Source organism: Podarcis gaigeae (genome assembly GCF_964106915.1).
Source record: "Podarcis gaigeae genome assembly, chromosome: 8".
NCBI lineage: Eukaryota > Metazoa > Chordata > Lepidosauria > Squamata > Lacertidae > Podarcis > Podarcis gaigeae.
The window spans coordinates 73,415,583-73,487,671 of NC_139684.1; the positions used below are offsets into that span (position 1 = coordinate 73,415,583).

The following is a 72,089-nucleotide window of genomic DNA, read 5'->3' on the forward strand; positions in this document are numbered from 1 at the left end:
ATAGACACACCTGTCCCCCTCTCTCCTTCTCATGGCTGCGATTTGCTTGATCACTTGCCTCTCACTTCGGTCTAGACAGCGGTAGTGGTGAAAGAGAGGGACCACAGGTGCCACTGCCTACCTGCTCATTGGCTATCTGCCTATTAAGCCAGTAGGTGGTAGCAATGGTGAAGTCGGTGGAGGAGCTGGTGGTAACGTCAGTGAAAAGATGGGCTCCCTGAGGGTTGTGAAGGCGAAATCACAGAGGTTATCTTGTCCAGGGGTCCTCCAAACTCTGGAGTTCAACAGGGCACCTGTTTCCCAGAATGCTTAGCACAATGACACTGACATTCTGCACCTGAGTGCATCTCTGTAACTGGCCAGACATCGTAGAAATGAAAATAATGCCTGTTTTGTTTTGTTTTGTTTTGCAGGGTGATGAAGAAGGGGAAGAAGATGAAGGTGGGATGCCGGTAAGTTAAGCAAAGCTGGATTTCAGTTACAGTGTCTCCCCTTTAAAATGATTAAGGTTCATAACTTGAATGAGTGGGCAGCAACAGTTACCTCACATCGGTTTCCACTCCGCACAGAAATATATCTCACACACCTATCCCACCCTTCAACTAAGGCTCTTGGTCATCCAATATAGGATTTTCTAACCACCACCCCCATTCTATTCTCTTTTTAAAAAAATAATAATACTATTTATTACTTTTAAAGGTTACAGAAAAAGAAGAAAAAAGAAAAATAGAGACAAGAAAGAAAGAAAGAAAACAAAAAAGTGAAAAAACACCACAATACAATACAGTATACAAATAATATAAGCCCAAACCCATTAGACTAAACACATAAATAAATCAAAACAAAAACAGTTTAAAATACATCTCTCCTTTTCCATATTCTATCCTTCATTTCCTTGTTTCCTCAACTTCCTCACAACTCCCTTTTTGTATTCCAGTTCTTCTAATTGTTTCAGCAAATCCTTTCCATCTTTCTCTGTTTTTTATCATCTTGTAAATAACATATTTTTAACCTTATTTCCCTTTAAGACTAAATTATCTATACTTAACTTCTAACATTTCTACTAAATCCATATAATATCATTCCACGATTTTTCTAACAGTCATTAATTTTACAAAATTTCTAAATATGAACTTTAACTTCCCAATCTTCTTCCACCCTCTCCTCTCCCTGGTTTCTGATTCTGCCAGTCCTTTCCGTCAGATCCATATAGTCCATCAACCTGGAGATCTTATGTCCGAGGCTCTTAATTCTTTTCCAAGTCCCTTCTGCGGATCTTCTTCATATTCTTTGATGCTCAGGAGCAAATCTCGGGAAAACTCCAACCAAACAGAATTCCTTCTGAACAGCTCTGCCAAGTTTCCATAATTGAAACTAAGGTCCATAGAGTATTTCAGGACGTATTTCAGGATTCCTCCAAATCCATAGGCCCTCGAAGCTTCAAGCTCCTCCAGGCCCAAACCCATGTCCCAAAAGTCAGTTAGTCCCTGGATAAAGGGATCTTTCCAACTTTCGTTCTTCAGTCCAAGCTAGGGTCCAATCCTCAAAATCTGGCTTTTGCTAGAATCAATCACGCAAGGCCTCAATTTATAATCCTCGATTTGCTTCTGTAGAACGGAGGATCCTGCTTGAACTACTTTAGGTTTCGCAGTGGCATCTTTCTCCTTTTCCTCCACCATTTGTCCTGCCAAGACCGTTCCCAGGTTCAGAGCAGTGGTAGTTTGCTTTTCACTCTCTCCTGCAGGTTCTCACTAGGTCCACGACTTCCCCCCTCTTCTCCTGCTTCCAAGGGGGGTTTTATATTTTTAACCGATGCAATTTTAATCCTTTGTCAAAAACTTTCAGAGACTTTAGTTTGTAACGTCTTTGCTTCAGTCTATTTACAAAAGCGGAAGGTGGACTTCCTGTTTAGAGCCTTCCCGCTTCGTTGCCAAATTAAAATATTTGAAGATCCAAATTTTCCGATCTACTCACGGGTAGTTGTTTAAGGTCCAATTGTCCACAGGAAAAAGTCAGCGCTCTCCGGCAGCAGCAATGCGGCTTCACTCCGTGAAAGAAGCAGTCGGTTCAAAGCACCGAGCCACTCACCCCACGTCGCTCCGGATCCCCAAAATAGGGTTTCCCCGCGAGTAGGGGAGGCGCAAGAGGTGCCAGCTGAATCCCAAGTTCACAGGCTTCTCCCGCCTGTGATTTCTATGGGTCTCCGCCTTCGCCGTGGCGGTTAGACCCTGCCTTTCACGGAGCAAGTTCCTCCCAATCGGAGGAGCTCCGCCATTGCTGGAGGCACCAACCCGGAAGTCTCCCCCCCCCCCCAATTCTATTCTCACAACAACCCTACAAGAAAGATGGTCGGTGGGCAGAGTGAGACTGGATGCCACAGCATCATCCAGGAAGTTCAATGCCTGAGGAGATATTTGAGATCTGATCTCTGATACTTCATCCTAGGGGTTCTCAAGTCATGGTCTGAGAGCTACATTCAGATGGCTAGCAACATGTCCGTAAAATACAACAAGAATCCATGCACCAACGGGGCCAGCACATTACAGTCACTACAACAGGCAGCAATTTTCATGTGGGGAATTGTTTTGGCAACCTAGGAAGCTGTCCTCATCTTGAACTGTGGTGGCCACTCTGACCAGAAGCAGCTCTCAGGGGCCTTTCAGTGGGGATGACCAGGATCAAATCTGGGAACCTTCTGCATGCAAATCATATGCTGTAAGACTAAGCTGTGGTCCACTCAACAACCTTTTTTTGGGGCGGGGGGAATCTCAGTTGCCCCATTGAAAAGAAGCCCAAAGTTTCTGATAATCACACAAAAACAAAATGAAATAATATGAACCATTAGCTGGCCATTCAGTTAATAATCAGGAATGGCTGTGAGCAGAATGCCTGCTTTGCAAGGGGTTGGAATAGATAGCCCTCAGGGTGGATTCCAGCTCTACAATTCTATGATTCTATGAAATAAATATTGCAGGGTGAACTCTCCTTCTCCCCTCCCCTTTCCCTCTCCTGTCCATCAGTTTAACAGTCAGTGTGGTGATGAACTAGGGCCTGAGAGTTTAGAGTTCAAATCCCCATTCTCTCCTGAAGCACACTGGATGACAATGTGCCAGTAACAGTCTCTCAGCCTAACCTATGTCACATTCTCCTCTAAATCACTGCCTTCCCACATTTTGCCCTCCCTCAGTCCAGATTTTCCCATATCCTCTCCTTTTTGGAGTACCATGGGTCTGAAAAAAAACACTATATTGAGTAAGGAGTATGTGTGGGAAGGCAGTGATTTCGAGGAGAATGTCACATGGACAATGGAGAATCCGTGGAGATACAGGAAGCTTCCTATGCACATTAAATGTCAGTATGACTGAGTTCAAGAGTATGGAGCAATGTATATATGGCATGTCTAAGTTGGAGTAGTAGAATAGTGGAGCGTGGGAGGTTGGGGTGCATGTCATGTGTGGATCAGTTAATGCTTTCCCCCTCCTTTGTAGGATCTAATGGCCATGTTTGGAGGTGGTGGCGGTGGCGGCTTAATGGTAAGAATTTCTCCATCACCTCCCGTTTTCTTCTGTGCTTTCCTTTGGTTGGTGGGAGGCAACTGGGATATTATTATTTTTTAATTGCATCAACCAAAGTCACATGAGGTTGCTCCCTTGTTGAAGCTAAGCTGGTCTGCCCAGAGATAGTTACCTGGTGTCCACGGTATGGTGTGAAGGCAATTTTAAATAAATAAATAAAGTAAGTAAGTAAGTAAGTAAGTGTAGGGCAGTTGTTTTTTAAAAAAATAAGAAAAGAAAAAGATTCTGGTCCATATCATGGCAAGAGATATCAATTTCCTACCCTGGGGAAGACAGCAACTGTTGCACAGTATGTCTAAAATTGAGTAGTGGGGATGCCAAGTGAGTATCATCCAAGAGAAGATCAAAAACCTTTCCTTTCCTTTGCAGAACATGCTTGGAGGTGGTGGCGCTAGTAAACTAGCGGTAAGTGCATTTCTTTTACCTTCTTTCATTTTCCTCTGAGCAATTATATTGGGAAGTCAGAATTTCATCCTAAAACATGGTGGATGTTCTTATTGGGAGGCAAATAGCATCACCCTAAGAGAGTCACTCTGACACAAGCCAAATTCTTACAAGCACTAAAAGTGGTTTGCTTCCTGCAAAGCCTTCAAGCACCTGACTTCCATGCATCTCCCTCCTCCAGGACACTTGCAAGCATCCAAGGTCCTACAACCAACTACACTTCAATGGGTGGGTGTGATGAGAGAGAATTTTCAATGATGGAGCAAAAACTCTGGGATGCCCTCCATAGGAAGACCCATATGGGCAAATCACAATCAGAAATGGGCAAATCAGTCTAATTTTAGTCATGGTTGATGCGAAAACAGGATAATAGACCTGAAAGGCCTGGGGTATGATCCAACTGACTCTTCATCTATTCTTAGAGAAACCTGCCTTTCTGTAAAGATCTTTTTTTTTGCTTCCTTGTAGGCAATGGCCCCTCTGCTAGCTGGAGGTGGAGGTGATGGCGAGGTAGGTGGTGGAGGGGTAGGGCACAATCCTTTTTCATTGCAGGGCAGATCTTGCCATGAAGTCAGAAGTCAATCTGAAGCATCATCACCATCATCCTTATTTTGGACATGACTTGCTTGTTGAGGGAAACCACCATGAAACCATGTGTTTAGCTGCCCCCTCCCCAAACCATACTCATGCTCCCTCCTGGTCAGTATGCTGAGCACATGTGTGGAACCTCCAGGACCATAGGCAACATGCAGCCCTCAGAAGACCGCAGTAGCAAAGTGGTGATGTGGCTTGAATGATGAACTGGGAGTTTAGAGTTCAAATCCCCATTCTCTCATGAAGCACACTGGATGACAATGTGCCAGTAACAGTCTCTCATCCTAACCTGTCTCACATTCTCCTCTAAAACACTGCCTTCCCACATTTCCCTCTCTCTCAGTCCAGATTTTTCCATATTCTCTCCTTTAGGGAGTACCCTTGGTCTGAAAAAAAAGAAAAGATGTGTATTGAGGAAGGGGTGTGGGAAGGCAGTGATTTAGAGGAGAATGTCATATGGAAAATGGAGAATTTGTGGAGATACAGGAAGCTTCCTAAGCTCATTAAATGTCAGTATGGCTGAGTTCAAGCAATGCATATATGGCATATCTAAGTTGGCGTAGTAGAATAGTGGAGTGTGGGAGGTTGGGGTGCATGTCATGTGTGGATCAGTCAATGCTTTCCCCCTCCTTTGTAGGGTCTAATGGCCATGCTTGGAGGTGGTGGCGGTGGCGGCTTAATGGTAAGAATTTCTCCATCACCTTCTCCAATTGGTTGGTGGGAGGCAGCTGGGATAAAGATTTTAAAAAATGCATCAACCAAAGTCACATGAGGTTGCTCCCTTGTTGAAGCTTAGCTGGTCTGCCCCCCCCCCCAAAGGAAAGTAATGGGATGAAACTGTTCTTTGCAAAACAAACAAAACTGTTGCTACCAAGCAGGCCAATAGCAGCCTCTCTCTCTCTCTCTAACTCTCCATTTCATCCCAGAGTGCTCTAAGTTGTCTGCATAATAAAACTGCAGATAAAAACCAGATAAAAATCCCCCAAATTGTTTAAGAACATATATACAAAAATGTATAGTAAAATGCATGTAAAATCAGTAAACCCCTTGAGAGATGAATGTAGGCAACTAGCTTATATGTCTGGGCAGACTTGATGAATTCAAACAATGTTCTTTTTTTCATTTTTTTTCAATTAATTTTCCACATTTTTAAACAAACAAACAAACACAGATCATAAGTGAACTTAGTCTAATATTAATATCATAGTTAAATGACTTCCTCGAATTCCCTTGACTGAATTTCGTTATATATCATTGTAACGGTTTTCCAAAACAGTTTCTCATAATATTTACTTACTCCTTAACTTCTTTATCTCTTTTCATCTTAACTTTAAACATAATGTTTTATAATTTCACATATTTAAATCCTTAGCCTATCTGTTACTTTGCAAGTGTTTCTATTTAATTTAACTTAGCATATTTGGATAAATAGTCTTTGAATTTCTTCCATACTTCCTGATATTCCTCCTCCTTCTGGTCACGGATTCTTCCAGTCAGGTCGGCTAGCTCCGGAAAGTCCATCATCTTCATCTGCCATTCCTCCACTGTTGGTATTTCTTGTGTTTTCCAATTTTTGGCTAATAAAATTTGAGCTGCAGTTGGGGCATACAAAAGCAGTCTAACATCTTTTTTGGGCAATTCCAAACCTATTATTCCAAGAAGAAAGGCCTCTGGTTTCTTAACAAACGTATATTTCAAGATTTTTTACCAACTCATTATAAATCTTCTCCCAGAAGTCTTTCACCTTGGGACAGGTCTACCACATATGGTAAAAGGTACCCTCCTTTTCTTTACATTTCAAGCATAGATTATCACTATTGTGATAAATCTTTGCTAACTTTCCAGGGACCAAGTACCATCTATACATCAGTTTCATTATATTTTCCTTTAACATTGTACATGCAGTGAACTTGAGCCCTTTCCTCCACAACCTTTCCCAATCTTCAAACATTATGTTATGTCCCACATCTCTTGCCCAATCTATCATCATGGGTTTAACTTGTTCATTCTTTGTATGCCACTCCAATAATAAATTATACATTTTAGACAAATTTTTAACTTTAGAATCTAACAACCCCGTTTCCAATTTGTTTTTTCCGAAGCAAAACCATTTTTCTTTGTACAATTCATTAATCTGGTGATAATGTAACCAATTGGTTTTATCTTTGATTTGGTCAAATGGCTTTAATTTAAGTCCTTCATTATCTTCCAATAACAAATCTAAATATCTTAACCACTTGGATTCCATATTTGAATTTTTCTGGGCCTTTGCCTCCATTGGCGAGAGCCATCTGGGTGTTTTCCTTTCTAGAAGATCTTTGTATTTAATCCAAACATTATATAGAGATTTTCTAATCACAAGATTTTTAAAGCCATTGTGGGCCTTTACCTTCTCATACCATAGATATGCATGCCATCCAAACACATTGTCAAATCCCTCCAAATCTATAACATCAGTATCCTCTAGTTGTATCCATTCCTTCATCCAGCAAAGCGTTGCTGCTTCAAAATAGATCTTCAAATTTGGCAGGGAAAATCCCCCTCTTTCTTTCAAGTCTGTTAGTAATTTATATTTGATTCTGGGTTTTTCCCCCTGCCATATAAATCTAGATAGTGCTTTTTGCCATTCTTTAAAACACTTCACATTATCAATAATTGGTAGGGCTTGAAGCAGAAACAACATCTTTGGCAATACATTCATCTTAACTACAGATATCCTGCCCATTAATGACAATTTCAAATTAGACCAAGTCTCCAAATCTCACTTGATTTCATTCCATAATTTCTCATAGTTATCTTTATATAGATTCAAATTTATCACCGACAAATTGACCCCCAGATATTTAACTTTTTTCACCAAGACTAGGCCCATCTTTTCTTGTAATAACTTCCTTTCCTCATTGTCCAGATTTCTCTCTAGAACTTTGGTTTTGCTCTTATTTAACTTAAATCCTGCTACCTGCCCGAATTCCTGTATTGTCTCCAGTGCTTTTACTGCACTGGAGTCTGGTTCTTGAAGTGTCAATACTAGATCATCAGCAAAGGCATTTAATTTATATTGTTTGGATCCTACTACTATACCTTTAATTTGTTCTTCTTTTCTTATCAACAAGACCTCAAGGACTGAAATAAACATCAGAGGGGAAAGTGGGCACCCTTGCCTGGTTCCCTTCTCAAGAATTAAAACAATTTTCAGCAGCAGGCATCTACAACAACATAGCAAGGATGCCTGACCAATGTCAACAAGCTAGAGTTCCTAACTGAAAATGCTGCTACTCTAAATTGTTGACTGCTTATAAATGTGGCACAAGTATTATGTGGCATTTGTAAAAGTGCTGGTTTCACAGTTTTGAACCCATCAGCCAGGGGCCTTAAGTAAAGTCGTTCCACATTAAGAGCTTCATTTACCAATTGTAGAAAATGAAAAATTCTATGACTCTATGACTCTACAAGAAATACCAGAAAGAAAGAAACTAAAGGAAGCCCAGATTGGCTGGACTGCTCCACATCATGACAAGAGACATTGATTTCCTACCCTGAGGAAGACAGCAACTGTTGCACAGTATGTCTAAAATTGAGTAGTGGGGATGGCAAGTGTATATCATCCAAGAGAAGATCAAAAATCTTTCCTTTCCTTTGCAGAACATGCTTAGAAATGGTGGTGCTAGTAAACTAGCGGTAAGTGCATTTCTATTACCTTCTTTCATTTTCCTCTGAGCTATTATTTTGGGAAGTCAGAATTTCATCCTAAAACATGGCAGGTGTTCTTATTGGGAGGCCAATAGCATCACCCCAAGAAAGTGTCTCCACCGCAAGCCAACTTCCTACAAGCACTATAAGTGGTTTGCTTCCTGCAAAGCCTTCAAGCACCTGACTTCCATGCATCTCCCTCCTCCAGGACACTTTTGAGCATCCAAGGTCCTACAACCAAGTACAGTTCAATGGGTGGGTGTGAAGAGAGAGCATTTTCAATGGTGGAGCAAAAGCTCTGGGATGCCCTCCATAGGAAGACCCATATGGGCCCATCACAAACAGAAATGGGCAAATCAGTCTAATTTTAGTCATTGTCACTTTTGCACTTGTTTACCCAACAGTCTGTTCTGCTCCATTTCTGCATCAATTTGTGAGCGAGTTGTTCAAACACATAGCTACAGGACACTCATAGGACCAGGTATCTCAATGCATCACCTCTCTATCCATACATGAAGCTTTTCACCAAAGCCCCTCCTGTAGATGCAGTGGCCATCTGTGGTGAGGGAGGTGTCTAAGAGGGAAGTGGCATTCTCAGCCTCAGCCAGCATGGCCAATGGTTAGGGATGACAGGAGTCCAGCAAAATTTGCAAGGCAACTGGCTCTTCATCCCTGGCTAAAATCTCCCATTAGACATGAAGTTCTTTTGCCAGATGTGAAAGGGGTTTAACATTCTGAAATTTGCCCTGAATTCTGCAATTATGTCAAATGTGGGCCAAAGGTCCTCTCATCTCTACCACAAGTAAGATGGGTGGAGCCTTTTACTTTTCATATTTGGGAATTTTAACAGTCTTTTTTGGTGAGAAACTGACCATCCTTTCCATGTCCATAGAGATAGAAGGATCTGTCAATTTTGGTTCCCCCATTTCCATTTTTTCCAATCTTTAATCTGATTCTCCACATTTCTGCAGCCATCTGCTTATTAAAAAAGAAAAAAAGAAAATTCCTCAGTATTTTAGTGCAATTTTCTCCTGAAAATCATATCCCCCCCCATCCCACTTACAACTATACCAAATATAGCATATCTACATATACCTTAGGAGTTTCCCTTTGTAGGCAGTTCTCATTAATATCCAAGTATTTGCAAGCATTTTTCCTTATACAATGCATTTTTCCTAATATAATATTTGGTGGTGGTAAGAAACTATCCATTATAATCTTCCTGTATTTGTGAAGCTGTTGTAGGCCTTGGGAATGAAGTCAGTAATGACACTGGGTTGGTAAGAATCTAATATAAGCATCTCTTACAGTATGTGTTAGACTTTTGTGCTATATTCACATGCAAGGCTATTGCATGAAGAATGACTGCTCAGCTGGACACACCCCAGATGACACATTCTTGCTGCGTACTCAACATTTCCATCTTCAGTGAGGATGTCTCCAAAAGGGCATTTATACATGAATAGCTAAATATATATCAGCTCCCCCCTTGCAGGTGCCCATACAGATTCAAGCTATTTCCACGGTGGGACAGCAGTGTGTGTTTTGTCATTGGAGACAGTGAAAGTGACGGAGATGTTGCTCCATCTATCCTCTCCATGTGCTAGACCTAATACTAGGATACTGGTCCCTGTGCTCTTATTGTTGTGAAGCCAGAAGTAATCCCGAAAGATTTTCGGAAGTCCTATAACATCACCCAAGGAGACCTCAAATGCATTCCAAGTTCTCAGCGTCCTAGGAAATACTTAAAGTTTAGAAAGGAGGAAGACCTTCCCAGACTGTTTAGGTGAAGGTTTTATTTCCCGCAACATAAATGGCCTGGGTATAGTCTGGAGACACATGAAGACTCCACCTAACTGAAGTTAAGCAGTTCTGAGTGGGTAAAGGGGAATGAAACTATGGCATTTGCAATCACAGGATGTAATGTTGACCATCAATTTGGATCATTATAAATGGGGAGAAGACAAATACATGGAGGTTAAGGCTATCCATAAATGTTCATCATGATGGCTGTTACATTACCTCAAGTACCAGAGGCCTGATGCCTGTAGGTGATAGTTGCTGAGGAACTAGAGCAGGAGGCTTCTATTGTCCTCTTGTTCTACATGCGAGGTTCTAATAGGCACCCACTTGGCTGATGTGAAAAGAGGATGATAGACCTGAAAGGCCTGGGGTATGATCCAACTGACTCTTCATCTATTCTTAGAGAAATTTGCCTTTCTGTAAAGATCTTTCTTTTTACTTCCTTGTAGGCAATGGTCCCTATGCTAGCTGCTGGTGGAGGTGATGGCGAGGTAGGTGGTGGAGGGGTAGGGCACAATCCTTTTTCATTTCAGGGCAGATCTTGCCATGAAGTCAGATGTCAATCTGAAGCATCACCACCATCATCCTTATTCTGGATATGACTTGCTTGTTGAGGGAAACCACCATGAAACCATGTGTTTAGCCGACCCCTCCCCAAACCATGCTCCTTCTGGGTTCAATTAAGGGTCTCCTATGCACACAGGTCCTGCTATCAGCTTGATGTTCTACAAAAATATTACATATCTGAACATAAAGCATTATGCCCACACCTCACTTACAAGCGCAGCTGATTCCTATATCTGAACAGCCACAATTTGCGCACTTGTTGTTTGTGCTCTGCTAGTTGGTAGCAGCTGTTTGCAGGAAGAAACCATTTAGAAAGGGAAGAGGGGGAGAGATCAGACAAATAATCCCCCCCCCCGTCTCTCTTTTGCTGGGTGGCTGCAGGCATTTTAAGACCATGGCAAGAAAGGGAGGGGAGATCACTGATTAGACATGTTCCCATAGGAAATATTGGAGATTGCCAGCTCTTTATGAAAAACACTCACCCCAACCAACAATTTATTGGGAACTCATTTTGTTCTTTAAGTGGGACCTCATGACTCATTGAACATATACGTGATTATAGGAAGCATTCTAGGTTAGTGATGTGCTTTTCTTATGAACCTCCAAGAATTTCCAATACTCCAAAAGCAATTCAAGTACAGTGGTACCTTGGGTTACAGACACTTCAGGTTACAGACACTACAGGTTATAGACTCCGCTAACCCAGAAATAGTACCCCGGGTTAAGAACTTTGCTTCGGGATGAGAACAGAAATCGCGTGGCTGCAGCAGGAGGCCCCATTAGCAAAAGTGGTGCTTCAGGTTAAGAACAGTTTCAGGTTAAGAACAGACCTCTGGAACGAATTAAGTTCCACTGTACCATTGTACTGCAAAGGGTCTGCCTATTGACTTTTCTCTTCCAAAAGCAATGGAAAATAGAAATGTTGCCTTGACTAGAAACTTTGCCATCTGGCAATTGAAACAGCAATGGAATGTATCGCCACACTGGAGGACTGGTTACCTGATCTCCCAGCAGCTGAATCCCCACCTCCTTCTGGGAAGAAATGGGGAGGGATGAGCTGGTGAGGAGGTCAGCATGGTGCAAATGTACTGGAGGATCTGATCCCATGATCCTGCTGGCAGGTTTCAACTGCACCTGCCCCTCTATCACCTCACCCCCCATTACTCCTGCTAAGTAGCCGCAATTCAGCTGTCAAGACGTCAGGTGAATGCCGCTGCCCGCCATGGCACACACTAGTGGGCACAGCTAGGGGCAAGATAAAACTTTGCCAACTGGAGAATGCTGGTTTCTTCATGCAATGAGAAACCAAAGCAAATGGGGGTGGACCTATGAATATGCACATTAACAGAGATAATTCTCCTGTTCCCATTGTAGGCCATGTTGCCTATGCTTTCCGAAGATGGTGATGATGATGAAGGCGGTGCTGCGGTAAGAAACTCTCCCTTTTAATTCCAGGGCAATTCTGAGGGCAGGGTTAAGGATGTGGCCCCAATCACCATATTTCCTCTGCACACACAAGTAGGCTGTGAGGAAGCCTAAAGTATCCCATCAAAGCTGCATTTTAAACAAAACATGTGTTTAGCCAAACCGTACTCATGCTCCCTCCTGGTCAGTATGCTGAGCACATGCATGGAACCTCCAGCAACATAGGCAACATGCAACCCTCAGAAGACCGCAGTACCAAAGTGGTGATGTGGCTTGAATGATGAACTAGGGCCTGGGAGATTAGAGTTCAAATCCCCATTCTCCCATGAAGCACACTGGATGTGCCAGTAACATTCTCTCAGCCTAACCTGTCTCACATTCTCCTCTAAAACACTGCCTTCCCACGTTTCCCTCTCTCTCAGTCCAGATTTTCCCATATTCTCTCCATTTGGGAGTACCCTTGGTTTGAAGAAAAAAAAAATCTGTTTTGTGGAAGGGGTATGTGTGGGAATGCAGTGAAGGAGAATGTCATATGGACAATGGAGAATTTGTGGAGATACAGGAAGCTTCCTACGCTCATTAAATGTCAGTATGGCTGAGTTCAAGAGAATGGAGCAATGTATATATGGCATGTCTAAGTTGGAGTAGTAGAATAGTGGAGTGTGGGAGGTTGGGGTGCATGTCATGTGTGGATCGGTCATTGCTTTCCCCCTCCTTTGTAGGGTCTAATGGCCATGCTTGGAGGTGGTGGCGGTGGCGGCTTAATGGTAAGAATTTCTCCATCACCTTCTCCAATTGGTTGGTGGGAGGCAGCTGGGATAAAGATTTTAAAAATTGCATCAACCAAAGTCACATGAGGTTGCTCCCTTGTTGAAGCTAAGTCTGTTTGCCCAGAGATATTTACCTGGTGTCCAGGGTATGGTGTGAAGGCAAAAGAAAGAAAGAGAGAGAGAGAGAGAGAGAGAGAGAGAGAGAGAAAGAAAGAAAGAAAGAAAGAAAGAAAGAAAGAAAGAAAGAAAGAAAGAAAGAAAGAAAGAAAGTGAGTGTGTAGGGCTGTTGTTTCTTTTTAAAAAATATAAGAAAAGAAAAAGGAAGAATAAAAGCAATGGTATGAAGCTGTTCTTTGTGAAACAAACAAAACTGCTGGTTACCAAGCAGGCCAATAGCAGCCCCCCCCCTCTCTTTTTTATGCCAGAGTGCTCTAAGTTCTCTACATAATAAAACTGTTGATAAAAAAACAGCTAAAAATTCCCCAAATTGTGGGGGCCACTAGGTGGCGCATCGGAAGATGGCTGACAATAACATCTCTCTGACCCACACGACGTAATTTGGAGGCTATGATGGGGGTAATTAGCCTCCTTAACCCCCCCCCCAGGATTGTGGGGGGGATGGCCCTTGCCTGCTGTGCCCTATACCATCCCCGAATTTGTGGGAGTGGGGGCACTAGGCACAAAGCCCTCCTGTGGGATTCCGGCACTCCTGGACGCTGTCTCTGACCCGCGCCTCTAGTTGCAAGAATCTTCAAAAGAAACAATTTGGACGAGATAAATTGCACATACTTCAAGGAAAAAGGGGGAGTAAAGACTGCTGACAGAAGAGATCTCTGATAACAAGACAAGAATAAAATATGAGAAGATACGTCAAGATACGGTACGGCAAATGACTGAGGGGGGAGGGGGAAAAAACACCTTCCTTTCCTTTTTTATGTGATTAAACAAGAATCCCCTCCCCTAATGAGTTAGAAATGTCGCTTTAAGGACTTAAGCTGTGGATTTAAGGCTGTGTGGAGATAAACTTTCGAACCAAAGCAATGTTTCAAGACGAAGCTGGAAAGTTAAGAGTTTTGGAATGACGCAGTTAAAAATGCCGTCGCCATTTTGGGAGGCATTGTTGGAGCTCTTAAGTCTGGGAGGAGAAAGAGAGAAATAGAGCTGTTTACATATTATGGATTAACTCCTCAGTGGGACTTAAGTGTGACAAATGCCTAATTTATGATGGAAAGAGCGATGTTATCTACGAAGGAGATATATGGAAACCATCTGGACTTAGATTGGAAGAACGGGAAATTCACACAGCATTATTATATTTGCTTATCGGTTTAAGGAGACTAACAGAAGAGATCGTAAAAGAAAAAGAGAAATTATATGAACAAGATATGATGTGGAAACACCAAGATAAGACTGGATAGAATTATGAACTTTGACTGGACTGATTGGGATTGATTTGGACATTAACGCAGTAATAAGAAGATGATTTGAAAGCCCTTTGGATCTTGAAGTATGGGTTTCCCCAACAAAATTTAAAAATTTGGCTTTGTAATTTGGAATTTATCTGATGTGATTTAATTTGATGTGATTGGCCAGTTAATAAAAATTATTTTTAAAAAATTTCCCCAAATTGTTTAAAAACATATATACATAAAATAAGAAATAAAATGCATGTAAAATCAGTAAAGCCCTTGAGAGATGAATGTAGGTAACTAGCGTATATGTCTGGGTAGATTTAATGAATTAAAACAATTTTTAGCAGGCATCTGCAACAACATAGCAAGGATGCCTGACTAATGTCAACAGGACAGGAGTTCCTAACTGATAATGCTGCTACTCTAAATCAGGCTTCCTCAGCCTCGGCCCTCCAGATATTTTTGGCCTACTACTCCCATGATCCCCAGCTAGCAAGACCAGTGGTCAGGAATGATGGGAATTGTAGTCTCAAAACATCTGAGGAAGCCTGCTCTAAACTGTTGACTCCTTACAAATGTGGAACAAGTATTATGTGACATTTGTAAAAGTGCTACTAGTTTCACAGTTCTAAACCCATCAGCCAGGGACCTTAAATAAACTTGTTCCACAACATTAAGGGCTTCATTTACCAATTGTAGAAATTAAACAATTCTATGATTCTATGACTCTACAAAGAAATAGCAGAAAAGCAGCAACTAAAGAAAGCCCAGATTGGCTGGACTGCTCCACATCATGGCAGGAGATATCGATTTCCTACCCTGAGGAAGACAGCAACTGTTGCGCAGTATGTCTAAAACTGAGTAGCGGGGTGCCAAGTGTGTATCAGCCAAGAGAAGTTCAAAAACCCTTCTTTTCCTTTCCTTTGCAGGAGATGCTTCAAAATGGTGGTGCTAGTAAACTAATGGTAAGTGCATTTCTATTACCTTCTCTCATTTTCTTCTGTGCTATTATTTTGGGAAGTCAGAATTTCATCCTAAAACATGGCAGCTGTCCTTATTGGGAGGCAAATAACATCACCCCAAGAGAGTCTCTCCGATGCAAGCTAAATTCTTACAAGTACTAAAAGTGTTTTGCTATCTGCAAAGCCTTCAGGCACCTAACTTCCAGGCGTCTCCCTCCCCCAGGACACTTTTGAGCATCCAAGGTCTTTTGGTAAGAAATGTTGGTGGCAAGGAAGGTTTCTTCACCTGATAACAAATAGAGTCGATGTCAGGGAACTGCCATTTCTTTGTAGAAACTTTACTGATGGTAAAGCTTGGAGGACTTAAACGCTTACGCACGAGCAGCCCCCTTTTCCCATTACAGTCATGTAAGGCAAATAAGCCTGGAACGTGCGCATTATATAAGATGATATTTTTCTCTCCTTTGTAGGAAGTTCTACCTATGCTTAGCGGAGCTGGTGGTGGTGATAAACAAAGTGATCCTCTGGTAAGGGATACAATCCTGTTTTGTTTTAGGACAATTTCTGTCATGGGCAGTGGTCCATCCCAGAACATTCAAGTAAGGGTCTCCTATGCACACAGGTCCTGCTATCAGCTTGATTGTTCTGCAAAAATATTACATATCTGAACATAAAGATTATACCCAAACCTCACTTAGAAGCGCAGCTGATTCCTATACAGTCATACCTCGGGTTAAATGTGCTGCGAGTGGAGCGCCTTCGAGTTGCACTCCTCAGCAACCTGGAAGTAACGGAGCACATTACTTCTGGGTTTCGCCGCTTGCACATGCGCAGACGCTCAAAATGATGTCACACGCATGCGCAGAAGCGGCGAGAAGCGACGTGTGCGTGCACAGATGTACCGTCGCTAGTTAGGTTTACCTCTAAATGCGAATGGGGCTCCGGAATGGATCCAATTCGTATCTAGAGGTGCCACTGTATCTGAACAGCCACAATTTGCCATGTCCTTTGTTGTTTGTGCTCTGCTAGCTGGTAGCAGCTGTTTACAGGCAGAAACCATTTAGAAAGGGAAGAGGGGGAGAGATCAGACCAATTATTTCCCCCCCTTGTCTCTCTTTTGCTGGCTAGCTGCAGCCATTTTAAGAAGAAACCATGGCAAGAGAGGGAGGGGAGATCACTGATTAGACATGTTTCCATAGGAAATATTGGAGATTGCCAGCTCTTTATGAAAAACACTCGCCCCTAACCAACAATTTATTGGGAACTCATTTTGTTCTTTAAGTGGGACCTCATGTCACACTGAACATATATATGATTCTGGGAAGTATTCTAGGTTTGTAGTGTGCTTTTCTTATGAACCTCCAAGAATTTCCAATACTCCAAAAGCAATTCAAGTACAGTGGTACCTTGGGTTACAGACGCTTCAGGTTACAGACACTACAGGTTATAGACTCCGCTAACCCAGAAATAGTACCCCGGGTTAAGAACTTTGCTTCGGGATGAGAACAGAAATCACGCGGCGGCAGCAGGAGGCCCCATTAGCGAAAGTGGTGCTTCGGGTTAAGAACAGTTTCAGGTTAAAAACAGACCTCCAGAACGAATTAAGTACTTAACCTGATGTACCACTATACTGCAAAGGGTCTGCCCATTGACTTTTCTCTTCCAAAAGCAATGGAAAATAGAAATGTTGCCTTGACTAGAAACTTTGCCATCTGGCAATTGAAACAGCAATGGAATGTATCGCCACACAGGAGGACTGCTTACCTGATCTCCCAGCAGCTGAATCCCCACCTCCTTCTGGGAAGAAATGGGGAGGGATGAGCTGGTGAGGAGGTCAGCATGGTGCAAATGTACTGGAGGATCTGATCCCATGATCCTGCTGGCAGGTTTCAACTGCACCTGCCCCTCTATCACCTCACCCCCCATTACTCCTGGTAAGTAGCCGCAATTCAGCTGTCAAGAGGTCAGGTGAATGCCGCTGCCCGCCATGGCACACACTACTGGGCGCAGCTAGGGGCAAGATAAAACTTTGCCGACTGGAGAATGCTGGTTTCTTCATGCAATGAGAAACCAAAGCAAATGGGGGTGGACCTATGAATATGCACATTAACAGAGATAATTCTCCTGTTCCCATTGTAGGCCATGTTGCCTATGCTTTCCGAAGATGGTGATGATGATGAAGGCGGTGCTGCGGTAAGAAACTCTCCCTTTTAATTCCAGGGCAATTCTGAGGGCAGGGTTAAGGATGTGGCCCCAATCACCATATTTCCTCTGCACACACAAGTAGGCTGTGAGGAAGCCTAAAGTATCCCATCAAAGCTGGATTTTAAACAAAACATGTGTTTAGCCAAACCATACTCATGCTCCCTCCTGGTCAGTATGCTGAGCACATGCATGGAACCTCCAGCAACATAGGCAACATGCAACCCTCAGAAGACAGCAGTACCAAAGTGGTGATGTGGCTTGAATGATGAACTAGGGCCTGGGAGATTAGAGTTCAAATCCCCATTCTCCCATGAAGCACACTGGATAACAATGTGCCAGTAACATTCTCTCAGCCTAACCTGTCTCACATTCTCCTCTAAAACACTGCCTTCCCACATTTCCCTCTCCCTCAGTCCAGATTTTCCCATATTCTCTCCATTTGGGAGTACCCTTGGTTTGAAAAAAAAAATCTGTTTTGTGGAAGGGGTATGTGTGGGAATGCAGTGAAAGAGAATGTCATATGGACAATGGAGAATTTGTGGAGATACAGGAAGCTTCCTACGCTCATTAAATGTCAGTATGGCTGAGTTCAAGAGAATGGAGCAATGCATATTTGGCATGTCTAAGTTGGCGTAGTAGAATAGTGGAGTGTGGGAGGTTGGGGTGCATGTCATGTGTGGATCGGTCAATGCTTTCCCCCTCCTTTGTAGGGTCTAATGGCCATGCTTGGAGGTGGTGGCGGTGGCGGCTTAATGGTAAGAATTTCTCCATCACCTTCTCCAATTGGTTGGTGGGAGGCAGCTGGGATAAAGATTTTAAAAATTGCATCAACCAAAGTCACATGAGGTTGCTCCCCTGTTGAAGCTAAGTCTGTTTGCCCAGAGATATTTACCTGGTGTCCAGGGTATGGTGTGAAGGCAAAAGAAAGAAAGAAAGAAAGAAAGAAAGAAAGAAAGAAAGAAAGAAAGAAAGAAAGAAAGAAAGAAAGAAAGAAAGTGTAGGGCTGTTGTTTTTTTTAAAAAAATAAGAAAAGAAAAAGGAGCAATAAAAGCAATGGAATGAAACTGTTTGTGAAACAAACAAAACTGCTGCTACCAATCAGGCCAATAGTAGCCCCCCCCTCTCTGTCATCCCATAGTGCTTTAAGTTCTCTACATAATAAAACTGTTGATAAAAAAACAGCTAAAAATTCCCCAAATTGTTTAAAAACATATATACATAAAATAATCAATAAAATGCATGTAAAATCAGTAAAGCCCTTGAGAGATGAATGTAGGCAACTAGCTTATATGTCTGGGTAGATTTGATGAATTAAAACAATTTTCATCAGGCATCTGCAACAACATAGCAAGGATGCCTGACTAATGTCAACAGGCTAGGAGTTCCTAACTGATAATGCTGCTACTCTAAACCAGGCTTCCTCAGCCTCGGCCCTCCAGATATTTTTGGCCTACAACTCCCATGATCCCTAGCTAGCAAGACCAGTGGTCAGGGTTGATGGGAATTGTAGTCTCAAAACATCTGAGGAAGCCTGCTCTAAACTGTTGACACCTTACAAATGTGGAACAAGTATTATGTGGCATTTGTAAAAGTGCTACTAGTTTCACAGTTCTGAACCCATCAGCCAGGGACCTTAAATAAACTTGTTCCACAACATTAAGGGCTTCATTTACCAATTGTAGAAATTAAACAATTCTATGATTCTATGACTCTACAAAGAAATAGCAGAAAAGCAGCAACTAAAGAAAGCCCAGATTGGCTGGACTGCTCCACATCATGGCAGGAGATATCGATTTCCTACCCTGAGGAAGACAGCAACTGCTGCACAGTATGTGTAAAACTGAGTAGCGGGGATACCAAGTGTGTATCATCCAAGAGAAGATCAAAAGCCTTTCTTTTCCTTTGCAGGACATGCTTGGAAATGGTGGTGCTAGTAATCTAGCGGTAAGAGCATTTCTATTACCTTCTCTCATTTTCTTCTGTGCTATTATTTTGGGAAGTCAGAATTTCATCCTAAAACATGGCGGATGTCCTTATTGGGAGGCAAATAACATCGCCCCAAGAGAGTCTCTTCGATGCAAGCTAAATTCTTACAAGTACTAAAAGTGTTTTGCTATCTGCAAAGCCTTCAGGCACCTAACTTCCAGGCGTCTCCCTCCCCCAGGACACTTTTGAGCATCCAAGGTCTTTTGGTAAGAAATGTTGGTGGCAAGGAAGGTTTCTTCACCTGATAACAAATAGAGTCATGTAAGGCGTTTAAGCCTTGTACGTGCGCATTATATAGGATGATGTTTTTCTCCTCTTTGTAGGCACTTGCACCTATGCTTAGAGGTTAAGGCTTTCCATAAATGTTCATCATGATGGCTGTTACATTACCTAAAGTACCAGAGGCCTTATGCCTGTAGGTGATAGTTGCTGAGGAACTAGAGCAGGAGGCTTCTATTGTCCTCTTGTTCTACATGCAAGGTTCTAATAGGCACCCACTTGGTTGATGTGAAAAGAGGATGATAGACCTGAAAGGCCTGGGGTATGATCCAACTGACTCTTCATCTATTCTTAGAGAAACTTGCCTTTCTGTAAAGATCTTTCTTTTTACTTCCTTGTAGGCAATGGCCCCTCTGCTAGCTGGAGGTGGAGGTGATGGCGAGGTAGGTGGTGGAGGGGTAGGGCACAATCCTTTTTCATTGCAGGGCAGATCTTGCCATGAAGTCAGAAGTCAATCTGAAGCACCATCACCATCATCCTTGTTCTGGACATGACTTGCTTGTTGAGGGAAACCACCATGAAACCATGTGTTTAGCCTCCCCAAACCAGGCTCCTTCTGGGTCTCCTATGCACACAGGTCCTGCTATCAGCTTGATATTCTACAAAAATATTACATATCTGAACATAAAGCATTATGCCCACACCTCACTTACAAGTGCAGCTGATTCCTATATCTGAACAGCCACAATTTGCGCACTTGTTGTTTGTGCTCTGCTAGTTGGTAGCAGCTGTTTGCAGGAAGAAACCATTTAGAAAGGGAAGAGGGGGAGAGATCAGACAAATAATCCCCCCCCCCCGTCTCTCTTTTGCTGGCTGGCTGCAGCCATTTTAAGAAGAAACCATGGCAAGAGAGGGAGGGGAGATCACTGATTAGACATGTTCCCATAGGAAATATTGGAGATTGCCAGCTCATTATGCAAAACACTCGCCCCTAACCAACAATTTATTGGGAACTCATTTTGTTCTTTAAGTGGGACCTCATGTCACACTGAACATATATATGATTCTGGGAAGTATTCTAGGTTAGTGGTGTGCTTTTCTTATGAACCTCCAAGAATTTCCAATACTCCAAATGCAATTCAAGTACAGTGGTACCTTGGGTTACAGACGCTTCAGGTTATAAACTCCGCTAACCCAGAAATAGTACCCCGGGTTAAGAACTTTGCTTCGGGATGAGAACAGAAATCACATGGCGGCAGCAGGAGGCCCCATTAGCGAAAGTGGTGCTTCGGGTTAAGAACAGTTTCAGGTTAAAAACAGACCTCCGGAATGAATTATGTACTTAACCTGATGTACCACTGTACTGCAAAGGGTCTGCCCATTGACTTTTCTCTTCCAAAAGCAATGCAAAATAGAAATGTTGCCTTGACTAGAAACTTTACCATCTGGCAATTGAAACAGCAATGGAATGTATCGCCACACAGGAGGACGGCTTACCTGATCTCCCAGCAGCTGAATCCCCACCTCCTTCTGGGAAGAAATGGGGAGGGATGAGCTGGTGAGGAGGTCAGCATGGTGCAAATGTACTGGAGGATCTGATCCCATGATCCTGCTGGCAGGTTTGTCCTGCACCTGCCCCTCTATCACCCCACCCCCAATTACTCTTGCTAAGTAGCAGCAACTCAGCTGTCAAGAGGTCAGGTGAGTGCTGCTGCCCGCCATGGCACACACTACTGAGCACAGCTAGGGGCAAGATAAAACTTTGCCGACTGGAGAATGCTGGTTTCTTCATGCAATGAGAAACCAAAGTAAATGGGGGTGGACCTATGAATATGCGCATTAACAGAGATAATTCTCCTGCTCCCCTTGTAGGCCATGTTGTCTGTTCTTTCCACAGGTGATGATGATCAGGAAGGTGGTGGTGGTGCTGCTGCGATAAGAAACTCTCCCTTTTAATTCCAGGGCAATTCTGAGGGCACGGTTAAGCATGTGGCCCCATCACCATATTTCCTCTGCACACACAAGTAGGCTGTGAGGAAGCCTAAAGTATCCCATCAAAGCTGGATTTTAAACAAAACATCTAAAGAAGGCTCATAAGTGATTCAAATTCTACTATGTGTTGTCAAAGAAGAGCTAAATGTCATTTCCTGTCTTCCATGTACAGAAGGATTAATACATTTCCTTTCCTTTGTAGGGATTGCTTGAGAAGCTTTCGGTAAGAAACCATACATTGTAGCCCTTGTAATGTTAGTTCCTTCAGTCTTGGTTTTCCTGGGCATCAGGACAGTAGAAGAAACTATCTAATATATCTCTTATTAGGGTGCTACTCATTTATCTGATATTAGGTAAAGGTAAAGGGACCCCTGACCATTAGGTCCAGTCGCAGATGACTCTGGGGTTGCGGCGCTCATCTCGCTTTATTGGCTGAGGGAACCGGCGTACAGCTTCCGGTCATGTGGTCAGAATGACTAAGCCACTTCTGGCGAACCATAGCAGTGCACGGAAACGCTGTTTACCTTTCCAATGTAGCGGTACCAATTTATCTACTTGCACTTTGTGCTTTCGAACTGCTAGGCTGGCAGGAGCAGGGACCGAGCAATGGGAGCTCACCCCATCGTGGGGATTCGAACCGCCAACGTTCTGATCGGCAACCCTAGGCTCTGTGGTTCAACCCACAGCACCACCCGCGTCCCTATATCTGATATTATCACAGTGCAATTGCATAGAGAGTATGACAAGAGACTCCCTGTGCTTTTCAGCATACATTTCCCACCCCACTGAGGCTCTTTTAACTACTGTTGTTTGGGTCTCTGTTCACCTTTCCCAATTTATTTAATTCATGTCTTTGCAAACCACCCTGGGTACGATGACTGAAGGGCAGAATAATAGTAATGGTAATACTAGTAGTAATAGTAATAATACTTTGAAGGCTGACACCATAAAAATGTGAAGTGAACTTTATGTGCCACTTGTTAAAAAGGCTAAACCTTGAACATGACTCCAAAACAAATTGGCAGCCTGGCTCAGTTCTTTGAAGATAACTGTAATATGCTGGCAGGATCTCACTGCTTCATATCGTCCAGCATTTCTTCAATGAAAATAGAGGGACATCCTAACAAAAAGTGGGACATTCTGGGATCAAATCAGAAACCAGGACGGGTTATTTAAATCAGGGACACCCCTGGGAAATAGGGACACTTGGAGGATCTGCTGCTTTCAGTACTGGGGGCATGAGCACCAGACATACCAATTGTGTCCTGCAGGAGGCAGGAGCTAAATATATATCAGCTCCCCCCTTGCAGGTGCCCATACAGATTCAAGCTATTTCCACGGTGGGACAGCAGTGTGTGTTTCGTCATTGGAGACAGTGAAAGTGACAGAGATGTTGCTCCATCTATCCTCTCCATGTGCTAGACCTAATAATAGGATACTGGTCCCTGTGCTCTTATTGTTGTGAAGCCAGAAGTAATCCTGAAAGATTTTCGGAAGTCCTATAACATCACCCAAGGAGACCTCAAATGCATTCCAAGTTCTCAGTGTCCTGGGAAATACATAAAGTTTAGAAAGGAGGAAGACCTTCCCAGACTGTTTAGGTGAAGGTTTTATCTCCCACAACATAAATGGCCTGGGGTATGGTCTGGAGACACATGAAGGCTCCACCTAACTGAAGTTAAGCAGTTCTGAGTGGGTAAAGGGGAGTGAAACTATGGCATTTGCAATCACAGGATGTAATGTTGACCATCAATTTGGATCATTATAAATGGGGAGAAGACAAGTACATGGAGGTTAAGGCTATCCATAAATGTTCATCATGATGCTACCAGAGGCCTTATGCCTGTAGATGATAGTTGCTGAGGAACTAGAGCAGGAGGCTTCTATTGTCCTCTTGTTCTACATGTGAGGTTCTAATAGGCACCCACTTGGCTGATGTGAAAAGAGGATGATAGACCTGAAAGGCCTGGGGTATGATCCAACTGACTCTTTGTCGATTCTTAGAGAAACTTGCCTTTCTGTAAAGATCTTTCTTTTTACTTCCTTGTAGGCAATGGCCCCTATGCTAGCTGGTGGTGGAGGTGATGGCGAGGTAGGTCGTGGAGGGGTAGGGCACAATCCTTTTTCATTTCAGGGCAGATCTTGCCATGAAGTCAGATGTCAATCTGAAGCATCATCACCATCATCCTTATTCTGGACATGACTTGCTTGTTGAGGGAAACCACCATGAAACCATGTGTTTAGCCGCCCCCTCCCCAAACCATACTCATGCTCCCTCCTGGTCAGTATGCTGAGCACATGCATGGAACCTCCAGCAACATAGGCAACATGCAGCCCTCAGAAGACCGCAGTACCAAAGTGGTGATGTGGCTTGAATGATGAACTGGGAGTTTAGAGTTCAAGTCCCCATTCTCTCATGAAGCATACTGGATGACAATGTGCCAGTAACAGTCTCTCAGCCTAACCTGCCTCACATTCTCCTCTAAAACACTGCCTTCCCACATTTCCCTCTCTCTCAGTCCAGATTTTCCCATATTCTCTCCTTTAGGGAGTACACTTGGTCTGGGGGAAAAAAATGTGTATTGAGGATGGGGTGTGGGAAGGCAGTGATTTAGAGGAGAATGTCACATGGAAAATGGAGAATTTGTGGAGAACTTTATGTGCCACTTGTAAAAAGGGCTCAACGTTGAACATGATGACTGAAGGGCAGAATAATAATAATAATAATAATAATAATAATAATAATAATAATAATAATCTGTACTAAATGCATGTACAGTGGTACCTTGGTTGTCAAACTTAATCCATTTTGGGAGTCCATTCGACTCCCGGAACTGTTTGAAAACCAAGGCGTGGCTTCCAATTGGCTGCAGGAGATTCATGCACTGTATCGGAAGCCACAGAAGCCACATAGGACATTCAGCTTCCAAAAAAAGTTTGCAAGCCGTAACCCTCAGTTCCGGATTTGCGGCGCTCAGGAGCCAATTTGTTCAGGAGCCAAGCTGTTCAACAACCAAGGTACCATTGTACATGAATTGGTTGAGCCAATGCAGTGTCCGCTGTTTAGGGCAGGGCCAGCAGCACAGATCCTATTCCCCCCTTGTTTATATGTGTGTGAGAAACATGGTGAGAGGAGGAAACAGGGAGGGTGTCATACGTCCGTAAGTCCTTTCAGGAGCCACCACTGGCAGCAGTCCACTTTAGACGGGACAGCACAATGTGGCCCTCAGCTAGGGTCAACTGCAGAAGGCAGGTTTCTTCACCCAATAATGAACCAAATCACACAGTGCACACCCAAGAAGGAGATGTGGACATGTGCATTACAGAAGATTATGTTTTTCTCCCTGTTGTAGAGCATGATACCTTCAGGTGGCAGTGGTGATGAAAAGGAAGGTGGCGGCTCAGTAAGGGAATAACTGGTTATGGAGCCAGGAGTTCTTATTAAACATTTGTTCAGACATCATTATTCAGATACTTGTTGCTTCTCCCCAAGTGCATTCTAAGGCTGCAACCCTAACCCCATTCAACTGGGAGTAAGCCCCACTGAATTCAATATGGCTTACTTCTGAGTAGACATTTACTTGTTCAGTGCTACTGAGTTTCTCAAACGTCCTCCAGGAAGGAATGCCTTCTAACCAAGTCACTGCAAAGTAAAAAGCCTACACAAACTCCTTCTGCAAAAAAGAAATAGACACAAAGACTAGCATGGGATGCAAAGAGAGAGCCAACTATGAGGGGTGTGGTTTGCATAAGAAGGGGTGAGGCAAGGGACCCACTGAAACCCTATTGCCTAAGGGGCCATGGAAACCTGGATCTGACCCTACAAGGTCTGACAACACAACAGCAGTTACTGATGCAAATGCAACTCCATCATAGGGCAGAGAGCAGAGTTCTTTGCCTGACAACAAAATACATTGGTGCTAACTCCAGGTGTCTGTGGTGGGTCTTTGGCACCCCCAATAATCTACATAGGCACCATCTCTATGGAGCCCTGAGTGCCTCAGCCTCCTCAATATTTGTAGCACGGGACCAAGCCCCTTCAATGAAGAGGGGAGCTGACCACTCACCCGATCCCCGCCAACACAGTGACCAGTCCAAGGCCACCACTACAAGGCCTCCAGTGAGGCCCACCACAGACACAGCCCTGGAAACACACCTGCAGCCACAGTAGGCCCCAATGAGGGCCCCATGGCAGATGCAGAGGTTCAGTCAGTGCAGTGGCAGCAGAGGACCAGTGGACACGAGGCAGCGGGTGGTGGCTGGTGGAGGCTGAGCATGGAGCCCAGTGTAATGCGCATGTGATGTGTGAGCGATGTCAGGATGTCACATTGCACATGCATGCGCTGCTGGACACCCACAATCTGGGGTACAAGTCAGCACCTCTGACAAAATATAAAATCATATAGGATATGCCCAAGATGGAGGCACCAAAATCAGTGTTAGAGAAGAATTCTGTGTTTTCTTTTTCTTTAGGGCCTAATGGCTTTGGTTGGAGGAGGAAGAGGAGGAGGAGGAGGAGGAGCTGCGTTATCGGTAAGATGCCTTCCATTACATGGACTATGAAGACAATAGTTTTATCGCAGAATGAATGCCCTTCCTAAGTAATAATGTTGGCTCCTCCCAATATCTTTCCCCCAGTTACTTTGTGCTCTGTTAATGAGTATACAATGTGCACAACAAACTTCTCTATCCTGGCTGGCAGACCTATAGAAAAACATGAAATGGCCTCAGGAGTGAACATTTGTAAGTAAGTTTCAGAAGGCACTTAGGTTGTCTTTGCTAAATGTATTAGGTGACTAACAAACTGAATAAATTAACAAAACAACAACAACAAATCCTGAAAAGTTGAATGCAAGGTTCTTCTCCGGCCATCAGCTAAGCGACTTGCCACTTTACTCTATTTTGTGTATGTGTTAGGGGGTCCAGAGCATAGCCCCTGCAGAAATGGGGAGTCTCCTGTATAGGAAGCTGGCATATGCCCCTTCAGGCTATGTGTCTAGTCCTGAGAATGCAGAAAACTGGAGATAGATACATTTACAGCAGGCATGTCCAACTGGTCAATCACGCTCTACCTGTCATCCTCACCCCAAAAAGCTCAACAACTCTGGTCAATCCAATGGATAGATCACTGCCAGTTTTTTAATAGCTGGAGTAGATCGCAGTCTCTTGGGAGTTGGACGTGCCTGATTTACAGCGTGAGGTGTTATATGTCCATCAGCCAGAGAAAGATTAATGTCTTTTCTTCCTTTTGTAGAGTCTAATGTCGATGTTTGGAAATGGCGGTGGTGCAGTAAGACATTTTCCATTACCTTCTCCCATTCCCCCCCCCCATTTTTTGGGTGTGGGAGGAGGGGTAGTCAGAATTAATCCTAAAATGTAACTGACACCTGTATGGTGAGGCATGTTGCATCATTGCAAAACATGCCCTTCAGTTGAGATTTCTGCATTGCACAGGGTTGGGCTTCCAATTCTACAATTCTATGAATCCATGATTCTATGAATCCTTACAGACAGTAAGGACAGTTTGGGGCCTGGTAGCCTACAAGCTACTTACCATATTTTTCGCTCCATAGGGCGCACCGGACTATAGGGCGCACCTAGTTTTTAGGGGAGGAGGAATAAAGGGGGAAAAATTTCCCCTCCCCAAAGGGCAAAGAAGCCAAGACAGCGAGCGGGATCCATCCCGTTGGCTGTCTTGGCTTCCTTTTTAGCTGCGCGCAATCTCTCCAGCTGGGAGAGGCTGTGCACGGCTTTGGCAGAAGCCAAAACAGGGAGTGGGATGGATCCCGCTCGCTGTCTTGGCTTCGTTTTTAGCCGTGGGGATGGGGCGGGAGAAGCCCGAGCTTCCCCTGACCCCAGCCCCCAGAACAGGTCCGGGATCGGCGGCAAGGTTGCGCCGGAGCTTGCGGGGCTGGGGGTGCACTCTGAAGGCTTGCAGATAGCTGCCTGAAGCCCGGGGAGTGCAGCGGGAGTTGGCGCTGCGCTCCCTGGACTTCAGGCTTCAGGCTGCTATCTGCAAGCCTTCGGAGCGTGGGGGGGGGAAAACTCCTGCTATGCTCCAAAGGCTTGCCGATAGCTGCCTGAAGCCTAGAGAGTGAGAGGGGTTGGTGCACACTGACCTCTCTCGCTCTGCAGGCTTCAGCGAAAGCAACGCAAAGCCTCCAGAGTGCAGAGGGACTGCTCCCTCTGCGCTTCAGAGGCTTCCCGTTGCTATCGCTGAAGCCAATTAGCCTGCATTCGCACCATAGGACGCGCACACATTTTCCCTTCCCCAAATATGGTACTTCCATGTCTGTAGCACGTTAAGTATACTCTTTTCAGCTCTAATGTTCCTCCCCACCCTCGGTATTTCTTGGGTAACCATGCTCCTTTTCCCACGACCACCCCTTCCCCTATTGTTCCTATTGGGTATTGTTGTACCCAATCCACAATAGTAATGATTTTAATTCTGTGAGAATCACTGCAGCTATCATTCTTCAAAAGAAGTGGCCACGCCAGCAAACTGCATTCAGCTTTGGCAGAAAATGAAAATGTTTTGTTTTCCTTTGTTTTTAAATCAAACTTCAAAGAAGGAAAACCACTGGATGTATCTGTGTACAGGTCGGCTGACTTAATCTACACTAGATGCCGGCAAATTTCATCCACATATGTGAAAATGAAAAATAAGCTATTATTAGATCCCCCATTATAGTGAATGAGGAGAAAACAGACTTGTTTTTAACAAACCTTATTTCATTATTGAGAGTCTAATCATATAGGAAAGACACAGAGAGGCTCTGAAACACATCAGGCTTCTTCCCAAAATCTACAGATACAAGTTGCCCCTTCTATCTAGTGCACACGCCTAGCATTTACACCCCACCTTTCCTCAAGTTGCTCATGCTGAATAGTATAGGAAGACTGAAGTCACCACTCCTAGTTCCAATAACTGTTTGCCCTCTAGAGGCAACCAGAATTTGACAGCTGAAGCAAGTACTTCAGCCTGGTAGCATGGTCAGCTCTGATCCTTTATTACTATTTCATGTATTTCATTGGATTCCCAGCTCTAGTCTCTCCTGATTCTCCATTCCAGTTTTGAGGTTTGCCTTTTCATTACTATCCAAATGGCTCAAGAAACAGATGTACCTTCTGAACAAGCAAAGGGCCATATTTTATGTCCCTTATATTCCTTTGGTGCCCCATCTGCCCCCATTCTATTGGCATGATTGATCTCGAGAGGAAGAAAAGCACTCCTGGCTAATATATTCCCTATCTCTTTTCATTGCAGGCTGGAGCAGAGAAACAAGAGGCAAGAGGAAAGGTAAGACACTCTCAAGAGTCATCTCCCTGACTTTCAGGCCCATCATAATGGATTTGAGAAGGAGTGGAGATTCATACACACAAGAAACTACTTGGAGAAATTAATGGAATATACACACTTCCTTTGCATGCAGTTTTCCCCAATATGCCTTTGTGTACATTAGTTGCTCTAATATGCACATGTGTGTGTTCATTTCATTTGCACTTTTTACAAAGCAAACAAGCACATTCCTTGGTAAAAGAATTGCATCGCATAATTCAGAGAAGTACGGATTTTGAAGGGTAGCTGTTTATTGCTTGTTTATTGGTCCGTGAAATTTGAATTAGATAGGTTTGCCTGAAAATGTGAACCAAATGAATTTCTCCCTCTCCCTTCCACAACGGAGACCCTTAAATGAGACAAGGTGTAGCCTGGCTATTGCAGGAGGAGGTGAGAAATCTGATTCCTTTCTCATTTTAAGGCCAGCCTCCCCAGCTCACACTTTCTGAAGCAAGACGCAAACCAAAACACAGCCATCCCCCAAAATTTGGATGTCACATTTTGCAATGCAGTTATCCCACATGCATGGTGGAAGTGTGCCTAAGAATGCATCTACTACTGAAAGCAGCATACAAAATTGGAGAAAATTGGTTTCCAAAAATGCGAGCTGGGGAAATTGCATAGGAAAACAATGTATATTAGGAGAAATTAGCTGCAAATTGCTGGTGGTGCATTTTCATGAGCACTTTCAATAGTAGTAGTTGCAAACCGATGTGGACATATGGAAAATTGAACTTCCTATGCAAAAAATGAGGAACTGAAATGGACAGAGTTGCCCATGCCAAATTGCAGATCATGTTGGCTTGCAGAAGAGAGCAGGAAAGGTGAAAGCATGCAGAGCAGCCTCACTTTTCCTAGTTCAAGGATGGGAAAACCTTTTCAGTCCTAGGCAACTTTCCAGGGGCCACATGCAGTGGTGCACAGTGCCAGAGATAAAGGTGGGCAGAGAAACCAATGTTAATTTTACCTTTGTATACGAAGCTGATGGAATATGCAGAACTTGATAAACTGCCTGGGAAGATCAGATATCTACGAGATCAAAAGTTCATCGAGGACTGGGGAAAATTAACTGAATACTGGGGATGTATAAGTGATAATGGAATAACATTAGTGGCATTTAAAGAAGCTCTGTAATAGCATAAGAAATATTGTAAAAAAGCAAAATAGAAGAGGGGGGGTAGGTTTAAAGGCAATACCAAAATCTGGAAATGTGTATTTAAAAAAATTAGAATTTGGATGATTGGCAGAGAAGCCGAAGGAAGTCAAAACCGAAAATTTTAATAGAAATAGCAATGTGGTATGAATATATGGAAAATTAATAAAATATATATATATTTTTTAAAAATACCTTTGTATAGGAAACTGGTTTCTGCGTGCATATACTCCTCCCTGTCCTTCATCCAGGCATACAAAATGCTTCACCAGAGTTAAAGGACACATGGCAGCCAGGCAAAAAGATTTGGGTGCAAATTAGAGGGGTGTGGCCTGGGGAGAATTTGGAAGGACAGATAGAGAGGGGGGGCAGTGGTGGAGTTTAATGCTCCGGCACCCGGGGCGGAGAGCAGGCGCGGGTGTGGCTGGCATGCACCCGGGGGGCTTCTGAACAAGCAAAGGGCCGTATTTTCTATCCCTTATATTCCTTTGGTGCCCCATCTGCCCCCATTCTATTAGCATGATTGGTCTCGAGAGGAAGAAAACACTCCTGGCTAATATGTTCCCTATCTCTTTTCATTGCAGGCTGGAGCAAACAAGAATAAAAAGGCAGGAGGAAGGGTAAGACACTCTCAAGAGTCACCTCCCTTACTTTCAGGCCCATCGTAATGGATTTGAAATGGAGTGGAGATTCATACACACGTCCATATGCATTTCTCCAAGAAACTACTTGGATAAATTAATGAAATATACACACTTCCTTTGCATGCAGTTTTCCCCAATATGCCTTTGTGTACATCAGTTGCTCTAATATGCACATGTGTGTGTGTTCATTTCATTTGCACTTTTTACAAAGCAAACAAGCACATTCCTTGGTAGAAGAATTGCATCGCATAATTCAGAGTAGTGCGGATTTTGAAGGGTAGCTGTTTATTGCAAGTTTATTGTTCCGTGAAATATGCTTATACTCCTCCATGTCCTTCATCCAGGCATACAAAATGCGTCACCAGAGTTAAAGGACATGTGGCAGCCAGGCAAAAAAATTTGAGGTGCAAATTAGAGGCAGTGAGGGGTGTGGTCTGGGGAGAATTTGGAAGGACAGAGAGATAGGTGGGGGGGGGAGTGGAAGAGCTTCATGTTCTGGCACTGGGAGTGGAAAGCAGGCGGGGGCGTGGCTGGCGTGCGTCCCGGAGGCATGGTGCATCACCTGCAGGGGTGTGGCGTGCCGTTGGTGGGGGCATAGTGCCCAGCATGGGGGGGGGCGGCCACTCCCCTGCCCCCCTCTTCCTCTACCAGTGGGGGGGGGCACATTTGGCCTCCAGGCCTGAGGTTCAGCACCTTCCTTACTTGTCAGGACCAAAGCCAATGTTTCCATTCTTCTCGCAAGCCTGGAAATAATTATGGCTTATTTTCTTCTTTTTAGGGTGCCGGTGGCAATAGACAACAAGGGAGAAGGGTGAGTACATATCATGGGGAATAGCATCAGTTCTTCCAGAAGTGCTCCAGGGAACCAGCTTAGGCCTTTTCACATGTTTTGTGCAGGATTGCCGTGAGCAATGCCAGGGAGCAAAGCTCCGCCCCAATGCCACACCTTTCCACTGGCCCCGCCCCTTTGGTGCATAGAGCTGCTCAGATGTAGCTGATCTATGTGGCTGGGACCCCTATGTCTATTCTGGGGCATATTCTTTCGGTTGTTTGAATTTCTGACTTTGCATTGCAGAAGTGGAAAAAGCCACAGCAGCAGTAAAGTCATGTGAGTATCAAATATGCCTATAATGGCATTGCCTCTTCCTTTCTCCTTGTGATGTATCATAGAATTCAAAGGGGACCCAAGGGCCACCTAGTCCAATGCCCTGCAAATCAGGAAGTACAGTTAAATAAGCCTAGGTGGATGCCCCTCCAACCTCTGTTTAAAAACTTCCAGTGAAAATTTGCTCAGTAAGAATTGGGCAACTACCGTATGTTTCACCCTATAGGGCGCACCGGCCCATAGGGTGCACCTAGGTTGTTGGGTTTTTTTGGAGGGGGGGAAATAAAGAAAAAAAAATTACCCCTGCCCAAAACTAGGTGTGCCCTATGGGCCGGTGCACCCTATAGGGCAAAAAATACGGTAGTATAGGGCTCCCAAGGCTTGCGGATAGCTTCCTGAAGCTTGCATTCGCCCCATAGGATGCATTTTTGGAGGGGGAAAAGTGCGCCCTATAGGGCGAAAAATACAGTAATTAGGTTTGTTCTTTTAAAACTGCTGATTTTGATACATTTCATGCCTACTCATTTATCATTTTTAAATTTATTTTGTGGCCAAGGTTTTAAAAACCAACATTGCACTCCTATGCATATCTACTCAGGAGTAAGTTCCACTGAGTGGAGCATAGGAAGCTACCTTATACTGAGTCAGGTCATTGGTCTATGTAGTTCTTAGTATCATTTGAGAAGGCAGAGGGCCTTCTCAGCAGTGGCACCTTCCCTGTGGGACACCCTCCCATCAGTTGTCGAGGAGATAAAGAACTACACAACTTTTAGGAGACATGCGAAGGCAGTCCTGTATCAGGAAAGTTTTTTTTATTTTTGACATTTTATTATGTTTTTATATATTGATGGAAGATGACCAGAATGGCTGGGGGAACCCAGCCAGATGGGTGAGGTGTTGTTGTTGTTATTGTTGTTGTTGTTGTTGTTGTTTACCAACTGACAGCAGCTTTCCAGGATTTCTGATGGGGTTATCTCCCAGCTGGGAACTTTTGCATTCAAGGCATGTGTTCTATCACTGAGCTGTGGCCCTCCTGCATTGACAGCCCTGAAGAGTCTAGAGTAGAGTGATGCTTCTGTGCATTCATTTGCCTGTAAGATGAAGGGCCCCAAAAGCTCTCTCTTGGAGGATGAGATTTGACCTCATGATCTGTTCACTCCAGGTCATAGCTGCCAACTAGTGGGGGGACTTGGCTGTGGGTTCCAACAGTGCAGGTTCCGATGTAACGTCCGGTTTTTACTGAAAGTCACACTGGAAGCCCAACGTGACTTCCAAGGCAACGTCGGAGGCCCTGCCAGGCTTCTGACACAACCTCCGGTACAAACCAAACTCACATTGGAAGTCTTGGACATGATCGCCAAGGCCCCGTGAGGCCTCAGACGTGATCTCAGAAGCCAGGCCTCAGAAGCACCTCAGTAGCTTGCTGATTAATGTGATGTTGTGACATCATGACTTCACAACGTCATGTTACGTCATGGATGCCATTGGGCACCCATAACCTAGGGCCCAAGTTGGCACCCCTACATTTTTTGCAGTCATTTTCTTTTATGACTTCTTCCCCTCTCGTCTTTTTCCAGGATGTCTGAAATAGCCCAGAGCAAGAGCTAACAGATCAGAAACCAAAGGAGCTAATTGGGACACCAGCTGGCACACCTTTCTCCCTTCCTCCAGAAAGACAAGAAACCTACGTACATGTCTGCAAAATTAACAGAGTCCATTCCATCAAAGAAAACAGAACATTCGACCTAAACAAATCTTGGTTTGGGGTGATTTTACTTTGGTGTCTTTAATTAACTATTCCGTTGTCCTTGGTCCTGGAAAATATTTCATGCAAATAAAACTGAAACCCCAATTGCACAGACATGGTTCTTAATTTGTTTTATTGAGGAGTAGACGATGCTGACATGAGCCTTGATTGTACTCCTAAATCTCGATTTTTATGAAGGTTGTCTTATTCTCTCTGCTACAGCTGTACCATTGCTAGAAAAGATAGCTGCTCACTCCTCTTCTGCTGAGCTGTAGTGCCACCAGTAGGCAGCAGGCAGTAATGTACCGTATTTTTTGCTCTATAAGACACACCAGACCACAAGACGCACCTAGTTTTTGGAGGAGGAAAACAAGGGGAAAAAAATTCTGAATCTCAGAAGCCAGAACAGCAAAAGGGATCGCTGCGCAGTGAAAGCAGCAATCCCTCTTGCTGTTCTGGCTTCTGGGATAGCTGTGCAGCCTGCATTCGCTCCATAAGACGCAGACACATTTCCCCTTACTTTTTAGGAAGGAAAAAGTGAGTCTTATAGAGCAAAAAATACGGTACTTAGCATTTCTTCTCTTTTCACTTTTAATTTGTATACAGTACCTCCTTTTTATACTACTATGCCCAAGGCGGTTAACAGCAAGAAAATAAACAACGAAGAACATGCACCTTATAATAATCTGATCCGATACAGAAAGTCATAATAAAATATATCTTTATAATGGAATGACTTATATCAAATAAAGTAATATCCAGTGATTGATTAGAATATAATAGTACACAATAAAATTAACTCTCAAAACATCAGCAAATAATAATTAAGAATAAATTCACTCTTAACCATTACAATAAATAATTAATAAACTGTGATCAATAAAAGCAACTGCAAGTCACAATGGATAAAATACCACAATACGTACAAAACCATGTACAAGGATCAAATCGAGGCATAAAAATGCAAAACTTACAGAATTATTAGAAAAATTATAACATTGCAGGTACAGACAGTGTCAGGAGACACAAGTGACCAATAGTGTTGTCTTGGCAGGCCTGATGAGTGCAAGCAAATTCTTGGGTTAAGTGTGGTTGCTTTCTATCCCCCCCCCCCCCATTTCTGCATCAGTTTTCTCTTTTTAAGTCGTCATGAAAATCCACCAGCATCTTTGTGCTCCTGATATGCACATCTCTGTATGCAATGTTGTCTAACATATACATTATTTGCATAGTAATTCCCCACAGTCTAATGCATTTTGACATGGTTTCTTCTTCTTCTAATATCTGCATTCTAATGCACACTTTACCCACATTATATTCATTTCTGTACACACCACTTGGCTGAAAAGCTGTGTTGCAAAATTCTGAGAGGTGTGGATTTCAAAGGACGTCTTGTTTCAGAAAAGGTGAATTAAGTAGGTTCCTGCACAAAAGTTAGGCTTGAAAGAAACATTCCATTGTAGCTAATATAATAGGTGGTGTGGTGTGGGAGGGTGCTCACAACAGTTTCACTAGTTTTCAAATGTGCCCCAAGAGATTGGTGAACCGTAGTCTAGACCACCAGTCCTGATACTTCATATTTATTTTATTTCATTAAAATTGTATGCTTCTAGATATATGAAAAACCCCTCAAAGTAGTTCATTGTCATGAAAGCCCCAGGGGTAAACAGTACAGAGCCAGGGGTCTGTGTGGTCAGAAGGACAATAGGAAGCAGACTGCAAAGAGGATGTGTTGGAAGCTGAAGAGGTAAAAGGGTTTAGTGAGCAAGAAGAGTCTGTGGCAGAGAGCAGTTCAGAATCAGAGCTAGAAGCAGAGGCTGGAGAAGAGGGGGCCAAGTGGCAGAGATGACACGGCTGCTGAATAAGCCAGGTTGTCTCCCCCTCCTGCTGTGACTTCCTGCTCTCTCCCAGAACTAGGAAGATTTACGGAGAAGGCCAAGCAAATGCAGGCACTGCAAATGAGATGCAGATTGCTTGTGGAGGACCTGAATGACAAGCTTGGTGGATAAGGGGAATGCTGTGGATGTAGTGTATCTTGATTTCAGTAAGGCTTTTGACAAATCCCCTATGATATTCTTGCAGAGAAGCTGGTAAAATGTGGGCTTGACGAGGTAACCGTTAGGTGAATTTGTAATTTGATTGACCTGGGGGAAAAGTGACAAGTGAGGTGCTGCAGGGTTTGGTCCTGGGCCCATTGTTGTTCAACATCTTTCTAAATTGAAGAGATGCAATAAATTTGCAGATGCTACTGACCTTGCACCAGGAGTGACGAAAACTTGATGCCTAGCTTAGACTAGTCATTAAAACAAACAAAAAACCAATTTTAGCGTATTTGAGATTTATTTATTTATTAAAGTTTTTGCCAGTCATCAGGGTATTAATTAGGGCAGTTCATATTGTCTGTACAAAGACAAGAAAATCAGTTCATGTTATAGAGATTATCCCCGATTGTATTAGAATTGGTTTTGTGATTCAGTTTTTGTCTGATCGGCTTAGGGCAAGCAGTGTAGGAAGAGTGTACAAGAGAGTAGGGAGCCTTTGTCAATGTGGCAGAGATCTTCAGTGTATCTTCAGATCTTCAGAGATCTTCAGTATTAAGGCGCCTGGAAATAAGAACGTAAATAATTAGTCACATAAACATCCCCAATGAAGTAAGGCTGCATAAGGGCTAGGGAACCCTGATCATTGGCTATGATGGGTGGAGCTGATAGAAGTTGGAGTTTAACAACATCTGAAGGTCCATATGTTCTCTGTCCCTGATCTAAAGCTAAAAGTTTTTAAAGGGTAAAGGGTAAAGGGACCCCTGACCATTAGGTCCAGTCGTGGCCAACTCTGGGGTTGCAGCGCTCATCTCGCTTTATTGGCCAAGGGAGCCGGCGTACAGCTTCCTGGTCATGTGGCCAGCATGGCCAAGCCACTTCTGGTGAACCAGAGCAGCACACGGAAACACCGTTTACCTTTCCCCTGGAGTGGTTCCTATTTATCTACTTGCACTTGACATACTTTCAAACTGCTAGGTTGGCAGGAGCAGGGACGGGACTGAGCAACAGGAGCTCACCCCGTTGTGGGATTCAAACCACCAACCTTCTGATCGGCAAGTCCTAGGCTCTGTGGTTTAACCCACAGCGCCACCCATGTCCCTTAGTGCCACCAAATTAACAAAGTACAATCCTATACATCAAGGATAAAGATTCTATGGCCCTGGAGAAGTTGTCAAACTCCAACTTTCATCAGCCTCATGCTACATGGTCAATGGCCAGGAATGAGGGCCACAGGTTCCCCAGCTAAACATGTACATGAGTTCACTGGGGCTTACTCCTAGGTAGGAATGAATCGGTCTTGGTTTCTCATCTCCTCCCACCTTCCCAATCCTCGAGAAAATTATTCAGCATTTTCATCTTTCCAATCTTAAATTCAGTTCTCCACATTGTATTGGAAATACATAGAAGAATATTGTGATCATGACGAGATACATGGCCTCCAACAATTATCTATTTGTTGCCTTATTGGGCATCTGTGTAGGGACCTGAATCTGCTTGGTTAGCCATTGCAATATTTTGGTCCTTTTTTAGTACATCTTTTAAGGAATTAATTTTATATGGGAATGTTCCATGTCATAAGATGGCATGTAGGCTTTTATGTCAAGGCTACAAAACAGCCTTGGGTCCATGAGACCAGCAGGGCAGACCTAACCAGTTCTTTTTGGTTAGCTCATTGTTTAGCAGTTTCAGAGCCATGGGAATGAGAATGACTAAGCTGTGATGGAAGTCCTACACTGATACGGGAAAAGGACAGCTTACCAGTCCTTTGGTATACCTTGAAATGGTTTGGGATGATGCCATTGGTATTTCTTTTGGCGGACCTAAGAAAATGTGAACTCAAATTTCAGCGGCATCCTATGCAAGACTAAAATTTGGCTGCACCCCTGCCTCTCTCCCTCCTTGTTTTGGTGTCCCCTGCTGTTCAGCACCCAGTACGACTGCACCCTAAAACCACCTCTGACAGAAACATGGCTGTTTGCCACATTCCCAAGTGTAAAACAGTATACATATAGGATACAGGAGTGCTGTTCCACAGAGAACTCCACCTAAGGCCAGAGATGCAGAAGTGTGCTTTGCAATAGTTCTAGAAGATGGGGTTTTACCTGCTGTCTTTTCTAAAGGGTTTTCCAAGCGATGTAAAATAAATAACCTTGATAAGAGTTTTGTACTTAAACGCTTAGTGATTTGCCCTAAAACTTTGTGTAGGCTGTGCGTGTGTTTTTATGTCCAGTGCTTGTTGTATAATCAATAAAGCTCATAATCTTTACTCCAAAGTGTGTTGCCTCTGAATCTGAAAGAACAATTGCTTTTGGTAGAACACCCATCATTACAGCAATCTGCATTTTTTAAGAAGAAAAAATGCCCATGAAAATCCTTTGCCATTTTAGTGTGAATTACCCCAATAAATATATTTTTGTATTATTGTTATTACTTATTAAATTCATATCCCTGGAAGAGCCCAGGGTGACAGTTGGGTGTGTAGTTTTGACTAATTTCTTGTTTGTTTTTGTTTGTTTGTTTGTTTGATATATTGCCCTTTATCACAAGGGAAGAAGAAGAAGAAGAGTTTGGATTTGATATCCCGCCTTTCACTCCATTTAAGGAGTCTCAAAGCGGCTAACATTCTCCTTTCCCTTCCTCCCCCACAACACTCTGTGAGGTGAGTGGGGCTGAGAGACCTCAGAGAAGTGTGACTGGCCCAAGGTCACCCAGCAGCTGCATGTGGAGAAGCGGAGATGTGAACCCGGTTCACCACTCTTAACCACTACGCCACACTGGCTCTCAAGAGAAAAGGTACAGGGTAAAAGCACAAATAAACAGTTAAAACAAAAACAATAAAACCATACCCCACTCCTACAAACAAATGTAAAAGGCTGTAGAGTCAGTCAAAGGCCTGGTTGAAGAGGCACGTTTTTGCCTGGCACCTAAAGATGTATAATGAAGATGCCAGGCAAACCTCCCTGTGGAGAGCATTCCACAAATGGGGAGCGACTACAGAAAAGGCCTCTTCTTCTGTTGCCACCCTCTGGACCTCACATGAAGAAGGCACACAAAAATGGGTCTCAGGTGATGAACACATATTCCTGGATGGTTTATATGGGGAATGGCGGTCCTTGAGGTATTGCAGTCCTGAGCCATTCATGCCTTTATAGCTCAAAATCAGCAATTTGAATTGGACCTGGAAGCTAACTGGCAGCCAATGTAATCAGTATAATATGCTCAAACTGAATTGCTCCAGTTAGCAACCCAGCCACCAAATACTGCACCAGCTGAAACTTGTGAACCATCTTCAAAGGCAGCGCTACATATTATGTGTTGCAGTAATCCAGCATAAAGGTTACCAGAGCATAGAAAAGAGAAGCTAGGCTACCCTTGTCCAGATAGGGGCGAACCTGGGCCACCAGCCAGAGTTGATGGAAAACCCTCCATGCCACCCAGACCATCTGATCCAGAAGGGAAGGGAAGAATCCAGGGGCAGGGTGGGTCGGTAGCTTCTAAAATAATGTTTGAGTATTTGGGGACACTTGATCTAAGAGATTCGCCACCTATGATGCCAAAGCAAATTAGCAAAATTTTAAAAATATCCCGTGTGAATACCCATGGGCAGACCAACAGAAATGTTTCCAATCTGAAATGCCAAAGTCCACAGTTCTTTCATTCTTATTTTTTAACTTCACATAGTAACAAATTAATCCACAGCATAAAAGGGATAAACCCCCCATTATCAGCAACTCAAATAGAGCAATCTTACAGTAAACTTCACTGGTATAAGAAAGTATAGGATCCAGCGGATCTCCAGTTGAGCCAAAAAGTTCATGGCTGAGCAGTGTTGTGCCAGCTTAACTCCCCATATCCAGCTCAGCCAGAGATAAACTACCCTATTTTTTGCTCTATAAGACTCACTTTTTCCCTCCCAAAAAGTAAGGGGAAATGCGTGTGCGTCTTATGGAGTGAATACAGGCTGTGCAGCTATCCCAGAAGCCAGAATAGCAAGAGGGATCACTGTGCAGCGATCCCTGTTGCTGTTCTGGCTTCTGAGATTCAGAATATGTTTTTTCTTGTTTTCCTCCTCCAAAAAGTAGGTGCGTATTATGGTCTGGTGCGTCATATAGAGTGAAAAATACGGTACTATATCTCCTGAATCCTGGGACGGCTAGGACCCTGTGGATACACACATGGCTGAGCAGAAATCAAAATAATTAGTCACACTCATTGGGAAATATATAAACAAAATCATGTGAATACTCACCGGCGCACCAACAATGGAAGTGATTCCACCCTAATATATCAAAGTACACAATTATTTATGGGGTTTTTTACTTCATATATAATAAAGAAGGTGCTCAATATCCACTGCCCATTATTATCCACACCCAGAGAGCCATCTTACTGCAAGGTCCACTGGGATGTGAAAGATTAAGATCCAGCGGATCTCCAGCTGAGCCAGGAAGTTTGTGGCTGAGCAGTGTTTTTCAGTTTAACTCATTGTCCCCAGCTCATCTGGAGATCTGCTACCATATCTCCCTCATCCCAGCTCAGCCAGGGCACTGCTGGCTGAATACATGGCAGGGCAGAAGATGCATTTTGCCAGTACAAAATAATTAGTTAAACTCTTGGGGAAAGATACTGTATAAACAAAATCATGAGAATACTCACCACCACACTTCCGAGCTGAAATGTCAAAGTACACAGTTATTTCTTGTTTGCTTGTTGTTGTTTTTACTAAATATAGTATCAAATGGATTCTCAATAAAATAGGGAGAATTTGCCCGCTGTTATCAAGACAACCAGAGCACTCTTACTGCAAGGTCCATTGGGATGTGAAAGGTGAGGATCCAGGAGGTCTCCAGCTGAGCCAGAAAGATCATGGCTGAGCACTGCTGACATATCTCCTCATCTTAGGACAGTCAGGACCCCATAGGTTCCAAAACCTTGAAGGCAATATCTGGGATTCCTTCCAGTAGCACCTTAAAGACCAACTAAGTTAGTTCTTGGTATGAGCTTTCGTGTGCATGCACACTTCTTCACTGCATGCACACGAAAGCTCATACCAAGAACTAACTTAGTTGGTCTTTAAGGTGCTACTGGAAGGAATTTTTTTTGTTTTGACTATGGCAGACCAACACGGCTACCTATCTGTAACTAATATCTGGGATGACATTCTTCTGCACACCAACATTTTTTATTGCCACAGCACAGCGGCCATTTTGTTCTCTCTGATCTCGCACTATTTCATGCTGTGTTCCCTCTCCCAAAAAAACTTTTTTCAAGTATGGCTCCAAAAACACATTTGGGAGCTCCGCATTAGAATGTAGACCTGAAAACAGCACATTTTGGGTGGTGGTGGTTGTGTCACACTGCAAATTGGCACAAACAGAGAAAATGATGTATTTTGCCAGTACAAAACGTTTAGTAGTATCGTATTTTTCGCCCTATAGGATGCACTGCCCCATAGGACGCACCTAGGTTTTTTTGGGGGGGGGAATAAAGGGGAAAAAATTATTTCCCCCCCAGGCACGGGGCTGGGGCGGGGGAGGCCCGAGCTTCCCCCGACCCCAGCCCCCAGAACAGGCTGCTATCCGCAAGCCTAGGGAGCCCGGCAGGAAGTCCCGCTGGTCTCCCCCGGCTTGCGGATATCTGTCCCCAGAGCTTGTGGGGCTGGCAGCCTCCAAACCAGATCGGGGAACAGCAGGATGGCGGTGCTGTGCCTCCCCGCTGTCCCCCGAGCTTGTGGGCTGCAGGCTGCAGGCTGCTGCCCGCAAGCCTTGTGAGCCCGTGGGAACTCCCGCTGGGCTTGCAAGGCTTGCGGATAGCTTCCTGAAGCCTGGAGAGCGAGAGGGGTCGGTGCGCACCGACCCCTCTCGCTCTCCAGGCTTCAGCGAAAGCCTGCATTCACCCCATAGGACGCACAGACATTTCCCCTTCATTTTTGGAGGGGAAAAACTGCGTCCTATAGGGCGAAAAATACGGTATATTGGGGAATATATAATAAAATCATGTGGATACTCACTGGCACACCACCACGAATGATTGCACCCTAATATGTCAAAGTGCTGTGCCTCCCCGCTGTCCCCCGAGCTTGTGGGCTGCAGGCTGCAGGCTGCTGCCCGCAAGCCTTGTGAGCCCGTGGGAACTCCCGCTGGGCTTGCAAGGCTTGCGGATAGCTTCCTGAAGCCTGCATTCACCCCATAGGACACACAGACATTTCCCCTTCATTTTTGGAGGGGAAAAACTGCGTCCTATAGGGCGAAAAATACGGTATATTGGGGAATATATAATAAAATCATGTGGATACTCACTGGCACACCACCACGAATGATTGCACCCTAATATGTCAAAGTAGTCCGCTCACCTTCCCGGGTGGGTGGTGTTGAGGCCGGGTATCCAGGACCTTGTGGTGATCCAGCTGAGGGGCAGAACCCAAGGGGGACCCCTCGGGATGCCCTTAATTGATGTAAGTCATAGGGCTCCGCCTACTGGTGGTTTACCCTTAGTTGGAATCCCTGCAGACGGGCAGGAATCAAAATATAGCCTGGCTTCACCCCAATGCCTAAGCCAAACTGCTCACATCTGTAACCAGTAAAGTTGTAACCTATTTTATCCCATAAACCTAATTACTCATGTTCATGTGTTTATTATCTAAGGAAACTGTGGGCCCGGGGCCTGGAGCGCAATGGAATTATTTCTGGGTTTCTTACTTCATGTAATATAAAATGCGTGCTCAGTATCTATTGCCCATTATTAGCCACACCCAGAGAGCCATCTTACTGCAAGGTCCACTGGGATATGAAAGGTGAGGATCCAGCAGATCTCCAGTTGAGCCAGAAAGTTCATGGCTGAGCAGTGTTGTGCCAGCTTAACTCCCCATATCCAGCTCAGCCAGAGATAAACTACCCTATTTTTTGCTCTATAAGACTCACTTTTCCCCTCCCAAAAAGTAAGGGGAAATGCGTGTGCGTCTTATGGAGCGAATACAGGCTGTGCAGCTATCCCAGAAGCCAGAATAGCAAGACGGATCACTGTGCAGTGATCCCTGTTGCTGTTCTGGCTTCTGAGATTCAGAATATGTTTTTTCTTGTTTTCCTCCTCCAAAAAGTAGGTGCGTATTATGGTCTGGTGCGTCTTATACAGTGAAAAATACGGTACTATATCTCCTGAATCCTGGGACGGCTAGGACCCTGTGGATACACACATGGCTGAGCAGAAATCAAAATAATTAGTCACACTCATTGGGAAATATATAAACGAAATCATGTGAATACTCACCGACTCACCAACACCGGAAGCGATTCCACCCTAATATATCAAAGTACACAATTATTTACAGGTTTATTTTTTACTTCATATACTATAAAGAAGGTGTTCAATATCCATTGCCCATTATTATTCACATACAGAGAGCCAGTTTACTGCAAGGTCCACTGGGATGTGAAAGGTGAGGATCCAGCGGATCTCCAGTTGAGCCAGAAAGTTCATGGCTGAGCAGTGTTGTGCCAGCTTAACTCCCCATATCCAGCTCAGCCGGAAATAAACTACCCTATTTTTTGTTCTTTAAGACTCACTTTTTCCCTCCCAAAAAGTAAGGGGAAATGTGTGTGTGTGTTATGGAGCGAATACAGGCTGTGCAGCTATCCCAGAAGCCAGAATAGCAAGAGGGATCACTGTGCAGCGATCCCTCTTGCTGTTCTGGCTTCTGAAATTCAGAATGTTTTTTCTTGTTTTCCTCCTCCAAAAAGTAGGTGCGTATTATGGTCTGGTGCATCTTATAGAGTGAAAAATACAGTACTATATCTCCTGAATCCTGGGATGGCTAGGACCCTGTGGATACACACATGGCTGAGCAGAAATCAAAATAATTAGTCACACTCATTGGGAAATATATAAACAAAATCATGTGAATACTCACCGACTCACCAACACCGGAAGCGATTCCACCCTAATATATCAAAGTACACAATTATTTACTGGGTTGTTTTTTTACTTCATATACTATAAAAAAGGTGTTCAATATCCATTGCCCATTATTATTCACATCCAGAGAGCCATCATACTGCAAGGTCCACTGGGATGTGAAAGATTAAGATCCAGCGGATCTCCAGCTGAGCCAGAAAGTTCATGGCTGAGCAGTGTTGTGCCAGCTTAACTCCCCATATCCAGCTCAGCCAGAGATAAACTACCCTATTTTTTGCTCTATAAGACTCACTTTTTCCCTCCCAAAAAGTAAGGGGAAATGTGTGTGTGTGTTATGGAGCGAATACAGGCTGTGCAGCTATCCCAGAAGCCAGAATAGCAAGAGGGATCACTGTGCTTCTGAGATTCAGAATATTATTTTTTCTTGTTTTCCTCCTGTCAGAGCTGCCCGAGGTCCCAGCTCACAAAGGACCAACGCCAGTTCTTGTTATATTCAAAAGTCTTTATTGAAGTTCAGTTTCGATTTCAAAGCCGCGGCGCGCAGCTCTACGTCTTGAACTCTAGACCGCTGAAGCTCCGTCTGAATCTCCTCCCCCTAGACACCAGTTTAAGACTCTGACCCTGCTCCACCTCTTCCTCTGCTCTTTCCTCCTCTGGGTCCGCCTGTCCGCTGGGGCCTTGCCCTTTCTGGACTCTTCTGACGCTGAGTCCCCTGAGTCTTCCCCCTGCCTCCGGCGGGCTTTAAGACCTGGTTCCCAATCCGGGTTTTCTGCTGTCCCGCGCGCCTGTATATTCGAACTTGGCGCCCGCGCCCAGCCGTCAACCTTCCTCCTGACCGTTACACTGCTCCTGTCACTGTTTCCCCCTTTGGGGGGGCTAGCTAGGCCTGACCTCCCCTCCGTTCCCTCACTCTCCAACAGAGACGTGGTCAGCCCTGACTCATCTTCTCTCCCTGCTGGAGGAGACGCTGGCCCTGATACATGGGACTCTTCCTCCCCACTACGCTCTGGTGGGGGAGCTGGCCCTGATCTCCCGCTGCTGCTTTGGGAGTCCCCGCTGGCCCCTTGCTTCTGGTGCGTCCCCCCTGGGACCCCCCTTGCCCTGGCCATCGGCGCCCCCTTCTGGGAATCTTCTGATTCACTGGAGAAGCTCATGGAATCTCTCGGGCCACTGTCATACTCCCCTACGCTGCCCTCAGATTCTTCCCCTTCGCTCTCCATTTCCTCTCTCCCCTGTGCCTCTGCTCCTGAGCCCCTGACACCTCCTCCCAAAACTCGGTGCGCCTTATGGTCTGGTGCGTCTTATAGAGTGAAAGATGCGGTACTATATCTCCTGAATCCTGGGACAGCTAGGACCCTGTGGATACACACATGGCTGAGCAGAAATCAAAATAATTAGTCACACTCATTGGGAAATATATAAACAAAATCATGTGAATACTCACCGGCGCACCAACAGGTTTTGGTTAAGACATGCAGTCCCCAGCTTAGCCATGCTATGCCAACATATTTTCACATCCTTAGCTTAGCTGGAGATACAATATTGTATCTTCTCCATTATAGCTTAGCAGGGACCTAGTCTACTGAGCTGAGCTTGGCAGACCTTTAGCCAGCAGAAAGGGTCTTCCAGCAGTAGCAACAGCAAGTACTTTGATCTGGGTTAATTTACAGTAGCTGGTTTTACACCAGCAAACGGTCTATAGAATTCATTCCTAAGAGGGGCTGCTTTCATAGGGGCTTGCATAGAGCTGCTTTGCAAAATAATTTTAAATAGTTTCTTGCATAGTGTATCTGCTGTCACATTATATGCCTCATGGTAACCTTATTTTTTAATTTTTAAACCTTGAGAATTACGTTTCTATTATAATAAAAAAGTCTAATATTTTAAAAAGGATTTAAATCTAAACACGAGGAGAAGCTGTCCAAATAAATGACATGGAATAAATTATTTCAGTGCTATAATTGTATTTTTACAACAGTGAGATGAATACTGTCATTTTTGGTGGAAGACAAACTGCAGTGGAATGGAAACTGTGCTATGTGTGATGACTCCAAGGACAGAATCCAAGTGCAATCCTAACACTATCTGCTCAGAATTACATCCTATTTAAGTCAATGAGGCTTTATACCATATATGTGAATTTCTGATAACAGTCTTACTCATTAGCTTACTCACTAGCTGTGCTGAATTTTTCTCCTAATTCTCCATCAGTAAGGCAGAAGATAAATGTCAGCAACTTGGAGAAGAGGTTCCAGCAAACCAGTATTACTCAGCAAGAGGGACAGAGAGCAATCATTAAGGCATACAGAGTAGGGAACCTGGGAATCCAACAGACAGCATTCCCCCCTATCATTTCATTCCACTCTAAGGCCTTGAGTAATAGCTGAGTTTCCAAAGTATCAACATACATCTGTTACATTTGTGTTATATGTTATAGCAAATATACATTCTCCACCACCTGCCAGGGATGGTGGAGGTTGGTTTGGAGGGCTAGAGGAGTTCTCCAACTAAATATTGCTAAAATCTTGATATATTGTGAATACACTAACTTGGCTCTTGTATTGAATAGGTTATACCGTAAATTTCTACATTCCAGTCATGAGTCCCACCCCACCAGGTTTCATTCGTGTCTACTAGATCATATTTGCCATCCTGTATTAGGGGCTCAAATTTGTCTTGCTTCTTTCTTATACTCTGTGCATTAGGGCAGAGACCACTGAACCCATGAATCATTCCCTCCAGCTGTTCCTTCTTGCAGTTTCTGCCCTTTAGCAGTTTCTGTAGCACCACCAGTCATGGTGACAGGCACCAGCTAGGAAACTTCAAAGGGAACCCCCAGGGAAAGAATGCTCAGAGCCAAGGTATTGGTGGTGGGACAACAATGAGTGGTCAGAGGGAGAAGAAGGCGCAGACTGGGGGGAGGAGTAGGAGGTGCTGGAAGCAGAAGAGGTAACAGGGTTTACTGAGCAGGAAGAGGCTATGGCAGAGAGCAGCTCAGAATCTGAGGCTGAAGCATAGGCTGGAGAGGCAGGTGACCAAGAGGCAGAATGGAGACAGGCTGCTGAAGAATCAAGGGAGTCTCCCTGCTACTGTGGCCAGCTCCACCACACACACACACACACACACCCGTCTCCTAGAGCACACAGAGAAATGAAAAGAGCAAAGCAGAGCTTGGTTGTGTGATGACAAAGTTTGAGATGGCTTGGGAAAGTCCCTGGAGTGTTGGAGCCTCCCAACTAACTCATTGAGGCAAAACCTACTGGGAACAGTTGCTGGGATCACAAGATGTTGCGCTGTTTCGGCTTCTTTGAATGAAGAGTTAACTTCACAGTTTCCAGCCATACCTACAGATGATGGCCCCAGCTCTCCTTTGGACTCCAGGGTGTGGGGAGGTTCAAGCAAGAGAAAGCCAGGATTTAGGAGGTAAAATTCCTGGCAATGCTCTTCAGAGAGTTCTGGGGAGTTCTGTTTATCCTGCTGTGACGCTCAAGCCAGTTCCTGCTAAAATCGACAGGCAGAATGGGTGTGACTTGGGAATGTGCCCTTGCCATGGACCAGTCTCCATCAGTGGCTTGATGTGTGGAGGGTTCCTCAACAATTCAGAATACTGACGGTAATCAAGAGGAGCTTCTGATGCGACATAGGATAATGGGCTGCAATCAATCAGCTGCCAAAAGGACTGGAATTAGCTCTTTGAAGGTAACTGGAATGATTTACTTTCTGAAGCTTGATAAACCTTACAACAGCAATTGAAGGAATTTGGAGGGGGGGATAGGGAGTTTTGTGCTCTGGTTATATGATCTTTAAATAGTTTCTTTTGCCTGTCCTCTTCCTTGAAAATGAAGAAGTGTGTGAACATGACTGTCTTGTTCTGTTTGTTACCGAGGAAATGGGGGTGGTGGGCTTTTGATTTATATTTAACAAGGAATTGAAAATGGCTTGACTACACTGTTTTAATTGGACTGCAATTGAAATGACTTATGGACCAGACCTGGAGAGAGAGAGAGAGAGAGAGAGAGAGAGAGAGAGAGAGAGAGAGAGGCATTGAAGCTGATTAAATCTGACAAGAAGTGGATAATTCGCCAGAAAACTTTGTGTTAAGGAAATACACCATGGTGGAATTACAATGGCAGAGAATACTATCTGGGAGCTATTTTTTTAGCCTGAAGGCAAGAATGAGACCTTGTAATGCTTCAAGGAATGGACAAAGGAACAAAGTGTGAAAGAATATCCCACCACAACAGGTGTGAGACCAACCGATTCGAAGGTCTCTGCACACATGAAAAAGGAATTTATATTTATAAGAAATAAGATGGAGCTCTCTGTAAGGGAAATAGAGGGGGCAGCTGCAAGAGTGGTTTACATCTAGCGAACATTCTAAGTGGATTTTAAGAAAAAATGAAGTGACAACAGCAGAAAGAGATGGGAATATGTTTGCAACGGAAGCGGGAAACCTGGTTCTTTTTTTAAAAAAAATGTATTAAATTATAATAATTTGTTTTGATTTGTACTAATTTGGAAAATCAACTAAATAACAATTAAAAAAGAGTTAACTTCACCGACACCGTGTTGTTGTTTTTAAAATTAAGCTGACCTATGCTTGACTCCAGCTCCTGACACCATTGCAGTTTCCTATGTATCATTGAAGCTAATATCCCCAGTACTAGCTATTTCCATGTTGTCTGTAATATTGGCAATGAAATATTATCAGCAATACTCACTGGTTTGCCAGCAACGACCTAGAAAGTACAGATTTGCAGTTAATTCTTGCTCTCATTTTTACATCACATGATATATGCTAGCAAGGGCACAGACTGAACAGCTATTTACAGCTATTTACTGTAATTATCCATATCATAAGGTTCTCAGCACATTTCAGCAAAAGATGAAGACCACAAGAAAAAGTCAGGACCAGGGATGAAGGAGAAATTCCCTATTGTTTGCAACATAATGAGGAAGTTCTTAATTTGCACTTCTTGAAGCAATGCAAAAAGCTTCACACAGCTATCCTTTCAATTTTGCTCTTGGCCTGAATTTTACAGTACAGTTCTCCAACCAAAATGTCTACAAATATACATATATTTAGGGTAAAGTGAGGATAAAAATGCATATATTACTCAAAACAACATACAACCATATATTATTTTGATGGAAAATCCTTGCAAAAGGGTTTGCATTAGTCAAAAGTCAACAAAAAGTATTGATTTATAAATATTCAGGCTGATATTTTTTCACGAGGAGCCCTCAACCCCCAACCCAATACCTCAGAGTGCTAAGTGAGTAGAAATATTTTAAGGTTGCTAAATTGGAAAACTCAGGGTAGCCAAAATCTGTACATCTATCTATCTCTAGTGGGGAGCAAAGGACAATCTGGGAGGCAGGGAAGAGAAATAAGTCAGAGGTCTAGACCACTAACTTTGAAGAGTGAAAAATACTTAATTTCAGGATGCTGCCAGTTGTGGTGGTTGTGAGATTTTGACCAGCTTCGGCCCATCTGAAGCTGATACAGGCTCGTCTTATCTTGAGCCTAAGCAGAGTAGTCCACACTACAGAAGGATAAGCAGGTAAATGTGCTACATTGCTAATTTTATTTTATTTACACCCTATGCTGAGAGAATACAAACAACCATCCTGCCTCTGCTGGGAGCAGAGAAGCAACTGTCTCTCTAACAAAGAAACCGAGAGAACAGTGAAAAACAGGAAATCAGTGTACATCACATCCAGTCTCCCATTTCCCATGGGAATCCAACAGTAACTTGGACTGTGGAATGCAAAACAATGTCTTGTGACTGCAGTTGCTGCTCAGTGAGGGAAATAGAAACCAACAGTGGTCATACATTGACATTGCAAATGATCAAATAAAAGCATATTGATTTTTTAAAATTAGAATTAAGATTGGCAATGTGTTCACTGGGACTTTGTGTATAGGATTACAGTCTTATAGCAATCAGAAGATCATATGAATACTTTCCAACAGTTTTAGGAGAACAGAAAAAGAGAATATCAGACAGACCAGCTAACAAATAAAAAGATACAGATTCCTGAATCGATTCTATCCCAGCTTCTGACAGAACACAGCCAAGTGAAAAGGGCTCTGTGGGTGAATGAAATTTAGTGGCCCACATCCCTGAGACCTTAAATACTTTGACTGATGGGTGAAGGTCCACTACTGTAGGGATGGGGAATCAGTGGCTCTCCAGGTGGTGTTGGATTACAACTCCCATCATCCCTGGTCATTGGCCATGCTGGTGGGGCTGATGGGATCTGGAGTCCAACAGCACCTTTGGCATTGTGTATATTGCAGAGAAAACGAAAATGCAGAAACCCATGAAAAAGATCATATACTTACTAATCTCTTTTTCCGAAGTCCCTTCAGATGAAAAAGCAAAGCAACACAACAAGTTAATACAATGGCAAGCAGAAGACCACTATGGTTGGTTTTTTTCAGTCCACAAAGATATGTAATTCTTGAGTCCATAATCCCTCCCTGGAAGTCCATTTATTAGCAGGGAAATAGAAAGTGTGGAAATAATTACATCATTGATTCATAAACTATGTTAAATGGTAGGCAATAGTACTAATAGTTTGTGCAGTTACAGATAGGTAGCCGTGTTGGTCTGCCATAGTCAAAACAAAAAAAATTCCTTCCAGTAGCACCTTAAAGACCAACTAAGTCAGTTCTCGGTACCCAGTCTTAAACAACTCCTAACCCACAATAATACTACAACCAGACCTAACACGGACACTGGCACCAGAGCCTGCAATAAACCCAGATGCCAACTTTGCTGCCACATACACCCGGACAACACCATTACTGGCCCCAACAACATCACACATACCATCTCGGGACTATTTAATTGCTCATCGTCTAACATTGTGTATGCCATCAAATGCCAACAGTGTCCTTCAGCTCTCTATATTGGACAAACAGGCCAGACCTTACGCCAAAGAATAAATGGACATAAATCGGACATCAGGAATCACAAGACAGAGAAACCAGTAGGAGAACACTTCAATCTCCCAGGACATTCTATACAAGATCTCAAAGTAGCTGTTTTACTACAAAGGAATTTCAGAAATAGACTGGAAAGAGAAGCTGCTGAATTACAACTTATCACCAAACTTAAAACCATGGAGAAACCTGGCCTGAACAAAGACCTTGGATTCTTATCTCATTATACATGACAAAGCCATTTTTCACCTTTTCACCCCTTGCTTCCTCCTGTAAGACCTATTGCAGTCGTTAAGAGTCGTCAACAGGCTCATCACAGCCATCTGCCAATCACCCATTCCCACCACCCTTCTGAGTAATACCCCTCCCCACCTTCTCACTATATAGAAGGGTCTGGAAACTTCTGTTTCAGTGTATCTGAAGAAGTGTGCATGCACACAAAAGCTCATACCAAGAACTGACTTAGTTGGTCTTTAAGTTTGTGCAGTGCAACCATCCCTTGTTTATGCAGATCACATCAATGTCACAAAATTGTTGCAATCTTAGAATCCTGTTCCTGCAAAGGCAAAAACGTGGATGAGAATGAAAAAATTAAGGATATTCACAGCGTTCTGAAACTGCATTGGGGAATTGAAATGAATCTCTCAGTGCACAGGGCATTTACAATACTTACCTACCTAACATAGGATCCTAAACAGAGAGACTGACTTGCTCTTATTTAATAGGAGGGCAGAAATCTCTCTAATCTTGATTTTATAATCTTCTCCTCATACTACCTTGCTTTTTGGTAAGCCTTAATCTGATTCACACCAGTCATAAGCATTTGTATTAGCTTCTCTTTCTTTGTCTAAAGATGGAAGCTTCACCACAATGTCATGAACTGCAATGCTCATCTAAACACTGAAGAGAGAGAGAGAGAGAGAGAGAGATTTGCAAGAGCCACTGGTCAATTTGAGCAATTTGAGTTTAAAATACAAACATGTATAAAAAAACTAAGCAGGTAAACTTTCCAAACTAAATTAAAGCACCAGTCACAGCTGGTCACCAGTTACTGCAAACTGTGTATAAACATGAGAACATCACTAAGCAGAGAAAAATGCCAAAGCCAATTGCAAGTTAAAACTTAGGATATTGTTGAGCCCCATATTTTAAAGGCAATTTATTTATTTGATTCTTTTTTCTTTTTCTTTTTTGGAAACAGCATTCATATATTGCTATATCTTTTTCTTTTTTAATAAATCAGAGTGGCTTTCAACAATTGTGCCTAAAAACCATACAATAAAAACCACTAAGAATTTTGCAGTTTTTACTGTCTCTACCTTGTATTGATCTTCAAAGAGAAAAGTCACATAATAGTTTGCTGAATGCCCTGGCAGAGACGATGATAGTGGAGTGATTCAACAATTTGCGTGAATCCCTGTACAAAGAGCAAAACAACCATATATATGAATCACTATTTGGGCACTGCTGTCTCCACATGGACATTTCCGATATTGTAATAGGATTCTCTTATAATAGCCCTCAAGTACTGCTGAAGGAAGCACATTCTCTCATGCACTTGAAGAGAAAGTTACAGGTAGGTAGCCATGTTGGTCTGCTATAGTCGAAACAAAATAAAAAAATTCATTCCAGAATGTATCTGAAGAAGTGTGCATGCACACGAAAGCTCATACCAATAACTAGCTTAGTTGATCTCTAAGGTGCTGCTGGAAGGATTTTTTTTATTTTGAAGAGAAAGATCATTGCGGCAGAAAGGTATTTCATGGCTCCTTAGAAAGCAGAAATCTACTTACTGCAGTGCTTTCCTGAGGACAAAGGAGAAAGAGGAGAAGAACAGTAATCACAATCCGGGGAGTCATCTTGGCTTCTCCTTGAAAGTCTGTAAACTCTCTGGTGTGAGGCCTGGGTACCTGCAATGCTCTATTTATGGCATGGCTCTTTCCAGAAATTGCAGCCCAGGCTGCTCTGTGTAATAGCTCCATTGTCAGGAAGAACAATCCCTTTTTGTCAATGAGGATAGCATAACTTATCAGAAACCACCATCAAATGGAAAGCAATTGCCGATCTCAATGACAGGGACCAACGGGGTGTCCAACATGAATGTATCATTTATCAACAACCAATTATTAATCATCAATTGAACCAGGTTGCTCAACTTGACCTTTTCCAGGTATGTGCAGTGAAGTAAGTGCATGGTCCATGCACACAACATCCCCCCTTCGTAGTACAATCGAGGATTCTCTTGCAGAGTTGGAAAGCATTGTAGAGAAATTGCAGACAACTGTGCTGCGTCAGAAACTGGAACCAAGCAGGCAAGAAGCAGGGTATGTGATTGTAACTAGGTCTGCTTGATTAACTATCCCTTAAAAACTTATGAACTACGTAAAAGAAATGAGACCATGTGCAGGAAATGTACAAATCCTCTCTCAGGTTCCTAAGCCTGTTCTCTCCTGTAGAGAGTCACACTCATAAGGTAGTAATCTGCTCTCCCACTTAGTAGTTGTTCTTTAGTCATTTAGTCATTTAGTCACGTCTGACACTTTGTGACCCCATGGACCAGAGCACGCCAGGCACTCCTGTCTTCCACTGCCTCCCACAGTTTGGTCAAACTCATGCTGGTAGCTTCGAGAATACTATGCAACCATCTCGTCCTCTGTCATCCCCTTCTCCTTGTGCCCTCCATCTTTCCCAACATCAGGGTCTTTTCCAGAGAGTCTTCTCTTCTCATGAGGTGGCCAAAGTATTGGAGCCTCAGCTTCACGATCTGTCCTTCCAGTGAGCAATCAGGGCTGATTTCCTTCAGAATGGAGAGGTTTGATCTTCTAGCATTCCATGGAACTCTCAAGAGTCTCCTCCAACACCTCTCAGTACACAATGGGAACTTAGCTGATTGCCATAGCTGAGGGAGAATAGGATTTTTCCACCTCTACTATGAGTGACAGGGAGTGATTTTAGGCGTCTAATTTATATTGTAGTGCCAAGTAGAAGTAGTTAACAGTGGGAACTGAATCTTCAGCCTGTTGTGACAGGGCAATCCCTTGTCAAGCGCATGATGTGGTAATCAGCCATCCCACCCAGAAAACAGTGTGAATTTAGCTGATTCCCATAGCTTCTCTGAGTGGTGGGGGTGATCTTTTCAGCCTTATTAATACTGTAGTGCCAAGTAGGAGTAATTAACAGTGGGAACTGCATCATTGGGTTCATTGGTTTGCGTCGCTTGGCAGGTGGGTCATGGATGGGAAGAGATGGACACCAATGGTAAGAACCCTCAAACTTCCATCACTGGGGACAGTAGTTTCTTAAAGGGTGCTGGCAGTCATTAAGGAACACTAATTCCTCTCAGAAAGCAACAATTCTCAGAGTGCCTTTGCAGTCAATCCCCCTTCCCAGGAAACTCTGGGAAATGTAGCTCTGAGACGCGAGTAAGGATCTCCTGATGACTCTTAGCACCCTTAACAAACGACAGCCCACAGGATTCTTTGGGGAAGCAATGACTTTTTATAGCGGCATCAAACTGTTTTAAATACTCAGGTAAAGGGAAAGGTAAAGGACCCCTGGATGGTTGAGTGCAATCAATGGTTTCACTTTCAGGCCAAGGGAGCCAGTATTTGTCCACAGACAGTTTCTGGGTCATGTGGCCAGCATGACTAAACTGCTTCTGGCACAACAGGACACCGTGGTGGAAGCCAGAGCACACGGAAACACTGTTTACCTTCCCGCCGCAGCGGTACCTGTTTATCTACTCACACTAGTGTGATTTCAAACTGTTAGGTTGTCAGGAGCTGGGACAGAGCAGCAGGAGATCATCCCATTGTGAGGATTCGAACTGCCAATCTTCTGAGCCCAAGAGGCTCAGTGGTTTAGACCACAGCGCCACCCTCATTCCTTTTGGATGTGGCCCAATTCACACAGCACAGCAGGGGAGGCCGGTCACTGTGTGTCAGAGACTGGCAGGATGCTGACAAGTGTTCACTGAGTGAAGGGGGGTCTCACTTGAGAGAGGTCAGTCATTAGTGGGTTACAGTACCGGCCAGGAGGCATGAGTCAGAGGCAGGGGAAGCTTCAGAGCTGGAGGGTGGAGCGCAGGTTGGGTCAGAAGAAGAGGTAGGAAAGGCAGGTTAGGCCAGTGAAGGGCCATCCTCTTCTGCACTGTTGTCTTCCAGAAGCAGGAGGCAATGAAGAGGGATGAGCAGAGGAATTTTCCACTCAGGCATAGTCTCTAGCTGTGTGTGTGCAACCTGTTGGGGCGAGGTGCATAAACAGGTGGAGGGGAAGTGCCCCCCCATTGCTGCACTTGTCTTACTTTCCCCCATTGTGGCGCTTGTCTCACTTTCAGGCCAAGGGAGCCAGCTTGTCTCACATTCCCCCATTGCGGTGCTTGACTTACTTTCAGGCCAAGGGAGCCAGTATTTGTCCACAGACAGCTTTCTGGGTCATGTGGCCAGCATGACTAAACTGCTTCTGGCACAATGGAACACCGTGGTGGAAGCCAGTTCACGCAGAAAAATTGTTTACCTTCCCGTTGCAGCACTACCTGTTTATCTACTTGCACTGGTGTAATTTCAAACTGCTAGGTTGGCAGGAGCTGGGACAGAGCATGACTAAACCGCTTCTGTTGGGGCGAGGTCCATAAAGTGGTGGAGGGGAAATGCCCCCCTCCCCCCATTGCTGCATCATAGAACATGGACTTGGGAACAGCTGCCTAGATTGGGAACTTAGCAGGACTCCCCTGCTGAAGGCCCCATTCCTGCCTCTCTCCACCTGGCCCAGGGCAGCACCTGACAGGCCTCATAAGGACTGCTTCTGCTGCTACTGCCTAGGAGGTCTCCCCTGCTGAGAGCCAGCCACTCCACTGGTGCTTCCAGAGAAAGATGCAGGTAGAAGCTGCAGATCCATTTCAGCATATTTATTCTGCTGCCTCCCTCTGCTTCCCTTGATGCCTCATCTTTTAAAACATTATGATGTGCCCAGGCACACCCAGTACACACCCTTCACATAAGCATCAGGTTGGCCACTGTGAGAACAGTGGACTAGATGGGTCTGTGGCCTGATTCAGCAGGACTCTTAATATCCTTATTTGACAAACCAAAGACAGTCATTGGGGCTTGGTGATTTTCTGTGTGTGAAAAAAATTATTGCAGAGACTGTATCCCCCCCCCCTTCTTCTTCTTCCTAATTGTTTAAACCAATTCCTCAACCAATAATTTATACTAAGAATGATATGTTGTAGACATTCTCCTCCTCTAAATTCCTGGGAGTTTACCTTAGTGAGGACCGCACTTGGAAAATCAACATAACTCAGGTAGCCAGAAAGGCCCATCAGAGACTCTATTTCCTCAGGGTCTTGTGAAAGAATAATGTTAAATCGTGTCCTCCCTAAAAGAGGCCACGTGTTGCCGTGAGACCTGGAGACCGACCACCTGTGTTGTGGGTGGGTAAGATTGGTCAGCCACAATACCCGATTGTGTGCTTGGAGTGATCCAAAAACATCCTCTTGAGGACTGAGCATGCTCAGTGGCCATACTGCATTTTAAGTGGGTGGTGGTGAAAGAGAAGGGGAAGAGTAGAATGGAATGACTGGAATCCTGAACAGCACCACTTCAAACCCCTAATAATAATAATAATAATAATAATAATAATAATTATTATTTATTTATTTATACCCCGCCCATCTGGCTGGGCTTCCCCAGCCACTCTGGGCGGCTTCCAACAGAATATTGAAATACAATAGTCTATTAAACATTAAAAGCTTCCCTAAACAAGGCTGCCTTCAGATGTCTTCTAAAAGTCTGGTAGTTGTTGTTCTCTTTGACATTTGATGGGAAGGTGTTCCACAGGGCGGGTGCCACTATCAAGAAGGCCCTCTGCCTGGTTCCCTGTAACTTGGCTTCTCGCAGTGAGGGAATTGTCAGAAGGCCCTCGGCACTGGACCTCAGTGTCCGGGCAGAATGATGGGGGTGGAGACGCTCCTTCAGGTATACTGGACCAAGGCTGTTTGGGGCTTTAAAGGTCAGCACCAACACTTTGAATTGTACTCAGAAATGTACTGGCAGCCAATGTAGGTCTTTCAAGCCTGGTGTTGTAGTAAAGTTAGTACTTCCCTAGTAGCTGTTGCTTTAATCTGTGGGCCTGTTGGCTCCAAGGGTGTGAGAGGACTACCATGGGAAAGGAATTGTCGGGCTAAATTGAAGGCTTAACACCTGTGTTCCAAAGCTATGAGACCATACCCTCTGTAATGTTATCTATCCTTGATTGCTTGGGAATGTGCATCTGCCTAAATTCCACTAGTCTCCATGGGAAGGGAGGAAACACCTTGATCTAGGTTCTGAAGGCTTAATTGGTTCAGCTGCCACAAGTTAGAATTATTAGCCCACAAGCTGGTCATTGGAGAATTCAAATGTAATCAAGGGTTCTGATTGGGCTTGGGGGTTTCTGATTCCACGTGCCAATTATGGATAAAAGATCTAGAGAATGGTTTGAAAACGCGCGCTCTGCAATTCGCAAAGAATCGCCTGGCTGCTGATGTCCACCAAAGCAGCCGTCTTTTTGTCCTTTTGTGCTTTTGCATTGAAGATTTCTCTGAGACTTTTGGTTGTGGATTTCTGAAAGACTCTAACTATCCTAGCTTTGCCTTAGAGTATAGAAGTGAGTATATAGTCAGCTATAATTTACAACATTCTTATTTTTCTGTACTTGTAATTTACCAAAAGATGTGCCTGCTTATTAGCAAGTTCTTTATGTTTTTAAAATAAATTTTAAGAAAGAAATTTTCTTGTGTATTGTGTGTGCCTATCCGGGGGAATGGCTAATTCCAACGCCTGGACTTCTTGGTTGTGCTATATCAAAGGATTTCTGCCTGCAAGCTTGTGGAAGCAACTTGTAGTTTGGGGTTAGCTGGTAACAAAGGAGCACAGCTGGCTCCCTTGAGCTGTGGCTTCTGGTAACCCTGGGTTGAGAGAGTGGTGGCAGCCTTACCAGTTCTATTTTGTCCTGTTTCTGGAAAAGTAAACGGGCTTGCCAGCCTTGCTCCAGACGCCTGCTCTGGCTGGAGAAGCAAAAACAGGTGAGGGAGGGGCAAGTGGCTGGGTGCCCGATTACTACAGGTGTTATGTGGTCTCAGTGGCCACTCCCAGTCACCAGTCTAGCTGCCGCATTCTGGATTAGTTGTAGTTTCCGGGTCACCTTCAAAGGCAGCCCCACATAGAGCACATTGCAGTAGTCCAAGCAAGAGATAACTAGAGCATGCACCACTCTGGCAAGACAGTTCGTAGGCAGGTAGGGTCTCAGCCTGCGTACAAGGTGGAGCTGATAAACAGCTGCCCTGTATCACATATGCCCATGTTGCATGGGGTTGTATAAGTCTGTTTTAATGATTAACCTTCTGGGAGCTTTCACTCAGAGCCAGTTATGTTAGCACCTTCTTCCAGGTGGGGGTGGGGGTCAGTTTTGCACAGACGTGCACAATATGGTCATCAATGATACATATTTAAGAAGAAGTGGCTTAACACTTGGCCATTTGGTCCCATTGGACTGGAAAAATCTCAACCTCTCTGGTCAGTCGGATGACCACCCTCCGAATTCATATATAGAGTGGGTATGACATATATTTAATATAACTTAAGAAAAGGAAAGAAACATTTATCTTAGAAGGTCGAGGAGCAGATGGTGTATATACAAAATGCAGTAGGAAAACTGCTATATGACGGCTTATCACTGGTGGAGGAAGAGGAGTGCGGGGGGAGCGCACCGCCCCCGGCAGCACAATCCCACGCTGGGCACCCCACCCCGCCCCACCTGCTCTCTGCCCCCCCCCCCCCGGTGCCAGAGCATGAAGCTCCACCACTGCGGCTTATATGCAATATTTGTTCCCCAAATTCCCCACTACAGTATATAAAGAGCCAAGGAAGGATTACAGATGAAATTGTTTTGGCAACATTTCACAGCCTGTTTTCTGGACACAGGGGGGCAGGGGCACCAAGCAACTGTTTGATGGACTCCTGGCATCTCACCTTGTATTTTATAGGCTATTGAGCTACGGTCACCATATTTTGAAGAGCAAAAAGAGGATGCTATGACGGCAATTCAAAGCAAATAAATGCAATTTGTCCCAAATTCAGCCCTGGAAAAGAGGACATGTCCTGGAAAAAGAGGACACATGGCAACCCTAATTTAGCTCATGTCCTAGTCATCCCATCTATTACTAAGAAACAAGTGTGGCCTTTTTGTGTTGATTTTCTCTGCTGTATGGTATGCTTTGGCTGAGTGGGCATATATAAAACTTTCCATTGTTATTTTTGGAAAACAAAGCTGCTTTCACACCAAGGAAATTAACCACACTATCCAAAGGGTGGTCCTGCCCCTTTCACGAGCTCTACACATCTCCTAGATTTCCTTCTGTCTACTAGTTCATTCCCCTATTCCTATAATTACTGTTTATGTGCACTTCCTGCTTGGGCCAGCTTGCATTGCTTCCATTCCAAATTAAATATTCCTCCCAGTTTCCCCCTGTATTGGCACCCTCAGATCTCACACTCTTTGCTACTTACTGCACTGGAGAACTTCTGGGCAGAATGGATTGAATGTTCCTTCTGTCATTTTATCTCAATGAGCAACAGGCATCCTTTATTTATCCAAACTTTTGCTATTTCTTCAGTGCTCTGGAACAATGATCCTAACCAGTGCTATTTTCCTAGAAAAAGAGGTGCTGGAACTCACCATGAGCATCTCCCTCATTCTCTTAGAATGGCAATGGCACCCATCTGGGAGGTGCTGGAACTGAGTTCTAGCGAGTTCCAGCTGGAAAAAAGCCCTAATCCTAACGCTAGTGACATGTGTGTCATGTGAGTGGATCTTGTTTCAGCAATAATGAATTTTATGATTCCTTAGTTGGAACGTTAAAAAAACAAGCAAACCACGTGTTTGTAATTTTCTTTTATTTTTCCAAAGTTGGTGCCATATTCCAGGTGGGTAGTGGGGCAGTTTTTAGTGTCCTCAACTGACTATTACAAAGACAGTAAAATCAGTTACAGAATTTCCTAGTATGATTAGTGATTGTCTGGTTTCACTTCATTGGATTTGGAGTGGCAATGTGAAACGTTCAGGAGCAAGAGGTCTTCATCAATCTGGTCCAGGAGTATAGGTATGTTCAGTCCATAGTACAACTGGAAATAAGAAAATAAGTGTCATGGACTGGTTAGACATGGAGGGATGCTGGGAGGAACCAGCTGAAGTACCACAAAGGGGGAAATGCCCAGAGCCCAGAGAGTAGTGGTGGGACAATGGTGTGAAGAAGAGGTGTCAGTAGCTGAATGGGTAATAGGGGAGAGTGAGTTGGGAGGGTTTGTGGCAGAGCACAGTTCAGAATCAGAGACACAAACTGAAGCAAGAGGGTGAAAGGAGAGAGGCCAAGAGGCAGAGATGAGTCTGCTGCAACAAGCTCCTCTTCCTGCTCATTCACTCAGAAACAGAAGAGGCATGAAGCAGGAGGAGCAAAGACAAACACACAGGCGCAGCCTCAGATTGCTTGGGGGAAACCCTGGAGAGGAAGGGTCTTAAGCAGCTGTGAGGAGGTGGGGGGCCTTTAGTCTCAACAACGGCTTCATGGGGGGCAAACCTACCAGAAATGAGTTGCTGTGCTCATTAGGCCTACAAGACGTAACTGGCTGTACCTTTGAAAAAATAATATATACTATGCATTGTATTGAATTGTAGATTTCAACAGAAGTAACTCAAAGTTCAATGAAAAAAGTAGAAGACCCAGTGGATCAGTTCATTCTCTATGCATAAGGTCCATATATGTGAAAGTGTCTATTCTACCTGTCTGTTCACAAAGTCCTACAATCCACACGAAAGGTTGTTGCAGTTCCACAGAATCCTTTCACAGAGTCTAAGACAGGGATTTCCAGAATATTAGCCTTGTTTCACCATCTTAGGCTTCATCAGTAGTACAAACTCATATATGACATCACAGGACAGTGGATCTTATAGCATAGTAGTAGATGCTGGACTTTATGAACAGACGGTGGAATAGACACTTTGACATATATGGACCTTATGCATAAACTGATTGAGAATGAACTGATCCACTGGGTCTTCTACTTTTTTCGTTGAACTTTGAGTTACTTCTGTTGAAATCTACAATTCAATACAATGAATAGTATATATTATTTTTTCAAATGTACAGCTGGTTATGTCTTGTGTGTTTATTGAATATGTTTCACATAACAAGAGTTTTGTTGTTGTTTTGTGCTCATTAGGCCTGGCATTCTGCCTTTTCTGTGCAGATCATGTTTTTGCTAACTCCAAGTTGCACAGTGTGATTTACTGTTGTCTCACTTCTGACAGCAAATAACAGAAATTAACCCCAAACATTCCCCAAGAACTAGTGATGAAAATCTTACTCAGTAGGGCATGGAGGGGGAAACTGCCAATGTTCCTGAACCCCAATCACCATCAGTCCTAGCTAGCAAGGTCAAAGACAATGGAAGTTACCATCCAACAATATCTGGAGGGCAACAGGTTCCCAACCCCAACACAGAGACTAGTTCATTTTCTGCAGGCCTTTGGTAGGATTGAGGTGAAGTTAAGCACATTTGGGCCTCACTTAATACAAGAACCATGCTGTAGCATGTTCACATTTACCTGGGAGCAAGCCATATTGAACACAGTGGGACTTCCTCCCAAGTAAACATGTGCAGGATTGCCAACTTCCTCTAATTCAAGCATTGTGGACTTGAGACCCTCCAGAGGTTGTGCTTCTCCCACTCTCATCAGCCTCAGCCAACATGGCCAAGGGTCAAGGATGATCAGAAATGCAATACAACAACATCTGGTGGGACAGAGGATTCCCATCCCTGCTCTAATAGTGTAGGCCTTTTGGGGTCCATGGCTCCCTTGTCCAACTACATTCTTTCAGGGTGTTGGACTAGATGATCCTTGTGGTCCCTTCCTACTCAACTATTCTATGATTCTATTCAGGACGCGGGTGGCACTGTGGTCTAAACCACAGAGCCTAGGGCTTGCCAATCAGAAGGTCAGCGGTTCGAATCCCTGCGACGGGGTCAGCTCCCGTTGTTTGGTCCCAGCTCCTGCCCACCTAGCAGTTCAAAAGCACGTCAAAGTGCAAGTAGTTTAATAGGTACCACTCCAGCGGGAAGGTAAATGGCTTTTCCGTGCACTGCTCTGGGTCGCCAGAAGCAGCTTATTCATGCTGGCCATGTGACCCGGAAGCTGTCTGCGGACAAATGCCAGCTCCCTCGGCCAGTAAAGCGAGATGAGTGCCACAACCCCAGAGTCATCCATGACTAGACCTAACGTCAGGGGTACCTTTACCTTTACCTTTTATGATTCTATTCACTACTTTTTTCCAAGAATAATAGGTGCCAGAACTCACCACGAAATTGTTACAGTAAGTCGCTGAGCAACTTGGGGCAGCCCTGAACAGATGCTGGTTTGACAACAGCCACATTCACCACCTGTGGAGGTACTAAAAACTATGGCAAGCTGTCTCCACATGTGGTTTGGGGGTCACTCCTGGTTATGGTACAGGTCAGATAAATGCGGTCCCGGCTCCCTGGTTCTCTAAGGTTTGGGCAGATGACTTGGGCAGCTAGGAAGGGCCTCGCGCAAATGTGTGCACATGCAGTAGTAGAGGTCTGGCTGAAAAGTGTAAAGCCCGCTGCTTCTACAGAAGAGACAGATTTTTAAAAAAAGAAATACAAATTCGTCCCTCCCCACAGCTTGACCAATTGTGGCTGGGATCAGCTAGCAGGTAGGTGGAGTTATAGATCTTAAAATTGTGTAGACTCACACACGCTGGTCAGCTTCCATTCTGACTTGAAATGTTTGTTTTGGGCTCCTCAGAAATATGTAAAAGCAAAAAGTGGACAGGGGGGAATGCCGATTCACAATGGCTCCCACCTGATAGGTGCCAGAGCCATGCTCCGGCATGCTCCAGCTGAATAATAACACTGATTTAATTAATTATTATTGATTCAATTTGTATACTGCCCTTCATCTGTAGATTTCAGGGCAGTTCGCAACATGATAACACAGATAAACCGTATGTAGATTATGTACATATAAATACTTACAGGTCTTTACTGTTCAGGCGGATTATGGTTGAAAAAGAAGCAAAAGACACAAGTTATTTCTCTGTCTCCTTAGTGCACTAAGTAAGTCACTACAGGTCACTAAATGACTAGAAAACAAGAATTTCATTGAAAGGAAAGAGAGGCTCTCCAGATGAATGCATTATGGTATGCGGAACAGTCTGTTTAAGGCCCTAATCATTTTTTGAACCAGAATTCCTTTTCCCAGACATGCCCTCCCTTCTTTTTGGTACAATTCTTAAAAGCTGTTCACTTGATCCGTCAACTGCTCTGTCTGAATGCATTAACTACTGTACATCCTTTAATACATCCTTAAATGGGTTAATCTTCTGTGAGATTTACTACACGCTTCTAGGAGCTGATCTTATATGAGAATGTTTTATGTCATCAGATGAAATGCAGACTTATAAGCCTATGGGATCTGCAGGTCTTTCTTGGCTGATTGCCAGTTCTCTTTGGTTAGCTCATAGTTTTGCTGTTTTAAGCCATAGGAATGGAAATGACTAAGCTTTGATAGAAGTCCCATGCCAATTCTGGAAAAGGGCAGCTTGCCAATGCTTTGGTGTACCTTGAAATGGTTTGGGAGGATGCCATTGGCTGACCTCAGAAACAGTGGCAGACTTTGGGCTCCCAAATTTAAGCAGCACCATGTGTGACGCTAAAATCTGGCGGCATCCCTGTGTCTCATATTCCTTTCTACAGCATTGTTTTGGTGCCCCCTGCAGTGCAGCACCTAGTGCAACCTCACCCTCAAACCTTCTCTGAGGGCTCTTTGTGATGTTCCCAAGTGTGAAACAGAATAAATATCAGAGACAGGAGCACTGTTCCACAGAGAACTCAGCATAAGACCAGAAATTCAGATGTGTGCTTTTCCTCTGCTCTCATTTCTAAAGGGTTAACCAAGAGAAGAGTTTTGCGCCAGAGCATCGGTGGTGAAAAGCTCATTCTGAACCAGTCCAAACATAGGTTAGAGTTCAACGCTGAGCCTATCAAGTGGCGACAGTGACGGTGAAGAGGACTTTCTTCACCGCCTCTATTGTGTCTGTGGGCAACAGTACTGGGAGACTCCTTCAGGTGATTTGTAATCTAACAGATCCACCTTCACCATCAGGGCCTGGGGAGCACCCCAAGATCTCCTGCAGTGATTTTGCAAAGAGCAGCCAAGGATGAGAAATAAGTCACAGTTCTGGATGAATAAATCTGAAGAGTGAAAAATGCTTAATTTCAGGATGCTGACAGCTGTGGTGGTCATGCATTAATATGTATGTTGACATTGCAAATGATCAAATAAAAGCATATTCATTTTTTAAAATAGAATTAAGATTGGCCATGTGTTCATTGGGGCAGTGTGTCTAGGATTAAAGTCTTATAGCAGGCATATCCAATGGGTCATGAAAAAATAAAAATAAAAACAATGTCATGAAAAAATAAAAATAAAAAACAACTCTGGGCACTGTACCCCAGATAAAAGAACAATAATTTTTTGGCACTGTCTCCTTAAAAAATCTCAACAACTTTGGGCAAATACAATGGTTAGATCAATGCCAGTTTTATATATATATATATTGGGAGTAGATCACAGTCTCTTAGAAGTTGGATGTGCTTGTCTTATAGCAATCAGAAGATCATATGAATACTTTCCAACAGTTGTAGGTGAACAGAAGAAGAGGATATGAACAGACCAGTTGACAAATAGAAAGATACAATGACAGATTCCTGTATTGATTCTATCCCTGCTTCTGACAGAACACAGACAACTGTAGGTGAATGAAATTTAGTGGACTATATCTCTGTGACCTTAAATCCTTGGTCTTTGACTGATGGGTGAAGGTCCACTACTGTAGGGATGAGGAATCAGTTGCTCTTCAGGTGGTGTTGGATTACAACTCCCATCATCCCTGACCATTGACCATGCGGGTGGGGCTGATGGGATTTGGAGTACAACAGCTTTTCTGGCATTGCGTATATTGCAAAGAAAATGAAAATGCAGAAACCCACGAAAAAGAACATATACTTACAGGAGATCTCTTTTTTCGAAGTCCCTTCAGGTGAAAAAGCAAAGCAACATGACCAGTTAATACAATGGCAAGCAGAGTACCACTGTAGTTGGTTTTTTCAGTCCACAAAGATACATAATTCCTGAGTCCCCTACCCACCCATTTAAATTGTGCTTTCTTTGCAGTAAAATGGAAGGAGTGGAAATAACTATAACACTGATTCCTGAAATCTGTTAAATTGTAGGCGGAGATACTAATAATGTAGCATTTTGCAGAGACCAAACTGCTGTGGAATAGAAACAACACTCATTGTGATGAAGACATGTCAAAATGGAAAGACCGTAGCTGCCTTTGTTCGTCCCTAGTTCATACCAGGGACCTTCTTGATTCAGAACTCAGCCCTCTAGCACTGGTGCCAACTATAGGGGGCCATGGGGGCCTGAGCAACCATAAAAATGTTGTGGGTGCTTGGCACCCACATTGCAGGGTCTCCAATGTGACTTCTGGTGCCTCAAGAAGCACCGGAAGTCACTTCAGAGGCCTTGAGGGGCCTCAGAGGTGAAGTTTGAAGCCTCACAAGGCTGTAGAAATTGTTCTGAGGCCTCGTGAGTCTGGTGCCTCCGGTGTAATGCAAAAGAAAGAGAGAAAGAGAGAAAGAGAGAGAGAGAGAGAGAGAAAGAAAGAAAGAAAGAAAGAGAAAAATTAATATAAAAAATACTGCAGGAAAGAATGATTTAGCCATTATTACCTGTGGAAAACCATGACCAGGAACTTCTGATTCAGAAATTTAAAATGCAAACAGAAAAAGCACATCTACTAGTGATGCATTGTTTGTTTGTGTGTGTGTGTGTGTGTGTGTGTGTGTGTGTGTGTGTTTCCACTGTTTAAATTTATTATCCACCCCTTGCCCTAAGGTCCCAAGTTGGGTTACAACAACTTAAACTTAAGTGATTGCTCAGTCAGAATAACTATTTTAATACACACAGGCAGATTAGCAGGAGAGCTCCCACCCCTGTAATGTAGAGTTCACAATTATATTTTGCTTTTATATAGCTCTGCTTCACATGATAAAAAGATTCCAAAAATAAATGGGAACAATGGGAAATGGTTAGGAATACTCACTGGGAAAGGAGGAGAGGTAGGAAGTCCTCTTCCCTGAAATGAAGAAAGGCACAATTATATTTTACTTTTCTATACTTTTACCTCACACAATAAATGGATTCATGACATGAATGGACACCATGCAAGATGATTAAGAGCACACACTGGAAAAGGAGAAGGGGCAGGGAGGCCACCACCTCAAAATGTCAAAGTGTACCGGAATTTCTTGTTCATATATTTTCTTGTCACGTAATAAACTAAAGGGACCTCCATATCCAGCATAGAGGAGTGAAGTTGCTCATGCAAAATCATTGCCAATACCCACTGGCAAAGTTGTAGGAAAGTCTACTCCAGTCTGAATTATGGACCTATTGGATTACTTCTCATGAATTTTCTACATTTCCTATAATTTTTATGAAGGTGAACAGTGCATCTGAATTTTCATCAAGAGGCAATGCATTTTTAGAAATAGTAGTTCTTGAAAAAGAGAGTAACATACAAAGATCATTAGCATGAGGAAATCTGAGGGAAGCAAAATCTGAGGGAATCTGAGGGAACCAAGTCAAACAAAGGCTCCATCTATACAGTAAGTAGATCTAACTGTATGCCTTAGCTAGTTGCCAATATTAGCTTGTGGAAGTTCATTTCCCGCGCTGCCTATGAACTTGTCTTATAGTATACATTTTCTGATCACCAAGACAGATAGCCCAGTACTGTTTGCAGCAGCTCTCTAAGTTTTGAGGCCCTGCTGCCTAAATTCCTGTCCCAGTCATTGTCCCATCATCCCCAATGAGCAAGGCCAATGGTCGGGATTATGGAAGTCAGAGTCCAACATAAGCAGTTTCAATGAGGAACCTGTTCTACGTCAGATGTTGTTGGACAATTCCCAGTAGCTGCAACCAGCATGGCTCATGCTCAGGGATAATGGGACTGAAAGCCCATCAACATCTGGAAAGCCACAAATTCCCCACTAATTGATGTTGCATTTGGAGACACACAAGCAAGCAAACAAACAAACACCCTGTTACTTTTCAGCAAAACTCATTTAATTCCACCAGAACCAGTGTTTCCATTCAAGATTTGGTGGTTTGTAGATCCCAAGTGGGACATGTCTAGAATTTTCATCAACAAGATGCCAAGCATTCACTTGCATGCCTGCTTTGCATTATATAAACCCTAGTCTAATGTAAATAATTGGGAGAAAAGCAATGACAAACCTAGACAGCATATTAAAAAGCAGAGACATCACCTTGCCAACAAAAGTCCGTATAGTTAAAGCTATGGTTTCCCCAGTAGTGATGTATGGAAGTGAGAGCTGGACCATAATGAAGGCTGATTGCCGAAAAATTGATGCTTTTGAATTATGGCGCTGGAGGAGACTCTTGAGAGTCCCATGGACTGCAAGAAGATCAAACACATCCATTCTTAAGGAAATCAGCCCTGAGTGCTCACTAGAAGGACAGATCCTGAAGCTGAGGCTCCAAAACTTTGGTCACCTCATGAGAAGAGAAGACTGCCTTGGGAAAGATTGAGGGCACAAGGAGAAGGGGACGACAGAGGATGAGATGGTTGGACAGTGTTCTCAAAGCTACAAACATGAGTCTGACCAAACTGCGGGAGGCAGTGGAAGACAGGAGTGCCTGGCGTGCTCTGGTCGATGGGGTCACGAAGAGTCAGACACGACTAAACGACTAAACAACAACAACAGTCTAATGTAAATAAAAAGAAACTCTCTACACAAAAGTAATAGGGTATACTCACTCTGGGAGGTGCCCCAACACCAATAATCTAAAACAGAAAGCAAGAAACAATTTTTCCCTCATCATATCAAATTAAATGTTTTCTCCATGAACACTCTCTTCATAGCAGTTGGGGGGGGGGCGGAATTGTCAGGAAAGACTGCATTGTCAGGGGTATCCAATGCTCCTGTTCTGTCAGCACAAGGATTTATACTAGCGCAGTGGAACTTTCCCCCCTCCTCTCCTGCTGTGTTCCCTCCATACCCTTCCCAAATCTGTTCTGTTCAAGCCAGCCAACCCGAACCAATTAGGTAGGGGCAGGGGGAGTTGCATTGTGCAGAATCCAAATGGAACCAGAGACTTAGCATTACTTTGGATACAAGCCATGGTTTTGACACTAAGATCTATGCTATGGGGGTTTTATGTTTGCATTATTCTGGAGGAGGGACTTAAGGAATTCAGAATCTGCATATTCCATTCAGTTATGCAGGATAATTTCACTTGGTCGACTTTTAAAAGTGAACCAAAATTGATACTCGCCTCCTGGACTAATACTCTGATCAGAATATAACTATATGTTGGATTTTCCACTTCTCCAAATTTGGCAATACTATTCTCAGCTTCAAAAAAATAATAATTCAAAGTTCATAAAGGCTTAGGATAAAATGGGTAGCATTTCACTAAGTTTTGCTCACAGCAGACATGATGAAATGATTGAACATTATTAACTTGGGTACATTAATCTCAATGAGTCTACTTTGAGTAAAACCTAGTTGAATGCTGCCCAGTGTGTTTGGAAACGTTTGCCCTGGGATAGCACATATCCTGAAATGCACAGCTTGTGACAAAATAAATAATTAAAAGTGATTTTTCATACCAAAAATCCTGGATGGAACAGATATATGAACGAAGATATGGGAAACATGCACAGAAGGAGACAAAGCTGTCTACCCCTCATTCTGATGAGACAGTAACCTGATCCACACTTGTGCAGAATGGAATGTAGTTATCCATTACTTTTGCAGTTAAAAAAGATTTCAACAATGGCTCTCAAAATGTACCAAAATATATTTGACCACACCATTGGTCCATCTAGCTCAGCATTGTCCACACTGATTGGCTGCAACTCTCCAGGGTTTCAGACAATGGTCTTTCTCAACCTGACCTGGAGAAGCCAAGGGTTTGTACCCAAAGCTCTTTCAAAGTGTATGAGAATAAATAGGCCTTATACTTTGTTCCTCTAGAAGCTTCAGTGGGACTAGAATGCCTATTATCATTATTGCTATAATTCATGTCATTTCTATACTGCTTTAAAGGGGGGAAATCTCAAAGTGGTTTGCAACATATTAAAACATCAAATAAAACAATCCAGAATAAAACATTGCCAAAGAAAGCCAGATATAAAGTTCAAGGCAACATTAATAGGAAACTGAAATATTAGCTTAAAGATTTCAGAGCATTACAAATGAGGTCAACTAGAGAATGTATATTTAATGCAGCAAAGTTAACAAAAAAAATCTGTTGTTTTAACCTGTTTTTACATTTATGTATTTTTAAAAATAAAATAATTAATATATGCAGCTGTTTTGTGAGTGCGTGTGTAATTGGTTTGTATATGTTTTTATATTGTAAATAACATTGAAATGCCTCATGGGAAGCAATTAATAAATGAAATAAATAAAAAGCACATTTAAGAATCATGCTATTTTCATTTCAAATGACCTATGGGTCTCAAGGATGGGGCTTCTAAGGGCTGTTGGGGGGGTGTTATTTAAAAAGTAGAGAACTTGATCTCCAGTGACCAGGAAAAGGTTAGATCTACAAAGCAAGATCAATCAGTCAACATCCAAATGATTCACAATACTCACATTCACAAGGCCACACCCACTGCCAGTAGCCTAAAGTTAAAAGCAATTTGTTAGCCTATCATCATCAACAACAACATCATAATTATCACCATTATTATTATTTTGAATCTATCTGCTGCAAATCTTGCTTTCTTCACATTGGTATGCAAAGTCTGGCACTGGACACTAAGCCCATACATTTGCAAATCAAACCATGCAGTTCATATCGCCTAAGAACATAGGAATATTCCATACCCTTCAAGTGTCCCAATATCCCCAGGGCATTCCAAGAATTACAGAAGCCATCCTGGCTTCTGATTCGATCCTGGAATTTCCCTGGAATCCCATTTCCCCCCTCCAAGCTCATGGAGCTTACAGCCAGTACTGGCACTTGCAGTGGTTCTGCATTCTTGCACAAGTCAGCTAGCTCCCGTGAAGGCACAGCACCCAAAGACGTGCATCCCAATTTCCATCAGAGGAATGTTGGAGGGTGTGAGAGTCCTGCTTTCCCAAGCCTGGTGCTCTCCAATTCCCATCAGCCCCCCAGCCAGCAAGGCCAATGGTCGGAGAATGATGGCAGCTGCAGGTCAACAGTCTCTACTCATTAGGCCAAAGCTCTCTCCTGCCATTGCTGCCCAGCAGCCAGTAGACAGTGGCTTCCGTAGTGGTGAAAAGGATGGCACAGGCAGAGTGTTGTTGCTCACCTGGCTTCCTTATGCTGCATGTTGCTTCTGGTTACAGAGAGATGGAGGAGGATGGTAACAGGGAGCTGCACCCACTCAGGGCCGTCTTACCCATAGGCGCGAGGGGTGCGGGGCACCCGGGCACGGGGCTCTCAGGGGTGCCAGGCTGGGAGTCTGGGGCCCGAGAGTTGAGTCCGGGGAAGAGCCCGCCCATCGGTCGGAGAGCTGTGGCAGGCTCTTCTGCTGCGGGCAGCTCTGTGCTGTGAGTTTGGGGGCGACCAAGCCAGCGAGACTCTGAGGTGGCCGGCTGGCTCTGGCCTCCTGCGCTCCTGGGATTGAGCAACCTGGGGGGGGGGGGCGCAGAGCGGATCTTTGCACCCCGGTGCCGCATATGCATAAGACAGCCCTGCACCCACTGCTGCAGCTGTGCCATGCCAAGCTCCCCACAGCCATGTCTCTGCGCAAATGAACCACCCATAAACATTAACTTCATCTTGCTGGGATTCAGCTTCATTTACCAATCCCTCATCCAGTCCATCACTGAGCCCAAGCTTCATCAATAACACTTCCACTGCCTCATCTGATGCTAATGAAAAGGAGAATCAGAGCTGGGTGTCACCAGCCTACTGATACTACCTCTCACCAAACCTCTGGATTATCTAGTTCAGTGGTTTCATGTAGATGTTAGTCAACATGAGAGACGGGATGAAAACCTGTGGTAGCCTAAATACTTCAGGACCAACCAGTAGTTTTCCTGCATGGCTTTCTGGAAACAGACACCCAGGTATGAGCAGAAACACTAGATCATAATACCCCATATCCCAGATAGCTGGTGCAGAAGGTCAAATACTACACATAGCCCCTGAAAGGTCTAGAAGAATTAGCAATGTCACTGTCCTTCTCCGAGTATGGATCTGTTAAGGTGTCCAAGGCTGTTTTGGTGCAAAACCCAGACAAAACAGTATACAACTGAATCCAGAAAATGGAGGAAGAGCTTTCCACAGAAATATAATATGAAATACTTACCACTGTAGTCTGGAATCTAGCAATGCCACCTGCCTAAAACAGAAAACAAGAAGTCATTGTCTGAAGACGAATCAGAATCAGTATCTGCAGAAGGCTTGATTGCACACCAGGTTTCAAATACAAGAACACAGACAGCAGTGGAATGCACTTGAAGAGAAAGATCATTGTGGCAGAAAGGTGTTGCATGGCTCCTTTCAAAGCAGAAGTCACCTTACCGCAATGCGTTCCTGTGGACAAAGGAGAAGGAGGAGAACGGGAACCACAATCTGGGGAGTCATCTTGGCTTCTCCTTGGAAGTCTGTAAACTCTCTGGTGTGAGGCCTGGGTACCTTCAGCTGCTCTATTTATGGCTTGGCTCTTTCCAGAAATTGCAGCCCATGTTGCTCAGTGTAAAAGCTCCATTGTCAAGAGGACCAATCTCTTTAGGAATGAGGAAAGCATAACTTATCACAAACCACCATCAAATGAAAAGGTGTTGTAGATCTCAAAGACAGGGACCAACGGGGTGGCAAACAATAATGCATTATTATCCAGCAACCAAGTATTAATCATCAGCTAAGCCAAGTTGCTCAGCTTGACCTTTTTCCAGGTATGTGCGGTGAGGTAAGTGCATGGTCCATACACACAACATCCCCTCTTCGTAGTACAATTGAGGATTCTCTTGCAGAGTTGGAAAGGCTTGTGGAGGTAAAACTGCAGACAACTGTGCTGTGTCAGGAAAGTAGAAATAAGCAGGCAAGTAGCAGGGTAAGCAGTTGCAAATAGGCCTCCTTGATTAACTATCCCTTAAGAATTTCTGAAGTGCCTAAAGGAAACGAGACCATGGGCAGGAACTGTACAAATCTTCTTTAAGGTTCCTAAGCCTGTTGTGACAGGGCAATCCCTTGTCAAGCTCGTGTCAAGTAAACAGTGTGAACTCAGCTGACTACCATAGCTTCTATGAGTGGTGGGGGTGACCTTTGGAGCCTAATTCATACAGTAGTGCCAAGTAGGAGTAACTCACAGTGGGAACTGAATCATTTGGTTCATTAGTTTGGGTCACTTGGCAG

General features: G+C 43.8%; 1 protein-coding gene and 1 long non-coding RNA gene across 2 annotated transcripts; both read left to right on the forward strand.

Moving 5' to 3' along the window:
- The first annotated feature begins 3,488 nt into the window (after positions 1–3,488).
- LOC310850073 (uncharacterized protein) lies at positions 3,489–33,742 on the forward strand. Its single transcript, XM_083751180.1, has 16 exons — positions 3,489–3,533; positions 3,945–3,980; positions 4,488–4,544; positions 5,251–5,295; positions 8,256–8,291; positions 10,556–10,612; positions 12,821–12,865; positions 15,210–15,245; positions 24,998–25,048; positions 26,118–26,177; positions 26,899–26,934; positions 28,912–28,944; positions 30,721–30,756; positions 31,559–31,591; positions 31,856–31,888; positions 33,463–33,742. The coding sequence occupies exons 1-15, from the start codon at positions 3,495–3,497 to the stop codon at positions 31,880–31,882; spliced, it is 627 nt and encodes a 208-aa protein (XP_083607306.1). The 5' UTR covers positions 3,489–3,494; the 3' UTR covers positions 31,883–31,888; positions 33,463–33,742.
- Positions 18,138–20,116, forward strand: LOC310850084. The gene is made up of 3 exons (XR_014567209.1): positions 18,138–18,202; positions 19,356–19,391; positions 20,054–20,116. It is a non-coding gene; the product is annotated as an uncharacterized lncRNA (long non-coding RNA).
- Positions 33,743–72,089: the final 38,347 nt, after the last annotated feature.

Bases quoted from the DNA above. Each gene is read 5' to 3' on its own strand.
- LOC310850073 (XM_083751180.1), top strand. From the start codon at position 3,495: ATGGCCATGTTTGGAGGTGGTGGCGGTGGCGGCTTAATG. The intron at 3,981-4,487 runs GTAAGTGCATTT...GCTTCCTTGTAG, and splicing joins GTGGCGCTAGTAAACTAGCG to GCAATGGCCCCTCTGCTAGC. The intron at 10,613-12,820 runs GTAGGGCACAAT...CCTCCTTTGTAG, and splicing joins GCGAGGTAGGTGGTGGAGGG to GGTCTAATGGCCATGCTTGG.